The sequence below is a fragment of the Lactuca virosa genome, chromosome 5 (assembly GCF_052849685.1).
Source record: "Lactuca virosa cultivar CGN04683 chromosome 5, Lactuca_virosa_CGN04683_v6, whole genome shotgun sequence".
Classification (NCBI taxonomy): Eukaryota; Viridiplantae; Streptophyta; class Magnoliopsida; order Asterales; family Asteraceae; genus Lactuca; species Lactuca virosa.
Window position 1 is genome coordinate 446,461,859 of NC_136430.1, and position 72,089 is coordinate 446,533,947.

At 38.6% G+C, this 72,089-nt stretch overlaps 1 long non-coding RNA gene across 1 annotated transcript; it reads right to left on the reverse strand.

Moving 5' to 3' along the window:
- Positions 1–38,007: 38,007 nt before the first annotated feature.
- LOC145114974 (uncharacterized) lies at positions 38,008–39,023 on the reverse strand. Its single transcript, XR_013711361.1, has 3 exons — positions 38,932–39,023; positions 38,670–38,739; positions 38,008–38,055 (listed from the first exon to the last, which is right to left on the reverse strand). It is a non-coding gene; the product is annotated as an uncharacterized LOC145114974 (long non-coding RNA).
- Positions 39,024–72,089: the final 33,066 nt, after the last annotated feature.

Consider the following 72,089-nt stretch of genomic DNA (forward strand, 5'->3'; position numbering starts at 1 on the left):
CTTCCAAGTTGTTATGCAACCAATTGAGAACTTTCAGAACTCCTATGCAAAGCCAACTTTAACTGGAATGGGCACAGAATATGTCAACATGATAGGTTATAAACCTCAAGTCGTGTGCTAGTGAAGAACCTCAGGTTTTATTCTTGATTAGTTCTTGAAATTCTTTTTAGGATCTTTAAGACTCCCACTGTCCTCTTGACATATAAGACTATCTTACCAAATATTCAAGAGATAGTGCGGATTCTTTATCAAGACAAACACTTCACACAATTGGCCTTTGTTGGTCTTTGTTTAATCCAAAACATCACAACTTACCAACTTCAAATGTACAAGAGTAGGACACTTTTACTCTTACATTTGACAAGTGTTATAAACCTTTCTTTAAGATATGTCACTCAACTTATAGTCTTGGAGTATGACTCTAAGACTTGTTTTGAAACGAAGTATGACTCATCTTCTTGATTTAACCATTTCAACAATTCATGACTCCTCTTCTTAGTCATAAGAATGCACTAAGATGTCCTTAGAAGACCAATTGTGATGTGGTTCTTTAATCATTAAGATGATCACAAAACATGATACTAAAGTACTCTCCCATCTTTTCAGATTTGAGAAACTTTTATCTGTCTGCCTAATTTGATTCTTCCCATTCGTTCTGCCATACATTGAGACTTTTCCAATGTTTCAGAATTATACTTAAACTTGTAAGTATAACCATATTTACTAAAATTTAGTAAATCATGACGAATAGTCTTAACGAGCTTTGTGGTGGACTTGACCAGTGCACAAGAATGTGTACTCGATCCCTTTAGTCCTTAACTTGACTCACACATCCATGTGAACAAGTCTTAATTTTCCAATGCTTGAAAGTTCTCATTCATCATACTATTCAACTTGCATGATTCCAAGTTTCTATCCAACTGAAGCCTTGGGAATGTGAATCTTTCCTTATTTGGTAAATTATGACACTACCACAAATGAAAGAATCAAATCCATTTTCCAATATTGCTATCAATGGAAACATGTAAACAACAATTTTTCACAAATGCCATTGTAAGGATACTTAAAATAAATAAATCAAAACTGTTTTTTATTTTAAAACTTCCGGAAAAACTTATCCTTACAATGCAAATGCATATGAAAAACTTGTTGTTATCTATTCCTAAGCAATATATCATAACTCCTAAGTAACAGCTTCAAAAATTCTGATCACCAAACCATGCGATCGAAATCCATCTTCGTGATCAGAATCAGCATGTACTTCCTTTAAGTTTCTTCACTTTTCTTTGATTCTTAAAGCATCAACATGTGACCCAGTCACATCATGTAATGAGAATCTCATAATAGAAACTTAACAGAGTTAGATAATGGACTTTTACCTGAAGAAGAGTCAAACTTCTTGAATTGATCAACCTTATGATCTTTCAGGTAAATAGGCAGCTTCGCAATCAATGCCCCTTCATTTGGAAAGAGAAACATATGGACTCTTTGGGAATGGTGTACTGGACTATCACAGACTTGCCTTTCTCTTTACCATTTGGTCAACCGAGTTGACTATGGCCAATCCCTTTCCATTGGGAAGCGAAAGATTTTTTGGATATCCAATGTTACCATTTTCAAAGTCCATAGAAGTTTGGGAAGTTGATCTTCTAATCAAATTTGCTTTACTGGTCCTCCAAATCATTACTGATTCAGTAGCACCAAGGAAATAGATATGATCATTAAGGTTCATGTCATAGTCTGTTTCATAGTAGTCCCAAAGGAACTCACTATGTGACTTAGAAAGTGATTGAACATCCAACTTTCTCAAGACTTTGACACCCAACTCTCCCGGCTTGTCAATATGTGGCTTCATATCTAAGATGTGATCACACATAGACCTTGCTTGCCATTAGGGCTTGAGTGACCTTGAACTTGTGGGTTAGGGAGAATAATTGGAGGAGGTGGGAAGTGAAGTATGACTTCCATGAACCAAACTCGGGAAGTCATATTCATTAGGAAAGCTTGGTTTGGGAAGATCATTGTTGTCTAAACCAGACATCAACAATGGGAGAAATTCACATAAAGTTGATTTAAGTCCTTAATATAACACCCAATATGATATATTAAGGCTAGGACCCAACAAACTATTTTATAACTTGGAAGAGGGATGCCGTAATCCAAGCTATAAAATATTTGAAGGTAGGTGAATGACGATTCACCAATTTCCACCAAGATAAACGAAATGTATTATTAGGTTTTAATTGGTTTTGAAACTCCTAGATTCTTTTGAGATTCATTGAACTTTTCAATGGCATGTTTCAATCTCGAGTGTGCCCTTCAGGTTTTGTGACTGGGATGCCGAGGATCACAAAACAGGGTGTGAAGTAACCATGCAAATATACTTGGTACCCTTAATATTTACCCCTCAATCGATGTGCCGGTTAACCACACGAGCTCCACCGATACTATGATAAATATTAAGTTACCCTTTGCCTACTTTGTTAAATCCAGGTTAGTGTGCCGGTTAACCACACACGCTCCACTAACGGTTTAAACAAAGTGCAAAGTGTAATTTCATGGATTAGCACCTTATTCACATTTTCCTAAGTAATCAAGATTGGGAATTTATAAAAAGTTTAGTTACTTAGTATTTATCATTAATACTTTTAATGAAGGGAGAATTATAGTCCTTGTCCTACCCGTTCGGCTAACGACCCTCCACCAGTCAAGGAAGCGGTGGGTGAGAGTGGACACCCATTAAACTGCCATTTTATAGGCAGTAACCTTATACCCCCCTTATAGACCGGCTTCGTGAATGAGGCCTACTAACGGTAAGACTGACTTGCTCTTATACATATATTTATTATTAACTTATAATACTATAAAGTATAAGGGTTGAATTTTAACTTTTAAAATTCTAAGGGCTAACTTGGAATTAAAGTATTCATGGGGAAAACTTTACAAATTCCAAAACTTGAGGGCAAGTTTTGAAAATATTCAAAACTAATTAATTCCATAACTTATGTGTTTAAAGTAGTTTTAATTAAAAAAAAAACTCTTCAAGTTCCATAACTTGAGGACAAGTTATGGAAGACTTTAAACTAATAAAAGAATGTAACTTTTCTTTATTTTTGTAACTTATGGAACTAATTAAGGTTACACATTTTATCATTTAATGAAGTGACTCTTGAACCTCCATAACTTGAGGACAAGTTATGGAGTCATAAAACCATTTAATGAGGACAAGACTCTTCATTTTTGTAACCATTGCCAACTTTTTATGAGTTTTATGAAACTTAAATGTGACTTTTCATATAACTTGAGGACAAGTTACAAAAACACATTTTAGAATCAACTCTTAGATTAAAATGGATTGAAAACACATAATCAATTAAATTTTCTATTAATCTAATAAACTCATATGAACAAAGATAATTCACATCAAATTTTTTTCAAGTAATTAGCATAACTTTTAAACTAATACAATACGATTTTTCAGCTAATTTTGCAAGTATAACAAGAAAACAAGCCTTGGCTCTGATACCACTGTTGGGTTTTAGTATACTACAACATCCTATGGTGCACATACAACCCTAAATACCTTGGATCTATGTTTTCTCTATTATACATGCAATTATGAACTTTCCAAGGTATTACCCTATCTAGCATACAATACTTGATACTTGGGTAATCAAATGGATAGAATACATACCTTTGTTTGATGTAGCTTATCTCCATGAAGCTTGAGTGCCTAGTGCCCCAAGTGTGACACCTCAAATGGTTCACACAACACCAAATGCACATGGAATGACTTGAGAGAAATGGAACACTCCTTGAAATCGTCTAGCCCTCATATTCACACATTAGTGCACGATTTCTTGAGCCATGAGATTCTTTTATATGGTGGCTATTAGGGTTACACCATGTAACTCATAACTTTACCCATTCCTTATGCTCCATGGATTTTAACCTCCATGGAGTATCCATGGGTCACCCCATGGACTTAGTCCAACATAAGAAATCTTGGATCACAAACCCACATATATAAGAATGAATGATTTACACAATCAACCCATATATTTAATTAGTCTCCTTTTGATCACTTAATTAATTCCAAATTAATTCTTGATCAATACTAATCAAATAACCTTATTAATATATTAGAACTTATAATATATTAACCAACCTTAAGTGTTATTTCTCTCATTATAGTCTATCCAAATGCATGATGCCATGCAACCCAAATGGACCATGCCGGGTCGGGTCAAGTCTTACCAATTATAGTTATGGACTTAGACATTAATCCAACATTATCAGTGACAGTACACTGGTAAATTTGGATGAACCGGATAACTACAAGGAAGAAATGGCGAGCCCTGAGGCAGCCAAATGGCAAGACACAATGGATAGCGAGATCAAGTCCATGTGTGGCAACCAAGTTTGGAATTTGGTTGATAATGTACCAGGTCGAAAGACAGTTTGGTGCAAATGGATCTTTAAAAAGAAGACCGAAATGGATGGAAAGGAACACACTTTCAAGGCTCGACTGGTTATGAAGGACTTTACTCAAACTCAAGGGGTTGACTATGATGAGACATTCTCACCAGTGGCTAAGATAAAATCTATTAGGATAATGCTAGCCATAACTGCATTTCATGACTATGAAATTTGGCAGATGGATGTCAAAACCACTTTCCTTAATGTGAAGTTGGATGAGGATGTTTACATGAGTCAGCCAGAGGGTTTTGTAGATGCAAAGTATCCAAATAGAGTGTGTAATATTGAGAAATCAATCTATGGATTGAAACAAGAATCTCGCAGATATAATCTTTGCTTTGACGAGAATGTCAAGGAGTTTGGCTTCTCTAGAAGTGAAGATAAGTCCCGTGTATATGTCAAATCTAGTGGGAGTATAGTGACCTTCCTAGTGTTTTATGTTGATGACATACTTTTTTATAGGAAACGACATTCCAAATTTGCAAGAAGTTAAGTCTTGGCTTAGAAAGTGTTTTGTTATGAAGGATCTAGGAGAGGTTGCTTATATTTTGGGGATAAGAATTCTAAGAGACAGGAGTAAAAGACTAATTGGACTTAGTCAGAATACGTATTTGGAAAAGGTGATAAAACCTTTTAGTATGGAAAATTCCAAGAAAGGAGAGCTTCCTATCCAGAGTAATACCAAACTGAGTAAGACTCAGAGTCCGAGTACCAATGCAGAGATAGCAGAAATGAGTAGAGTTCCATACACTTCCACCATTTGATCTATCATGTATGCTATGACATGTACTCACCCTGATGTGTCCTTTTCTTTGAGCATGGCCAGTCGTTATTAGGGAAATCCAATTAAAGCTCATTGGATAGCAGTTAAAAATATTCTCAAGTATCTGCGAAGGACTAAGAACTGGTTCCGAGTACTTGGTGGCAGTGATACACTAAGAGTAATTGGATATAGTGACACCAACTTTCAAACAAAAAGAGACAACTTTCGTTCTCAATCTGGCTGGGTGTTTGCCTTAAATGGAGGAGCAGTTACTTGGAAAAGTTCCAAGCAAGAGACAGTGGCTGATTCTACCTGAGAATCAGAGTACATAGCGGCAAGCGAAGCATCAAAGGAGGCAATTTGGTTGAAGAACTTCATCGGAGATCTTGGAGTTGTGACAACCATCAAGGAGCCAATGGAAATTTTCTATGATAATGAAGGATAGAGTGTCTTGACAAAGGAACCAAGTGATCATGGCAGATCAAGACACATCGTCAGAAAATACCATTTATTCAGACATAGAGTAGAAGAAGGTCGCCTTGTAGTAAAGAGGGTATCATCTAAAGAGAATCCTGTAGATCCAGTCACATAGGGTATGAGTAGGGCTAAACACATTCAGCATGCGAGGAGCATTGGTCTGAAAGATGATATTAGTTTTAGTAGTTAGATAGTTATTTTGAAACTTGTAACAAAGTAAATGTAATTCACTTTTCGTGATTAAATAATAGAGAATTATTTATGAGTTTGTTTACTAACTTTTGTCAATTGGTTATTCTTGTGTTTCATTTTGCATGTTTTACTTCTCGAATAATTCGATTATTTAAACTCCACAGTCGTTCATACTTTTGGAAGTAAGTAGTGAATTAATACTGTCATGAATTGGATTGTAGTTTTGTTGGATTTTGAGCATTCTAACACTCCTATGGTGTACATGCAACCCTAGATGCTCTGGATCTATGTTTTCTCTACTATAGATGCATACATTCAATATTCCAAAGCATCATCCTAACTAGCATACAATGGAGTATAAACAACATGAAATACAAGTTAGATGACATACCTTTTAGTGTAGTTGAAACCTTGGACCTTTAAGAACTTAGTGCCCCAAGTGTTGTACCTCAAATGGAATCACACAACACCACCAACAAATGGAGGAACTTGATAAGATGTCACTTGCACTCATAAAAATCGGCTTGCCCTCTTGTGTTTCCACTCTCTTAGGTCTAGGTGCTGATTTCATATCCTTAGGGTTTCTTATATAGTGTGGCAAACAAGGGTTACACCATGTAAACCCTAATGACTTTCCATATCCCTCATGCTCCATGGGTTAAAACCTCCATGGAGTATCCATGGGTCACCACACGGGTTTAGCCCAACATGAAGAACTATGGATCAGAAGCCCACATTATAAGAATGAATGATTTACATAATCAATCCCCATATATTTAATTAGTCTCTTTCGATCACAAAATTAATTCCAAATTAATTCTTGATCAATTCTAATTAAATAATATGATTTCATATTAATATATTAGAACTTATAATATATTAATAAACCATAAATAACCTCTTCTCAATTATCCATCCTTCAGATTGTTCCGGTGCCATGCAACCCAAATGGACCATGCTACTCTTGGGTCAAGTACATACCAATTATAGTTATGGACTTAGACACTAATCCAACAGTCTCCCACTTGGATAAGTCTAATAACTATTATTGCAAGTACGACTCCACAACCCGACTAGCAATCGTAACTCTTAAAATCCGTTGTCGAACTCTGACCTAGTCAATGACGCGTCCATTAGATAAGGGATCATATAGTCCTCCATTCTAGATATCATATGGACTGAGACATGGATTATAATCATTCTCTCTGTCCATCTATTGTTTCCCGATTTCCGATTTATGACGACCGACTAATTGAACAAATCAAATCAGTCCAGGACTGATGTCATCACTAAATCATCGAGGGCCCCACAAATATCGCTTTTATCCACATGGGGTAAAAGGAACGGATAAACTTCAACCCAAATGCTCGCTTGTACTTACTCATCGAATTACATACACCGATATGTTTTATAACACCAAGTTACTGGTGTGTTTACATATGTCAATATGCAACCGACTTGCCACTACAACTCACACGTCTTGGTTTCAAGAATATAGGATATTATCGTCTCACAATCACTCGTGATAAAATCCATGAAGTGATTCAGATGAGCGTGGGTTGAATCCAATACTCGAATGTTATTCCTGGAGCACTCATGAACACTGTAGCAAACTTGTGTTATGACTAACACACCTCTACAGACCCATTCATGATAGTCTTGCCTCAATACCTACTTCCAAAGTATGATCGACTGTGGATGTTTTGAATAACCTAGTTATTTGGGAAGTCAAAAAAATGCAAAGTGAAACACAGTAATAATATTAATCCTATATGGCCCAAAAACATTAAGTCATATTGATTACTCATTATTCATTGTATAATGTTTCGAATAATCAACTTAATACTTTAATTAAAACAATAGTTATGCCATGCTCCAAGCAGGCACACTTTGTTTGTCTAAACAATAGTTATGCCATGCACCAAGCATGCACACTATGTTTGACTAAGGTCCTTACTTTATGAAATAGATCAATTGAAAAACATTTCAATGATGCTCATTTCAAAATTCCAAATCCTTATTACAAGTGTAAGAATTCCAAATTCTTGTCACTACTAGAAAGTGTTATATTCTAAACAATCATGCAAAGATTCTTTTGTAATGTCTAGGTGCCAAAAGTCATAGAGACTTAACCAATGATATTACAAAATATTCCTATGGAGATTGTTACAAGACAATTCCATGGAAATGAAGTCTCAAATTCAAAGTACATTCCTTTGAACATCCTTCTTGCATAAAAGTTTCTAACTTTTTCATCTATTCTTCAACTCCCAATATGGAAACATTCCATATTTGCCATACGACAACTCATTATTAATAGACTCTTGTCTATTCATAATAATGTCAATATGGTCCTTCCATTACTATACTTCCAACTGTCCTTAAGCGACCAATCATTGGCGAACCTTAGATTGTCCTTAACAGTTGTTTAACCACTTTAGTCATATCCGGTTATATTCCTTTTTCCCTCTTAATGCCCTAGGCATTTGGAAAATTAGAACACAAGAATATTATAGCATATGCAATCGATCCTATACCCGAAACATATGGGATACGATTCATAATGTCTAACATAAAAACATGATACTTAATCAGTCTTTTGCTATAATATTTCTATTTTCCATGTTCTAAAAAATTTGATTATGAAGAGGGATGTCGTAATCATAGTCAAATTTTTGAGAACGCAATTAACATTTCCATATATAGAATTTCCTTATGTTGAACCATTCCAACATAACATTCATATATATATATATATATATATATATATATATATATATATATATATATATATATGATTAAAACTCAATCTAAGCTTTTAGAATTTGAAATGAAGTATAAATTACTTTCCCTTAATTATAGAAAAACAACTTTTCAACCCCTGCAACTTGCGAATTGAAACTTTTGTTTTCTATAATTAACATTGCTAACTTGCAACGCTTTCCATAATAATTATGCTACCACTAGCATAATAATTATTATTAGCATAACACTTATGCTCCCACTAGCTTTGACATATATTCAGAAATCAGCTGGACTTCTAGAAATCAATACTTATTGACTTTCATTACCAAAGTTCGGATTTCTGATACGAGATGCTTCGATAAGACTTTATTTAGGCTTCTCAAAATCATACACCTTTCCTTAGATAACTCACATGTGTGTCTTAACAATTTTATAACTTACAGTCATAAGTCTGAAATGTTTACAACTTTTCCATTTCTCACGATTCGATTTACGAAGAGGGATGCCGTAATCATAATCGAATTTGAGAATGCAAATATCACAACTGCTATCTCCTTAAAATCTACTTAGTGAAAGCGTTTCCTCACCATCATTTTCATGAATCAGAGAGAAACCTTATGACACTTAGATTTTATGGTGTATGTGTTCCTATCCATGTGAATTTGTCATAACCATAATCACAAGACAAGGTTAGCGACAAATCCAAAATCATATGGACTGAACTTGTTGAATCTTAATTTCTTGCCACCTGGCAGCACAAGGGCCTAACATTGCTTCCAGGTTGTTATGCAACCAATTGAGAACTCTTAGAACTCACATGCATAGTGAACTTTAACTGGAATGGGCACAGAAACAAGAATATGTCAACACAATAGGTCACAAACCTCAAGTCGTGTGCTAGTGTTTAACAATAGGTTTATTCTTGATTAGTTCTTGAAGCTTGTCAAGATCTTTAAGGCTCCCAGTGACCTCTTGACATATATGATTCACTTTTTCAAGGAACATTAGTTGACAAACCAATATTCAAGAGTTAGTGCGGATTCAAATCAAGACAAACACTTCACACAATTGGCCTTAGTTGGTCTTTGTTTTATCCAAAACATCACAACTTACCAATTTCAAATGTTCAAGAGTAGAAATTTTTTACTCTACATTAGATAAATGTTTTAAACCTTTCTTAAGATCATGTCACTCAAGGTTACAATTTTGGAGTATTACTCTAAGACTTGTTTTGGGAACGAAGTATGACTCATCTTCTTGATTTAAACTATTTCAACAATTCACGATTCCTCTTCTTAGCCATATGAATGCACTAAGATGTCTTTAGAGGATCAATTGTGATATGGTTTTTCCATAAACTTTAAGATGATCATAAAACACGATACTAAAGTACTCTCCCATCTTTTCAGATTGGAGAAACTTTTATATTTCTGCCTAATTTGATTCTTCCCATTTGTTCTGCCATACATTGAACATTTTCTAATGTTACAGAATTATACTTAAACTTGTAAGCATAACCATGTTTACTAAACTTTAGTAAATCATGACGAATAGTCTTATCGATCTTTGTGGTGGATCTTGACCAGTGCACACCCAGTGTACCTGATCCCCTAGTCCTTCACTTGACTCACATATACATGTGAACAAGGAATTAGTCTTAATTTATCAAAGATGAAAATCCTCATTCATCATACAATACAACTTGCATGATTCCAAGTTTCTGTCCAATTGAAACTTGGGTGATGAGAATCTTTCCTTATTTGGCAAATAATCGACACTACCACATACGAAAGAATCAAATTCATATTGCTAACATAGAAACATACAAACATCAATTTTCACAAATGCCATTGCAAGGAGATATAATAAAAATAAAAACAAAATTTTATTTATTTATAAAATGCGGAAAAAAAAAACTTTTCCTTACAATGCAATTACAAATGAAAACTATGTTATTACATATTTCCTAGCAATCTATCATAACTCCTAAGCAGCAGCTCAAAAATCCGATCTTCGAACAATGCGATTGAAATCGATATTCGCGATCAGATTCAACATACTCTTCCTTTAAGCTTCATTCCCTTTGCATGATCCTACAAAACATTAAAATGCAACCTTGTCACATCAAGTATTAAGAATCAATAATTAGGAACTTAATAGAGTTAGATAGTAGACTTACATGAATTAGAGTCAAACTTTTCGATTCTACCTTTTCTCAGATCTTTCAGGTAGTCAGGGCAGCTTCGCAACCAATGCCCTTTCTCTTGGCAATAGAAATATATAGACTCTTTGGGAATGGTACACGGGACAATCTCAGACTTAGCATTTCTCTTTCCCTTGGAAAGAGAAATCTTTTCTGGACTTCCAATGTTTCCATTGTCAATGTCCATGGAAGTTTGAAGAGTATATCTTCCCATCAAATTTGCTTTTCCAGTGCCACATCATTGCTGATTCAGCAGCAACAAGCAAATAGTTAAGATCAATAAGGGTCATGTCGTGGTCTGTCACATAGTAGTCCTTAAAGAACTCACTATATGACTCAGGAAGTGATTGAAGAACCCAGTCAACAGCCAACTTCCTCGAGACAACGACACCCAACACTCTCAGCCTGTCAATATGTGACTTCATCTCCAAGACGTGAGTACACACATGCCTTCCATCTTGATGTTTCATTGCAAGTAGGCTTGAGTGACCTTGAATTTTTTAAGTCTTTGAACTTGTGGGTCTGGGAGAATTATTGGAGGAGGTGGAGGAAGTGAAGTATGACTTCCACGATCTAACCGTGGGACATCATCATCAAGAGGAAAGCTTGTTCCAAAAGATTTGGGGAGACCATAGTTGTCTGAACTAGACATCTACAATGGGAGAAATTCAAGTTAGTTGATTTAAGTCCTTAATATAACACCCAAATGAAATATTAAGGCTAGGACGCAACACAATATTTTACTATTTAGAAGAGGAATGACGTAATCCAATTGCAAAATATTTGAAGGTAGGTAAATGACGATTTACCAATTTCCATCACGAAAAATGAAAAAGAATTTTTGGTTTTAAGTGAATTGAAATTCCTAGATCCTTTGAGATTCATTGAAACTTTCAATGGCATGTTTAAATCTCGATCGTGCCCTTCAAGTTTGTGACTGGGATGCCGAATATCACAAACAAGGTGTGAATAACCATGCAAATTAGCTTGGTACACCCAATGTTACAACCACCTAATCAATGTGCCGGTTAACCACACACGCTCTATTGATCTATGATTAACATCAAGCTACCCTTTGCCACACATTGTCAGTCCCAGATTAGTGTGCCGGTTAACCACACACGCTCCACTAACGACTTAACAAGGTGCAAAGTGCAATTTCATGGGTTAGCACCATATTCACATTTTTCCTAAAGTAACTAAGATTGGGAATTTTAATAAAAGTTTAGTTACTTTATATTTATCATTATACTTTTAATGAAGGGAGAATTTAAACGTCCTGTCAAACCCGTTCGGCTAACGACCCTCCACTAGTCAAGGAAGCGGTGGGTGAGAGTGGACACCCATTAAACTACCATTTTATAGGCAGTAACCTTATACCCCCCCCCCCCTTATAGACCGACTTCGTGAATGAGGCCAACTAACGGTAAGAATGACTTTACTCTTATACATATATATAAATATTAAACCTACAATATTATAATAGTATAAGGGTTGAATTTTAAACTTTTAAAATTCTAGGGTTTGGAACTAAATGTGTCAAAAGAAGACTCTACATTTACAAATTTCAAAACTTAAGGGCAAGTTTTGAACTATTCAAAAAACCTTTGGAATCCATAACATATGAGTTTAATATATACTTCAATGAAAAGACTCTTGAAAATCCATAACTTGAGGACAAGTTATGGAGTTCATAAAACATTTATGGAAAAAGACTCTTCAAGACCATAACCTATGAGTTTAATGAACTCTTTAAAAGAAAAACTTTTCACATTCCATAACATGAGGAAAAGTTATGGAGTACATTAAAGGCCATAAAGATCATCAAATAAACTAACAAGCATGTAAAATAATGTCCATGATCTAGATTAAACTCATATTAACAAGATAATTCATATCAAACAAATTTCATGTAATTAGCATAATCATATAAACTAATAAAAAAACATGAAACTTTGACGATTTTCTTATAAATTGGATAAGCATGATAATTACCACATCAAAAATAGGTTTATAAGTTCAAAAATAGCTTTGGGTAATGATCCTAGTCCAATTCTTGCCAAAAACATCGAAAATTTGCATTCCGGAGCACCAACTCGTCGAGTGCAAGAACAAACTCGGCGAGTTGGTCAGAATTGTGCTGGGACTCTGCGAGTCCCCCAGTGGACTCGGCGAGTCCACTGTCCAGAACAGCAGAAAATCGATTTTTCAAGCTTAAACAACAAGTAGCATCAAGTACAATTGAAAACAACCCTAGGCTCTGGTACCACTGTTGGATTTTGAGCATTCTAACACTCCTATGGTGTACATGCAACCCTAGATGCTTTGGATCTATGTTTTCTCTATTATACATGCATACATTCAATATTCCAAAGCATCATCCTAAGTAGCATACAATGGAGTATAAACAACATGAAATACAAGTTAGATGACATACCTTTTAGTGTAGTTGAAACCTTGGACCTTTAAGAACTTAGTGCCCCAAGTGTTGTACCTCAAATGGAATCACACAACACCACCAAAAAATGGAGGAACTTGAGAAGATGTCACTTGCACTCATAAAATCGGCTTGCCCTCTTGTGTTTCCACTCTCTTAGGTCTAGGTGCCGATTTCATATCCTTGGGGTTTCTTATATAGTGTGGCAAACTAGGGTTGCACCATGTAAACCCTAATGACTTTCCATATCCCTCATGCTCCATGGGTTAAAACCTCCATGGAGTATCCATGGGTCACAACATGGGTTTAGCCCAACATGAAGAACTATGGATCATAAGCCCATATTATAAGAATGAATGATTTACATAATCAATCCCCATATATTTAATTAGTCTCTTTAGATCACAAAATTAATTCCAAATTAATTCTTGATCAATTCTAATTAAATAATATGATTTCATATTAATATATTAGAGCTTATAATATATTAATAAACCATAAATAACCTCTTCTCAATTATCCATCCTTCAGATTGTTCCGGTGCCATGCAACCCAAATGGACCATGCTACTATCGGCTCAAGTACATACCAATTATAGTTATGGACTTAGATACTAATCCAACAAGTTTGTCTAAAGAGTTTTAGACATAGCAATAGTATTGCTACAATGTTCATGAGTACTTAGAAATTGAGATTTAAGTATTGGATTAACCCACACTCAGAGAATTACTTCATGGAATTTATCATGAGTAATTCTGAGACAATAATATCTTATAATCTTAAAATGAAGATATATGAGTTGTGGTTTACGAATCAGTTGTGCATTGATAATACGTAAACGCATCAGTAACTTGATGTTATAAAACGTGTTGTTGTGCGTAATTTGATGAGTAAATGGTGCAATCATATAAGTCAAATTTTATTCATTCCTTTTGTCCTAATGGGAAAAGCGATATCTTTGGGCCCCTCGGTGATTTGGTGTCGACTTATAGTGTTGGGCCCGACCAGGACTAAATTGATGTGTTCGATTAGAAGTTCTATGTTATTACAAATCAGAAATCAGGAAACAAAGTATTGGACAATTAGATTGATTCTGTTCCATGTCTCATGTCCGAATAATATATTGTAAAACAGAGGATTATATGACAACTTATCTTAGGACACGTAACTGACTGGGTCAGAGTTCGACAACGACTTTCGGAAGCTACAATTTGTTGATCAGTTTAGAAGTTATACTGACAATTATAGTTACATACTTATCCAAACGGGAGACTGTTGGATTAGGTGTCTAATCCTATAAATATAATTGCTATAAACTTGAAATGATAGTAGCACAGTCCTTTTGGGTTGTCCTCAAACCTAGCAATTGGACATGATGACTTTTGGAGAGAAAGGTTGGTTTATTAGTTGATTAATAAATTGAAATAAATAATTTATTAATATATTATGAGAATAATATATTAATTAGAAATAGTAATATTTAATTAATAATTAATAAGAAATTAATTGGAATTAATTTCAGGATTAATGGAATTAATTAAAAGTGCAGGGAGTAAAGTGCAATTGTTTAATAGTTGAGAAAAAGGCTCCAGAACCTTCCACACATGGGGTGGACAATTTCTAGAGGCCTTTAGGGTTTCTGGAATTATCCTTAGAGGATAATTAGGAAGCTAGATAAACACCAATTCAAAATAATATTATTATATTGGTTTTGGGCTTATCTAGGGTTTCCTAGTTGCACTATATAAGGACCTATAGCCCTTCATATTTCGGTGATCATATATTCCTAAGGATAGCCGAAATTATACTCTCCTTCCTCCTCTCTCCATAATATGCTTCTTGCTTGTGTTGGGTGTGAACCATTAGAGGCACGACGCTTGTGATGCTTGCTTCCAAAAGATCGACAAAAGGATTTCTATTTGTTTGCTGTAACAATTAAAAGGTATGTAACCCTAATCCTTCACTTTAGTAATTTCGAAAATTACCTAGGGATTCTAAGGTTCTTATTTTGATGTTTATATTTATAGGTTCAATAGTGAAAACATAGATCTTGTTTTAGGTTGCATGAACACTTAAGAGTTTTAAGTTTATTTTGTTATGCCTAAAGCCTATTAGATCTGATATACAAAACCAAAAATAAAAAATATGATATACAAAACCAAAAATCAAAAATCTGATATACAACCCAACACATAAACTTTATTCAACACAAAAGACTCATTAAGCACCAATATCACGACGGAGCAACATCATCTTTATGATAGTCATCCGAAGAGAAGAAGATAGAGAACAAGGGTGACAATAGATCCAACTAGGGTACAAGATCGACATTGTGAATGTGAAGTCTCCTTTTGGACCACCACCATTTGCAAATCCGGCTCGCCGCCTGTCATGGAGATTATCTTTGGATTTGTGTAGCTAGTGTTTGGAGTGTCGTCACCCACTACCGGAGAAGACGAATGCAAATATGAAGAGCTAGGGTTTGCAGTGCTGTCACCCACGACGTTGAGCTACTAGCCTACCTACGAAGACATAGATCTGAAAGTGTGTGTGTGTGTATGTGAGAAAGAGAGAGAGAGAGAACATCACCGTTTAAAATCCTTGCTCCTTCTTCGTCGATCACGTCACAACTTCAGAGTTCTTTCTTGCCACCGGACATACATATGTAGATCTGGGACACTACCTCCAATGACATAGTGAAACATCCCAGAAATACAACCCAAAAATTTCGTTTTCAAAATCATTTAACAAACATGAATATCATCGCCATAGTATAAGATCATAAAACATGTATCTCAAAATATCATAAAATCTGTTATCATAACACAATCTCATATAAAATATCAGAGTAAACTCCCAGGCTAAGAAAATTGTGGTGTGTGCCATGCCATCATCCCCAGACATCAACAATGGGAGAAATTCACATAAAGTTGATTTAAGTCCTTAATATAACACCCAATATGATATATTAAGGCTAGGACCCAACAAACTATTTTATAACTTGGAAGAGGGATGCCGTAATCCAAGCTATAAAATATTTGAAGGTAGGTGAATGACGATTCACCAATTTCCACCAAGATAAACGAAATGTGTTATTAGGTTTTAATTGGTTTTGAAACTCCTAGATTCTTTTGAGATTCATTGAACTTTTCAATGGCATGTTTCAATCTCGAGTGTGCCCTTCAGGTTTTGTGACTGGGATGCCGAGGATCACAAAACAGGGTGTGAAGTAACCATGCAAATATACTTGGTACCCTTAATATTTACCCCTCAATCGATGTGCCGGTTAACCACACGAGCTCCACCGATACTATGATAAATATTAAGTTACCCTTTGCCTACTTTGTTAAATCCAGGTTAGTGTGCCGGTTAACCACACACGCTCCACTAACGGTTTAAACAAAGTGCAAAGTGTAATTTCATGGATTAGCACCTTATTCACATTTTCCTAAGTAACTAAGATTGGGAATTTATAAAAAGTTTAGTTACTTAGTATTTATCATTAATACTTTTAATGAAGGGAGAATTATAGTCCTTGTCCTACCCGTTCGGCTAACGACCCTCCACCAGTCAAGGAAGCGGTGGGTGAGAGTGGACACCCATTAAACTGCCATTTTATAGGCAGTAACCTTATACCCCCCTTATAGACCGGCTTCGTGAATGAGGCCTACTAACGGTAAGACTGACTTGCTCTTATACATATATTTATTATTAACTTATAATACTATAAAGTATAAGGGTTGAATTTTAACTTTTAAAATTCTAAGGGCTAACTTGGAATTAAAGTATTCATGGGGAAAACTTTACAAATTCCAAAACTTGAGGGCAAGTTTTGAAAATATTCAAAACTAATTAATTCCATAACTTATGTGTTTAAAGTAGTTTTAATTAAAAAAAAAACTCTTCAAGTTCCATAACTTGAGGACAAGTTATGGAAGACTTTAAACTAATAAAAGAATGTAACTTTTCTTTATTTTTGTAACTTATGGAACTAATTAAGGTTACACATTTTATCATTTAATGAAGTAACTCTTGAACCTCCATAACTTGAGGACAAGTTATGGAGTCATAAAACCATTTAATGAGGACAAGACTCTTCATTTTTGTAACCATTGCCAACTTTTTATGAGTTTTATGAAACTTAAATGTGACTTTTCATATAACTTGAGGACAAGTTACAAAAACACATTTTAGAATCAACTCTTAGATTAAAATGGATTGAAAACACATAATCAATTAAATTTTCTATTAATCTAATAAACTCATATGAACAAAGATAATTCACATCAAATTTTTTTCAAGTAATTAGCATAACTTTTAAACTAATACAATACGATTTTTCAGCTAATTTTGCAAGTATAACAAGAAAACAAGCCTTGGCTCTGATACCACTGTTGGGTTTTAGTATACTACAACATCCTATGGTGCACATACAACCCTAAATACCTTGGATCTATGTTTTCTCTATTATACATGCAATTATGAACTTTCCAAGGTATTACCCTATCTAGCATACAATACTTGATACTTGGGTAATCAAATGGATAGAATACATACCTTTGTTTGATGTAGCTTATCTCCATGAAGCTTGAGTGCCTAGTGCCCCAAGTGTGACACCTCAAATGGTTCACACAACACCAAATGCACATGGAATGACTTGAGAGAAATGGAACACTCCTTGAAATCGTCTAGCCCTCATATTCACACATTAGTGCACGATTTCTTGAGCCATGAGATTCTTTTATATGGTGGCTATTAGGGTTACACCATGTAACTCATAACTTTACCCATTCCTTATGCTCCATGGATTTTAACCTCCATGGAGTATCCATGGGTCACCCCATGGACTTAGTCCAACATAAGAAATCTTGGATCACAAGCCCACATATATAAGAATGAATGATTTACACAATCAACCCATATATTTAATTAGTCTCCTTTTGATCACTTAATTAATTCCAAATTAATTCTTGATCAATACTAATCAAATAACCTTATTAATATATTAGAACTTATAATATATTAACCAACCTTAAGTGTTATTTCTCTCATTATAGTCTATCCAAATGCATGATGCCATGCAACCCAAATGGACCATGCCGGGTCGGGTCAAGTCTTACCAATTATAGTTATGGACTTAGACATTAATCCAACATTATCAGTGACAGTACACTGGTAAATTTGGATGAACCGGATAACTACAAGGAAGAAATGGCGAGCCCTGAGGCAGCCAAATGGCAAGACACAATGGATAGCGAGATCAAGTCCATGTGTGGCAACCAAGTTTGGAATTTGGTTGATAATGTACCAGGTCGAAAGACAGTTTGGTGCAAATGGATCTTTAAAAAGAAGACCGAAATGGATGGAAAGGAACACACTTTCAAGGCTCGACTGGTTATGAAGGACTTTACTCAAACTCAAGGGGTTGACTATGATGAGACATTCTCACCAGTGGCTAAGATAAAATCTATTAGGATAATGCTAGCCATAACTGCATTTCATGACTATGAAATTTGGCAGATGGATGTCAAAACCACTTTCCTTAATGTGAAGTTGGATGAGGATGTTTACATGAGTCAGCCAGAGGGTTTTGTAGATGCAAAGTATCCAAATAGAGTGTGTAATATTGAGAAATCAATCTATGGATTGAAACAAGAATCTCGCAGATATAATCTTTGCTTTGACGAGAATGTCAAGGAGTTTGGCTTCTCTAGAAGTGAAGATAAGTCCCGTGTATATGTCAAATCTAGTGGGAGTATAGTGACCTTCCTAGTGTTTTATGTTGATGACATACTTTTTTATAGGAAACGACATTCCAAATTTGCAAGAAGTTAAGTCTTGGCTTAGAAAGTGTTTTGTTATGAAGGATCTAGGAGAGGTTGCTTATATTTTGGGGATAAGAATTCTAAGAGACAGGAGTAAAAGACTAATTGGACTTAGTCAGAATACGTATTTGGAAAAGGTGATAAAACCTTTTAGTATGGAAAATTCCAAGAAAGGAGAGCTTCCTATCCAGAGTAATACCAAACTGAGTAAGACTCAGAGTCCGAGTACCAATGCAGAGATAGCAGAAATGAGTAGAGTTCCATACACTTCCACCATTTGATCTATCATGTATGCTATGACATGTACTCACCCTGATGTGTCCTTTTCTTTGAGCATGGCCAGTCGTTATTAGGGAAATCCAATTAAAGCTCATTGGATAGCAGTTAAAAATATTCTCAAGTATCTGCGAAGGACTAAGAACTGGTTCCGAGTACTTGGTGGCAGTGATACACTAAGAGTAATTGGATATAGTGACACCAACTTTCAAACAAAAAGAGACAACTTTCGTTCTCAATCTGGCTGGGTGTTTGCCTTAAATGGAGGAGCAGTTACTTGGAAAAGTTCCAAGCAAGAGACAGTGGCTGATTCTACCTGAGAATCAGAGTACATAGCGGCAAGCGAAGCATCAAAGGAGGCAATTTGGTTGAAGAACTTCATCGGAGATCTTGGAGTTGTGACAACCATCAAGGAGCCAATGGAAATTTTCTATGATAATGAAGGATAGAGTGTCTTGACAAAGGAACCAAGTGATCATGGCAGATCAAGACACATCGTCAGAAAATACCATTTATTCAGACATAGAGTAGAAGAAGGTCGCCTTGTAGTAAAGAGGGTATCATCTAAAGAGAATCCTGTAGATCCAGTCACATAGGGTATGAGTAGGGCTAAACACATTCAGCATGCGAGGAGCATTGGTCTGAAAGATGATATTAGTTTTAGTAGTTAGATAGTTATTTTGAAACTTGTAACAAAGTAAATGTAATTCACTTTTCGTGATTAAATAATAGAGAATTATTTATGAGTTTGTTTACTAACTTTTGTCAATTGGTTATTCTTGTGTTTCATTTTGCATGTTTTACTTCTCGAATAATTCGATTATTTAAACTCCACAGTCGTTCATACTTTTGGAAGTAAGTAGTGAATTAATACTGTCATGAATTGGATTGTAGTTTTGTTGGATTTTGAGCATTCTAACACTTCTATGGTGTACATGCAACCCTAGATGCTCTGGATCTATGTTTTCTCTACTATAGATGCATACATTCAATATTCCAAAGCATCATCCTAACTAGCATACAATGGAGTATAAACAACATGAAATACAAGTTAGATGACATACCTTTTAGTGTAGTTGAAACCTTGGACCTTTAAGAACTTAGTGCCCCAAGTGTTGTACCTCAAATGGAATCACACAACACCACCAACAAATGGAGGAACTTGATAAGATGTCACTTGCACTCATAAAAATCGGCTTGCCCTCTTGTGTTTCCACTCTCTTAGGTCTAGGTGCTGATTTCATATCCTTAGGGTTTCTTATATAGTGTGGCAAACAAGGGTTACACCATGTAAACCCTAATGACTTTCCATATCCCTCATGCTCCATGGGTTAAAACCTCCATGGAGTATCCATGGGTCACCACACGGGTTTAGCCCAACATGAAGAACTATGGATCAGAAGCCCACATTATAAGAATGAATGATTTACATAATCAATCCCCATATATTTAATTAGTCTCTTTCGATCACAAAATTAATTCCAAATTAATTCTTGATCAATTCTAATTAAATAATATGATTTCATATTAATATATTAGAACTTATAATATATTAATAAACCATAAATAACCTCTTCTCAATTATCCATCCTTCAGATTGTTCCGGTGCCATGCAACCCAAATGGACCATGCTACTCTTGGGTCAAGTACATACCAATTATAGTTATGGACTTAGACACTAATCCAACAGTCTCCCACTTGGATAAGTCTAATAACTATTATTGCAAGTACGACTCCACAACCCGACTAGCAATCGTAACTCTTAAAATCCGTTGTCGAACTCTGACCTAGTCAATGACGCGTCCATTAGATAAGGGATCATATAGTCCTCCATTCTAGATATCATATGGACTGAGACATGGATTATAATCATTCTCTCTGTCCATCTATTGTTTCCCGATTTCCGATTTATGACGACCGACTAATTGAACAAATCAAATCAGTCCAGGACTGATGTCATCACTAAATCATCGAGGGCCCCACAAATATCGCTTTTATCCACATGGGGTAAAAGGAACGGATAAACTTCAACCCAAATGCTCGCTTGTACTTACTCATCGAATTACATACACCGATATGTTTTATAACACCAAGTTACTGGTGTGTTTACATATGTCAATATGCAACCGACTTGCCACTACAACTCACACGTCTTGGTTTCAAGAATATAGGATATTATCGTCTCACAATCACTCGTGATAAAATCCATGAAGTGATTCAGATGAGCGTGGGTTGAATCCAATACTCGAATGTTATTCCTGGAGCACTCATGAACACTGTAGCAAACTTGTGTTATGACTAACACACCTCTACAGACCCATTCATGATAGTCTTGCCTCAATACCTACTTCCAAAGTATGATCGACTGTGGATGTTTTGAATAACCTAGTTATTTGGGAAGTCAAAAAAATGCAAAGTGAAACACAGTAATAATATTAATCCTATATGGCCCAAAAACATTAAGTCATATTGATTACTCATTATTCATTGTATAATGTTTCGAATAATCAACTTAATACTTTAATTAAAACAATAGTTATGCCATGCTCCAAGCAGGCACACTTTGTTTGTCTAAACAATAGTTATGCCATGCACCAAGCATGCACACTATGTTTGACTAAGGTCCTTACTTTATGAAATAGATCAATTGAAAAACATTTCAATGATGCTCATTTCAAAATTCCAAATCCTTATTACAAGTGTAAGAATTCCAAATTCTTGTCACTACTAGAAAGTGTTATATTCTAAACAATCATGCAAAGATTCTTTTGTAATGTCTAGGTGCCAAAAGTCATAGAGACTTGACCAATGATATTACAAAATATTCCTATGGAGATTGTTACAAGACAATTCCATGGAAATGAAGTCTCAAATTCAAAGTACATTCCTTTGAACATCCTTCTTGCATAAAAGTTTCTAACTTTTTCATCTATTCTTCAACTCCCAATATGGAAACATTCCATATTTGCCATACGACAACTCATTATTAATAGACTCTTGTCTATTCATAATAATGTCAATATGGTCCTTCCATTACTATACTTCCAACTGTCCTTAAGCGACCAATCATTGGCGAACCTTAGATTGTCCTTAACAGTTGTTTAACCACTTTAGTCATATCCGGTTATATTCCTTTTTCCCTCTTAATGCCCTAGGCATTTGGAAAATTAGAACACAAGAATATTATAGCATATGCAATCAATCCTATACCCGAAACATATGGGATACGATTCATAATGTCTAACATAAAAACATGATACTTAATCAGTCTTTTGCTATAATATTTCTATTTTCCATGTTCTAAAAAATTTGATTATGAAGAGGGATGTCGTAATCATAGTCAAATTTTTGAGAACGCAATTAACATTTCCATATATAGAATTTCCTTATGTTGAACCATTCCAACATAACATTCATATATATATATATATATATATATATATATATATATATGTATATATATATATATATATATATATATATATATATATATATATATATATATATATATATATATATATATATATGATTAAAACTCAATCTAAGCTTTTAGAATTTGAAATGAAGTATAAATTACTTTCCCTTAATTATAGAAAAACAACTTTTCAACCCCTGCAACTTGCGAATTGAAACTTTTGTTTTCTATAATTAACATTGCTAACTTGCAACGCTTTCCATAATAATTATGCTACCACTAGCATAATAATTATTATTAGCATAACACTTATGCTCCCACTAGCTTTGACATATATTCAGAAATCAGCTGGACTTCTAGAAATCAATACTTATTGACTTTCATTACCAAAGTTCGGATTTCTGATACGAGATGCTTCGATAAGACTTTATCTAGGCTTCTCAAAATCATACACCTTTCCTTAGATAACTCACATGTGTGTCTTAACAATTTTATAACTTACAGTCATAAGTCTGAAATGTTTACAACTTTTCCATTTCTCACGATTCGATTTACGAAGAGGGATGTCGTAATCATAATCGAATTTGAGAATGCAAATATCACAACTGCTATCTCCTTAAAATCTACTTAGTGAAAGCGTTTCCTCACCATCATTTTCATGAATCAGAGAGAAACCTTATGACACTTAGATTTTATGGTGTATGTGTTCCTATCCATGTGAATTTGTCATAACCATAATCACAAGACAAGGTTAGCGACAAATCCAAAATCATATGGACTGAACTTGTTGAATCTTAATTTCTTGCCACCTGGCAGCACAAGGGCCTAACATTGCTTCCAGGTTGTTATGCAACCAATTGAGAACTCTTAGAACTCACATGCATAGTGAACTTTAACTGGAATGGGCACAGAAACAAGAATATGTCAACACAATAGGTCACAAACCTCAAGTCATGTGCTAGTGTTTAACAATAGGTTTATTCTTGATTAGTTCTTGAAGCTTGTCAAGATCTTTAAGGCTCCCAGTGACCTCTTGACATATATGATTCACTTTTTCAAGGAACATTAGTTGACAAACCAATATTCAAGAGTTAGTGCGGATTCAAATCAAGACAAACACTTCACACAATTGGCCTTAGTTGGTCTTTGTTTTATCCAAAACATCACAACTTACCAATTTCAAATGTTCAAGAGTAGAAATTTTTTACTCTACATTAGATAAATGTTTTAAACCTTTCTTAAGATCATGTCACTCAAGGTTACAATTTTGGAGTATTACTCTAAGACTTGTTTTGGGAACGAAGTATGACTCATCTTCTTGATTTAAACTATTTCAACAATTCACGATTCCTCTTCTTAGCCATATGAATGCACTAAGATGTCTTTAGAGGATCAATTGTGATATGGTTTTTCCATAAACTTTAAGATGATCATAAAACACGATACTAAAGTACTCTCCCATCTTTTCAGATTGGAGAAACTTTTATATTTCTGCCTAATTTGATTCTTCCCATTTGTTCTGCCATACATTGAACATTTTCTAATGTTACAGAATTATACTTAAACTTGTAAGCATAACCATGTTTACTAAACTTTAGTAAATCATGACGAATAGTCTTATCGATCTTTGTGGTGGATCTTGACCAGTGCACACCCAGTGTACCTGATCCCCTAGTCCTTCACTTGACTCACATATACATGTGAACAAGGAATTAGTCTTAATTTATCAAAGATGAAAATCCTCATTCATCATACAATACAACTTGCATGATTCCAAGTTTCTGTCCAATTGAAACTTGGGTGATGAGAATCTTTCCTTATTTGGCAAATAATCGACACTACCACATACGAAAGAATCAAATTCATATTGCTAACATAGAAACATACAAACATCAATTTTCACAAATGCCATTGCAAGGAGATATAATAAAAATAAAAACAAAATTTTATTTATTTATAAAATGCGGAAAAAAAAAACTTTTCCTTACAATGCAATTACAAATGAAAACTATGTTATTACATATTTCCTAGCAATCTATCATAACTCCTAAGCAGCAGCTCAAAAATCCGATCTTCGAACAATGCGATTGAAATCGATATTCGCGATCAGATTCAACATACTCTTCCTTTAAGCTTCATTCCCTTTGCATGATCCTACAAAACATTAAAATGCAACCTTGTCACATCAAGTATTAAGAATCAATAATTAGGAACTTAATAGAGTTAGATAGTAGACTTACATGAATTAGAGTCAAACTTTTCGATTCTACCTTTTCTCAGATCTTTCAGGTAGTCAGGGCAGCTTCGCAACCAATGCCCTTTCTCTTGGCAATAGAAATATATAGACTCTTTGGGAATGGTACACGGGACAATCTCAGACTTAGCATTTCTCTTTCCCTTGGAAAGAGAAATCTTTTCTGGACTTCCAATGTTTCCATTGTCAATGTCCATGGAAGTTTGAAGAGTATATCTTCCCATCAAATTTGCTTTTCCAGTGCCACATCATTGCTGATTCAGCAGCAACAAGCAAATAGTTAAGATCAATAAGGGTCATGTCGTGGTCTGTCACATAGTAGTCCTTAAAGAACTCACTATATGACTCAGGAAGTGATTGAAGAACCCAGTCAACAGCCAACTTCCTCGAGACAACGACACCCAACACTCTCAGCCTGTCAATATGTGACTTCATCTCCAAGACGTGAGTACACACATGCCTTCCATCTTGATGTTTCATTGCAAGTAGGCTTGAGTGACCTTGAATTTTTTAAGTCTTTGAACTTGTGGGTCTGGGAGAATTATTGGAGGAGGTGGAGGAAGTGAAGTATGACTTCCACGATCTAACCGTGGGACATCATCATCAAGAGGAAAGCTTGTTCCAAAAGATTTGGGGAGACCATAGTTGTCTGAACTAGACATCTACAATGGGAGAAATTCAAGTTAGTTGATTTAAGTCCTTAATATAACACCCAAATGAAATATTAAGGCTAGGACGCAACACAATATTTTACTATTTAGAAGAGGAATGACGTAATCCAATTGCAAAATATTTGAAGGTAGGTAAATGACGATTTACCAATTTCCATCACGAAAAATGAAAAAGAATTTTTGGTTTTAAGTGAATTGAAATTCCTAGATCCTTTGAGATTCATTGAAACTTTCAATGGCATGTTTAAATCTCGATCGTGCCCTTCAAGTTTGTGACTGGGATGCCGAATATCACAAACAAGGTGTGAATAACCATGCAAATTAGCTTGGTACACCCAATGTTACAACCACCTAATCAATGTGCCGGTTAACCACACACGCTCTATTGATCTATGATTAACATCAAGCTACCCTTTGCCACACATTGTCAGTCCCAGATTAGTGTGCCGGTTAACCACACACGCTCCACTAACGACTTAACAAGGTGCAAAGTGCAATTTCATGGGTTAGCACCATATTCACATTTTTCCTAAAGTAACTAAGATTGGGAATTTTAATAAAAGTTTAGTTACTTTATATTTATCATTATACTTTTAATGAAGGGAGAATTTAAACGTCCTGTCAAACTCGTTCGGCTAACGACCCTCCACTAGTCAAGGAAGCGGTGGGTGAGAGTGGACACCCATTAAACTACCATTTTATAGGCAGTAACCTTATACCCCCCCCCCCCCCCCTTATAGACCGACTTCGTGAATGAGGCCAACTAACGGTAAGAATGACTTTACTCTTATACATATATATAAATATTAAACCTACAATATTATAATAGTATAAGGGTTGAATTTTAAACTTTTAAAATTCTAGGGTTTGGAACTAAATGTGTCAAAAGAAGACTCTACATTTACAAATTTCAAAACTTAAGGGCAAGTTTTGAACTATTCAAAAAACCTTTGGAATCCATAACATATGAGTTTAATATATACTTCAATGAAAAGACTCTTGAAAATCCATAACTTGAGGACAAGTTATGGAGTTCATAAAACATTTATGGAAAAAGACTCTTCAAGACCATAACCTATGAGTTTAATGAACTCTTTAAAAGAAAAACTTTTCACATTCCATAACATGAGGAAAAGTTATGGAGTAGATTAAAGGCCATAAAGATCATCAAATAAACTAACAAGCATGTAAAATAATGTCCATGATCTAGATTAAACTCATATTAACAAGATAATTCATATCAAACAAATTTCATGTAATTAGCATAATCATATAAACTAATAAAAAAACATGAAACTTTGACGATTTTCTTATAAATTGGATAAGCATGATAATTACCACATCAAAAATAGGTTTATAAGTTCAAAAATAGCTTTGGGTAATGATCCTAGTCCAATTCTTGCCAAAAACATCGAAAATTTGCATTCCGGAGCACCAACTCGTCGAGTGCAAGAACAAACTCGGCGAGTTGGTCAGAATTGTGCTGGGACTCTGCGAGTCCCCCAGTGGACTCGGCGAGTCCACTGTCCAGAACAGCAGAAAATCGATTTTTCAAGCTTAAACAACAAGTAGCATCAAGTACAATTGAAAACAACCCTAGGCTCTGGTACCACTGTTGGATTTTGAGCATTCTAACACTCCTATGGTGTACATGCAACCCTAGATGCTTTGGATCTATGTTTTCTCTATTATACATGCATACATTCAATATTCCAAAGCATCATCCTAAGTAGCATACAATGGAGTATAAACAACATGAAATACAAGTTAGATGACATACCTTTTAGTGTAGTTGAAACCTTGGACCTTTAAGAACTTAGTGCCCCAAGTGTTGTACCTCAAATGGAATCACACAACACCACCAAAAAATGGAGGAACTTGAGAAGATGTCACTTGCACTCATAAAATCGGCTTGCCCTCTTGTGTTTCCACTCTCTTAGGTCTAGGTGCCGATTTCATATCCTTGGGGTTTCTTATATAGTGTGGCAAACTAGGGTTGCACCATGTAAACCCTAATGACTTTCCATATCCCTCATGCTCCATGGGTTAAAACCTCCATGGAGTATCCATGGGTCACAACATGGGTTTAGCCCAACATGAAGAACTATGGATCATAAGCCCATATTATAAGAATGAATGATTTACATAATCAATCCCCATATATTTAATTAGTCTCTTTAGATCACAAAATTAATTCCAAATTAATTCTTGATCAATTCTAATTAAATAATATGATTTCATATTAATATATTAGAGCTTATAATATATTAATAAACCATAAATAACCTCTTCTCAATTATCCATCCTTCAGATTGTTCCGGTGCCATGCAACCCAAATGGACCATGCTACTATCGGCTCAAGTACATACCAATTATAGTTATGGACTTAGATACTAATCCAACAAGTTTGTCTAAAGAGTTTTAGACATAGCAATAGTATTGCTACAATGTTCATGAGTACTTAGAAATTGAGATTTAAGTATTGGATTAACCCACACTCAGAGAATTACTTCATGGAATTTATCATGAGTAATTCTGAGACAATAATATCTTATAATCTTAAAATGAAGATATATGAGTTGTGGTTTACGAATAAGTTGTGCATTGATAATACGTAAACGCATCAGTAACTTGATGTTATAAAACGTGTTGTTGTGCGTAATTTGATGAGTAAATGGTGCAATCATATAAGTCAAATTTTATTCATTCCTTTTGTCCTAATGGGAAAAGCGATATCTTTGGGCCCCTCGGTGATTTGGTGTCGACTTATAGTGTTGGGCCCGACCAGGACTAAATTGATGTGTTCGATTAGAAGTTCTATGTTATTACAAATCAGAAATCAGGAAACAAAGTATTGGACAATTAGATTGATTCTGTTCCATGTCTCATGTCCGAATAATATATTGTAAAACAGAGGATTATATGACAACTTATCTTAGGACACGTAACTGACTGGGTCAGAGTTCGACAACGACTTTCGGAAGCTACAATTTGTTGATCAGTTTAGAAGTTATACTGACAATTATAGTTACATACTTATCCAAACGGGAGACTGTTGGATTAGGTGTCTAATCCTATAAATATAATTGCTATAAACTTGAAATGATAGTAGCACAGTCCTTTTGGGTTGTCCTCAAACCTAGCAATTGGACATGATGACTTTTGGAGAGAAAGGTTGGTTTATTAGTTGATTAATAAATTGAAATAAATAATTTATTAATATATTATGAGAATAATATATTAATTAGAAATAGTAATATTTAATTAATAATTAATAAGAAATTAATTGGAATTAATTTCAGGATTAATGGAATTAATTAAAAGTGCAGGGAGTAAAGTGCAATTGTTTAATAGTTGAGAAAAAGGCTCCAGAACCTTCCACACATGGGGTGGACAATTTCTAGAGGCCTTTAGGGTTTCTGGAATTATCCTTAGAGGATAATTAGGAAGCTAGATAAACACCAATTCAAAATAATATTATTATATTGGTTTTGGGCTTATCTAGGGTTTCCTAGTTGCACTATATAAGGACCTATAGCCCTTCATATTTCGGTGATCATATATTCCTAAGGATAGCCGAAATTATACTCTCCTTCCTCCTCTCTCCATAATATGCTTCTTGCTTGTGTTGGGTGTGAACCATTAGAGGCACGACGCTTGTGATGCTTGCTTCCAAAAGATCGACAAGAGGATTTCTATTTGTTTGCTGTAACAATTAAAAGGTATGTAACCCTAATCCTTCACTTTAGTAATTTCGAAAATTACCTAGGGATTCTAAGGTTCTTATTTTGATGTTTATATTTATAGGTTCAATAGTGAAAACATAGATCTTGTTTTAGGTTGCATGAACACTTAAGAGTTTTAAGTTTATTTTGTTATGCCTAAAGCCTATTAGATCTGATATACAAAACCAAAAATAAAAAATATGATATACAAAACCAAAAATCAAAAATCTGATATACAACCCAACACACAAACTTTATTCAACACAAAAGACTCATTAAGCACCAATATCACGACGGAGCAACATCATCTTTATGATAGTCATCCGAAGAGAAGAAGATAGAGAACAAGGGTGACAATAGATCCAACTAGGGTACAAGATCGACATTGTGAATGTGAAGTCTCCTTTTGGACCACCACCATTTGCAAATCCGGCTCGCCGCCTGTCATGGAGATTATCTTTGGATTTGTGTAGCTAGTGTTTGGAGTGTCGTCACCCACTACCGGAGAAGACGAATGCAAATATGAAGAGCTAGGGTTTGCAGTGCTGTCACCCACGACGTTGAGCTACTAGCCTACCTACGAAGACATAGATCTGAAAGTGTGTGTGTGTGTATGTGAGAAAGAGAGAGAGAGAGAACATCACCGTTTAAAATCCTTGCTCCTTCTTCGTCGATCACGTCACAACTTCAGAGTTCTTTCTTGCCACCGGACATACGTATGTAGATCTGGGACACTACCTCCAATGACATAGTGAAACATCCCAGAAATACAACCCAAAAATTTCGTTTTCAAAATCATTTAACAAACATGAATATCATCGCCATAGTATAAGATCATAAAACATGTATCTCAAAATATCATAAAATCTGTTATCATAACACAATCTCATATAAAATATCAGAGTAAACTCCCAGGCTAAGAAAACTGTGGTGTGTGCCATGCCATCATTCCCAGCCCTTTCCCTTGCTAGCTGAAGTACCTGAAACCAAAACATAAACTGTAAGCACGAAGCTTAGTGAGCTCCCCCAAACTACCACATACCATACAATAACACATATAACAAATAATGGGCCTTGCCCACTGCATCGGGCCCCGCCCAGCATCGGACCGAAGTCCGTCATAAATTAGGCCCCACCCACTGCATCGGGCCCCGCCCGGCATCGGACCGAAGTCCGGAATAACTTGGTCCCCGTGTGACATCCCCATTTTCACGGCCAAAAAAGACCGATTTTGTTTATGCTTTGTTTAAAAATCAGAGTAACATTTTAAATAAAAGTGTTGCGGAATTTGTTCCCAAAATAAAATATGATAAAGATTTATCAAAGCATTTCCGTAGAAATGTATTTCATTAAAAACCTCGGGATGTCATGTTCAATACAGATCAAAAGCATAAACAGTACAATATAAGCCTTACTACATTTATTCATATCTACAGGCCTATATCCGTAATCTCTCATCCCAAACATCATATCTATGCTCGTGCGCCACTACCTGTAATACAAGAAACTGAGTGGGTCAGGCTTGGGAGCCTGGTGAGCACATAGGGTTTTCAACCCACAATAAATAAGTTTATTAATTTCATCAATCAACAATAACCCGATTACCCGTTCCCGTTATCCTCACATTACGTCCCTAAAACACCTATCATAAGGGACCTAGACTAAGGATCAATATCGGGATGGACACTACTGCCAAGGGGTTTCCTTAGCAATAAATGTCCTAAAGGCAACCATGAGGGGGATGGAGTACACCGGTGAACACATCGTTCACAAACACCTACAGGTTGCGAGCCTGCTAGCGTTCCACTGGACTGTCTAGAAGAGTCCGTGGTCGTCATCCATACTCCGCTAGATGACAGAATCAATAACAACAACATCGAGGCCTCTCATCATTTTACCACACATCGTCTTATTACATCTACCCATGTTTTACCCCAACATTTTTTGTAGATATAAAATACATATACAGTTTAAATTATTTAAAACATGTATAAAAATCTTTCATCAGCATAGGCAGCAAGTATTCAGATAATATGCACACATAGCACGTAATTAATATAAAATACTTCATATCTATGTGTAAGATGAAAGTAACTATGCACTCACCTGATTAGGTGGTGACTCGGTATTTGAACAGCACTTCGTTATCTCAAAACAATTTTTCCTTGACCAAAACCTAGTATTAATACCACTAGAGTTTAGTTTTAACGTTAACCGTGACTAATTAATAGTCTAGCTATTATTATTATTATATAAGCGTTAAATAACACTCAATATATAAATAATAATAGCCCAAATAATTATTTTAAGGACCTAATAACATTACTATAATTATTTAAAAGTTATATTAAAAATTTCGTAGGCGTACCTTACTTACAGCGGGTTTTTCTCAAAACCGGGCTTCGCTGGAGCAGCGTTTCCGAGCCGAAAGGTTCTTTTCTCGGGACTCCAGGAGCCTCGGAACTTCCTTCGGGTGCTAGGGGGTTTACCTAGACTTTTAGGGGCTCAAGGGAGCTTAGAGAGAGAGTTTAGAGAGGGAAAGTGGAAGAGGAAAGGTGTAAGAAATGAGAGAACCCGACACTTCTATTTATAGTGAGTTGGGGCATGTGGTGGCCTTCTGGTGGTGCCACTTGTCCAAATTCTGGTGGTGTCACATGTCCAATTTCTGGTGGTGCCATGTGTCCAATTTCTGGTGGTGCCATGTGTCCAATTTCTGGTGGTGCCACGTCACCCAATATCGCGTATCGGCCTCCCGTCTTAGAAAAATCATAACTCTCGCATACGAGCTCCGTTTTTGACGTTATTTATATCCACGCGCAGGCGGGAACGTAATCTACAACTTTCGTTTAGACTCCGTTGGCTAATTTTGAATTTATTTTAAAATTTATATTTTTAACAGGCCGGGACAGGATTGGTCCGTTAAAAATTCATAACTTCTTCATCCGACGTCCGTTTTCGTCTGTCTTTTTATTGTTACGCCACAATTAAAGAGCTCTTCGATTCTCGTTTAGGTCGTGTCGGCTAAAAACTCGCTTTATCATAAATTCACTATTCACGCTTCCCGGTATCGTGCCGGTTCCGTCGTGAAACTTCGTCGGGTCATAACTTCTTCGTTATAACTCGGATTTCGGCGTTCTTTATATCTCCGGAATCCTTGTTTTGACCACTACAACTTTATGTAAAGATATCGGGCTTATCTCATATTTTAATTTTGACGCTTATTTTTATTCTTTATTAATTATACATTTATAATTAAATAATAAGCACATAAATTCACAAAATACTCAAATATTTCATTTTTATTACATCAAAAGAGTTACAATAGTTGACGTAGACTATTACATCGTCTAAAAATGCTTAGCCCTGAAACCCGGGCGTTACAATTCTCTCCCCCTTAGGATGATTCCGTCCCGGAATCATGCGTCAGCAAACAGATGCGGATAGCGACTGATCATGTCATCCTCTGTTTCCCAAGTGAGATTCGGCCCATTCGAATGTTTCCATCGGACTAGCACTAAGTCGACCATCTTGCGTCGTAACTTCTTAATCTTACGGTCAACAATTGCCTCGGGCTCTTCGATTAGCCTCTTATTCTCATCCATTCTTAACTCTGAGATCGGAATTATGTCGGGAACTTCTCCCGTGAATTTCCTCAGATAACATACATGGAAGGTGTTATGAATACCATCGAGTTCTTCGGGCAATTCCAGCTTGTAAGCTTGGTTCCCAATCTTCTGAAGAACTTTGAACGGTCCAATAAACCTTGGACTCAGCTTTCCTCGTTTCCCGAATCGTATAAGTCCTTTCCACGGTGAGACTTTAAGCAAAACGGAATCCCCAACTTCGAAGGTCATCGGTCGTCTTTTCTTGTCAGCATAGCTCTTCTGACGATCCTGAGCTGCTAACATCCTTTCCTTTATCACCTTCAGTTTCTCAGCAGTCTCATGGATTATCTCGGGGCCCATAAACTGCTTTTCTCCAGCCTCAAGCCAACAAGAAGGCGTACGACACTTTTGTCCGTACAAAGCTTGATAAGGTGCCATCTTGATGCTCGAGTGGAAACTGTTGTTGTAGGAAAATTCTACCAAAGGTAAGTGCTCATCCCAGTTACCTTGGAACTCGAGGGTACATGCTCTCAACATATCTTCAAGAGTTTGAATCGTTCTTTCACTCTGACCATCAGTCTGCGGATGGTAAGCTGTACTCAGACATAACTTCGTACCCAATTCCTCTTGTAGACTTCTCCAAAACCTTGACGTGAAACGACTATCACGATCCGATACAATTGTTAGAGGAACACCGTGAAGTCTCACAATTTCCTTCACGTAAGCATTTGCAAGCTTATCCATAGACCACCTTTCATTGGCAGCTATGAAGTGTGCACTCTTTGTGAAACGATCCACGACCACCCAAATCATGTCGTGACCGTTCTTCGTCCTGGGTAGTTTAGTCACAAAATCCATGGTGATGTCTTCCCATTTACCCATGGGTACAGGTAAGGGTTCTAAACTCCCATATGGTTTCTGATGTTGGGCCTTAACTCTTGCACAAGTTACACACTCGGTCACATATTTCGCAACGTCGAGCTTCATCGTCGGCCACCAGTAGTAGGGTTTTAGGTCCCTATACATTTTAGTGCTACCGGGATGAATCGAGTACATGGTCTTGTGAGCTTCTTCCATCAGAAGATCTCTTATTCCTCCAGTCTTAGGTACCCAAATCCGATCTTGGAATACCTTTAGTCCTTGACTGTTTGTACCGAACACTAATGTTTTTCCCAAACGTTCTTCTTTTCGGTCACTCTTCTCTGAAGCTTCTTCTTGAGCTTCCCTGATACTTTCCACAATGGTCGAGACAATTTCTATTCTCAACGCTCTTGGCCTTTTTCTTTCAAGGTTGACTTTTCGACTGAGAGCATCAGCGACAACGTTTGCTTTACCAGGGTGGTAAAGTATCTCACAGTCATAGTCCTTGAGTAATTCTAGCCAGCGTCGTTGCCTCATGTTCAATTCTTTCTGATTAAAGAGATATTGGAGACTCTTATGATCGGTGAAAAGTTTGCACTTCGTGCCATAGAGGTAATGCCTCCATATTTTTAGAGCGAAAACTACCGCCGCCAACTCCAAGTCATGAGTCGGGTAGTTCTTTTCATGTTCCTTCAACTGTCGAGACGCATATGCGATCACCTTTTCTCTTTGGGTCAAAACACAACCCAACCCAACACCAGACGCATCACTATAAACAGCGAAGTCTTCAACTCCATTGGGTAGAGAAAGTATCGGTGCCTCACATAGTTTCTTCTTTAGCTTCTCGAATGCTTCTTTATGCTTATCACTCCAAGCATAGGTAGCTCCTTTGTGGGTTAACGCTGTTAATGGACTAGCGATTGAAGAAAATCCTTGGATAAACCTTCGGTAATATCCGGCTAATCCCAAAAAGCTTCGGATCTCCGTGGGACCTTTTGGTTGTTCCCACTTCATTACCGCTTCAATCTTTGCTGGATCGACCATTATCCCTTCTTGGTTGACCACGTGACCCAAGAATTGGACTTCTCGAATCCAAAAATCACATTTGGAGAATTTAGCATACAGCTTCTCCTTCTTCAAGACTTCTAACACTTCCCGCAAGTGTCTACCATGCTCTTCTTGGCTTTTCGAGTAGATGAGAATGTCATCTATGAACACTATCACGGATTTATCGAGGAATGGTTTACAAACCCTGTTCATCAGATCCATGAATGCTGCTGGAGCATTAGTTAGTCCAAACGACATAACCAAGAACTCGTAGTGTCCATATCTCGTTCTGAACGCAGTCTTCTCAATATCCTGATCTCTCACCTTCAGTTGATGATATCCTGACCTAAGATCGATCTTTGAGAAATAACTTGAACCTTGCAGTTGATCGAACAGGTCATCAATCCTTGGCAACGGATATCTATTCTTTATTGTTGCCTTGTTCAGCTCTCTGTAATCAATACACATTCTCATACTTCCATCTTTCTTTTTCACGAATAACACCGGAGCTCCCCAGGGTGATGAACTAGGTCTAATGAAACCTTTGTCCAATAACTCCTGAAGTTGCATCATCAGCTCCTTCATCTCCGTCGGTGCTAATCGGTAAGGTGATTTTGCTATTGGTGTCGTTCCTGGTAACAAGTCAATACGAAATTCTACTTGTCGATCAGGCGGTAATCCGGGAAGATCTTCGGGAAATACTTCCGGATAATCACACACGACAGGAATGCTCTGTATCACCTTCTTTTCCTTCTTAGCATCGATCACGAATGCTAAATATGATGTACATCCCTTGGTCAAACATTTTCTGGCTTTCATTAGAGAAATGATTCCAGAATTTACCCTGCGTTTGTCCCCATACACCATAAACGACTCTTTCCCAGGCGGGTTTACTTTTACGATCTTCTTTTTGCACAGTATTTCCGCATCATTGGTGCTAAGCCAATCCATTCCCAACACGATGTCGAAACCGTTAAGTTCGATAGGCAATAATTCCTCGTGAAACTTATTCCCGTTCAAATCAATTAAGATGTTTTTCATACGATGGTTAACAGGTACAAACTTGCCACTAGCGACTTCGACTAATAAGGCATTATCTAGTCTATCGACAGGCAAAGCTAGCTTTCTACCAAATTCATGCGAAATAAAGGAGTAGTTGGCTCCAGAATCAAATAAAATTTGGGCAGGCAATTTGTTTACGAGAAAGGTACCTGAAGCGACATCAGCTTCTTCCTTAGCAGCTTCCAGTGTCATCTGGAAGGCTCTAGCCTTCGGCTTTGGTGGAATGTTGGGTCTTCCTGCTTCCTTCTTCTTCGGGCAGTCCCTCGAAATGTGCCCCTCCTCGTTGCACTCATAACAGACCTTCTTAGTGAACGTGCATTCATTGGCATAGTGCCCAGGCTCCCCACATTTGAAACAAGTGACCCCTCCGTCACACTTCCCAGAGTGCTTCTTCTTGCACTTGTCACACCACTTCACTTCGCCTCCTCCACCTCCTTTCGAACTAGACTTTGAGAATTTACCCTTTTTGCTGGACCCCGAGGGTCCGTCAAACTTCCTCTTCTCACCAACCTCTGACCTTTCCAGACCTTTCTCCCTGATCTGGGTCTCAACATTTCTGGCAGCCCAGATGGCGGCTTTCAACGTGGTTGCTTGCTTAACCATTGGACCATAGTCCGCTGGTAGTCCAAGGGCAAACTTATTGACCTTTGAGAGTTCTGTTGGAACTAGGTATGGGATAAGCTTCATTTTCTCCGTGAAACTTGCAGCGTATTCAGCAACGCTCATCTTTCCCTTTTTCAAATTCTAAAACTCGTTATTGATTTCCAGTAGGTCCTGCTCTGAGCAGTATTGCAGTTTCAGTTGTTCCACAAAATCTTCCCAAGACATTTTACTCGCGTCTCCCTTGGGCATAGAGTCAGCTAACAGCTTCCACCAACTCAACACGCCAGATTTCAACAACGGGATCGCAAGAGCGGTCTTCTGCCTGTTGCTGCATTCGCAACTTTCAAACATTGTCTCCATTTCGGAGATCCAATCCATAATTTGCACCGGCGTCGGGCTTCCGGATAGACACGGTGGCTTAGACGCCATAAAATCCTTGTATTTACATCCTCTTCCATCATTTCCTCCATTACGATTGCCTTGTCTAACAATTTGTGGGTTGTCTTGACCAACGGTACCACTGAAGTTTCCACCTTCCGATGGCCCTCCATTCACTTCGGGCTCTTCAACTTGGATTGAAAGTTCTTCACGATTTTGTCGAAGCAGACGTCTAGTTTCTTCCATCTGATTATCCAACATCGCCTGAATCATCAATTGTACACCAGCCATCGTTACTGGCTCAGGTGCTGCAGCTACAACAGGTATTTGCTCAATTACAGGTGGTCGATTCCTGTTTTCGTTTGCGTTTCCAGCTCCACTGCGGGTTCTTGCCATTTTGATCTATACACCGAATAAGGTGAATTTAGATCTTTATTCGGGATAGACGTTTAAATGATCCTTATCTCTCCGAAACGTTTACATGTTAGTTCTAATATCGTAGTTGTACGTTTAGAATCCTAAACACATAAGGTTTCCAGATCCGGTCGGCAACAGACCATAGATCCGAACAAATAACATCATATAAGGCATAAATCATTTAGCACATAAAAGCATTTTAGGCACAATTCCTAAAATAAGCTAGTGCTCACACCTCACAATCATTGCTTAGCATTCTAAGTTTAAGTATAGAAATCCTACAAATTCCTAGTTCGCTTAAACTAATGCTCTGATACCAACTGTGACATCCTCATTTTCACGGCCAGAAAAGACCGATTTTGTTTATGCTTTGTTTAAAAATCAGAGTAACATTTTAAATAAAAGTGTTGCGGAATTTGTTCCCAAAATAAAATATGATAAAGATTTATCAAAGCATTTCCGTAGAAATGTATTTCATTAAAAACCTCGGGATGTCATGTTCAATACAGATCAAAAGCATAAACAGTACAATATAAGCCTTACTACATTTATTCATATCTACAGGCCTATATCCGTAATCTCTCATCCCAAACATCATATCTATGCTTGTGCGCCACTACCTGTAATACAAGAAACTGAGTGGGTCAGGCTTGGGAGCCTGGTGAGCACATAGGGTTTTCAACCCACAATAAATAAGTTTATTAATTTCATCAATCAACAATAACCCGATTACCCGTTCCCGTTATCCTCACATTACGTCCCTAAAACACCTATCATAAGGGACCTAGACTAAGGATCAATATCGGGATGGACACTACTGCCAAGGGGTTTCCTTAGCAATAAATGTCCTAAAGGCAACCATGAGGGGGATGGAGTACACCGGTGAACACATCGTTCACAAACACCTACAGGTTGCGAGCCTGCTAGCGTTCCACTGGACTGTCTAGAAGAGTCCGTGGTCGTCATCCATACTCCGCTAGATGACAGAATCAATAACAACAACATCGAGGCCTCTCATCATTTTACCACACATCGTCTTATTACATCTACCCATGTTTTACCCCAACATTTTTTGTAGATATAAAATACATATACAGTTTAAATTATTTAAAACATGTATAAAAATCTTTCATCAGCATAGGCAGCAAGTATTCAGATAATATGCACACATAGCACGTAATTAATATAAAATACTTCATATCTATGTGTAAGATGAAAGTAACTATGCACTCACCTGATTAGGTGGTGACTCGGTATTTGAACAGCACTTCGTTATCTCAAAACAATTTTTCCTTGACCAAAACCTAGTATTAATACCACTAGAGTTTAGTTTTAACGTTAACCGTGACTAATTAATAGTCTAGCTATTATTATTATTATATAAGCGTTAAATAACACTCAATATATAAATAATAATAGCCCAAATAATTATTTTAAGGACCTAATAACATTACTATAATTATTTAAAAGTTATATTAAAAATTTCGTAGGCGTACCTTACTTACAGCGGGTTTTTCTCAAAACCGGGCTTCGCTGGAGCAGCGTTTCCGAGCCGCAAGGTTCTTTTCTCGGGACTCCGGGAGCCTCGGAACTTCCTTCGGGTGCTAGGGGGTTTACCTAGACTTTTAGGGGCTCAAGGGAGCTTAGAGAGAGAGTTTAGAGAGGGAAAGTGGAAGAGGAAAGGTGTAAGAAATGAGAGAACCCGACACTTCTATTTATAGTGAGTTGGGGCATGTGGTGGCCTTCTGGTGGTGCCACTTGTCCAAATTCTGGTGGTGTCACATGTCCAATTTCTGGTGGTGCCATGTGTCCAATTTCTGGTGGTGCCATGTGTCCAATTTCTGGTGGTGCCACGTCACCCAATATCGCGTATCGGCCTCCCGTCTTAGAAAAATCATAACTCTCGCATACGAGCTCCGTTTTTGACGTTATTTATATCCACGCGAAGGCGGGAACGTAATCTACAACTTTCGTTTAGACTCCGTTGGCTAATTTTGAATTTATTTTAAAAGTTATATTTTTAACAGGCCGGGACAGGATTGGTCCGTTAAAAATTCATAACTTCTTCATCCGACGTCCGTTTTCGTCTGTCTTTTTATTGTTACGCCACAATTAAAGAGCTCTTCGATTCTCGTTTAGGTCGTGTCGGCTAAAAACTCGCTTTATCATAAATTCACTATTCACGCTTCCCGGTATCGTGCCGGTTCCGTCGTGAAACTTCGTCGGGTCATAACTTCTTCGTTATAACTCGGATTTCGGCGTTCTTTATATCTCCGGAATCCTTGTTTTGACCACTACAACTTTATGTAAAGATATCGGGCTTATCTCATATTTTAATTTTGACGCTTATTTTCATTCTTTATTAATTATACATTTATAATTAAATAATAAGCACATAAATTCATAAAATACTCAAATATTTCATTTTTATTACATCAAAAGAGTTACAATAGTTGACCTAGACTATTACATCGTCTAAAAATGCTTAGCCCTGAAACCCGGGCGTTACACCCCGCCCACTGCATCGGGCCCCGCACGGCATCGGGCCGAAGTCCAGAATAAACTGAACATAACATAAGCATGAACATATAACATAATCACATATACTGCATCGGGCTTGCCCGACATCGGATCGGAGTCCGGGACATATACACATAACATAAGCATGCATGAATAACGAAGACATCAAGCATACATAACTACTTCTCGGGACCACCTCGACATCGGACCGAAGTCCGGAACTACTATCATCTAAACGGGCCGACATTGTGGCCGTAGACCCGTTCCTACTGGAAGGAAACTTACCTCGTGCGATTGACTGCTGCAACTCTGGGTGAGAAATCTCTGTCTACTGCTCTGACGACTCTCCGACTATAAATTCCAATAAAGGTACTTAGTCAAAACTGATAATTACTCTTAGGGTAAAATGGCTAACGTCAACATTCTGGTCAAAGTCAACACCCAGTTGACCTGACTCACCGAGTTGTGGATCTGGCTAAGCTCTGCTGGAAGATCTTATCGATATGCCACCCGACCCACCCGGGTCAAAACCCTAAACGGACCAATGAACCGGGGGGCCAACTTGCCCCGCTTCCGAAATCTGATAACACCCTTCCAGGGTGACACTTTCAGGAGGACCATATCGCTCACCTGAAACTCCAAGTCCGAACGCCGCTTGTCGGCGTAACTCTTCTGCCGACTCTGAGCAGTCTGGAGCCTGCTCCGGACTTGCTGAATCCGCTCCGTGGTCTTGAGTACTACCTCCGTACTCCCCATGACTCTTTGACCGACCTCACCCCAACAGATTGGGGTCCTACACTTCCTGCCGTAGAGCATCTCGAAGGGAGGTCGGTCTATACTGGAGTGGTAGCTGTTGTTATATGAAAATTCCGCTAACGGAAGACACGTATCCCAACTGCCACCGAAGTCTAGCACACATGCCCGAAGCATGTCCTCGAGAGTCTGAATCGTCCTCTCGCTCTGTCCGTCCGTCTGAGGGTGGAAAGCGGTGCTAAAATGGAGACGAGTACCCATCTCGTCGTGAAACCGCTGTTAGGTGCATTTTGTGCACCTTTTTGCACACCTTTTAGTCCCATTTCCTGCATCTATTTAGCATAATTGTTCTTCCTTTTTCTTACATTTCATCATATTCATGTTAGTCTCTAGAACAACCTTATTTGCACACTTTCATGTCTTTTTCAGGAAAACCGGAGCTTGAAATGCGCTTTGGGAGGTGTCGGGAAGCATTGGTAAAGATTTCGGGATGATCGGGCGAAGAACGAAAAAGTTGAAAAAAATCAAGTTGGGAGTCGGAGTCAGAAGGGTACACGGGTCGTGTTGGATTTACACTGCAAAATCAACACGGGCCGTGTTGACCAAAAAGGAAAGTTGTTGACCAAGCTGAACACGGGCCGTGTTCGACCCAAGAAAACTAACTTTTGGCAGTTTTTTCTATTTTTCATATTATGGGAAATTGGGTCATTTGGGGACACACACAACATATCAGAGCATATTTTGAGAAGGGAATTTGAAGGTTATTGCAAGGGATTGATCTATAATCATTTGGAAACATTTTTCTAGCATTTTGTAAGTTGTAATCACACATTTTTCCATCTTTTGTTCTTGTGATTTGTTCTTAGTCATGTGTGGCTAAGAAACCCTAGTTTCTAGTTCTTGTTCAAAACATGTTGATTGCTTGACTTGAAGCATATGATTTGATGTTTGATTTGTGATTCTATTCTAATGATTATGTTTTTGTTTAAACTAGAACCCTTAAATTTGATTTGCGTTTGATTGGCCACTTTCATGAATGGAATTTTTGTGCAGTTAATTAACTTTTAGGGCACCTAATCGTTCTATTAAGTTAATAATTGGTAACAAGCAATAAGTTTTCTTATTGTAAAACATATATCGCATGTTTTCACACTTCCGAGCGTATGAGAAGAAATGAACATTGTTGGGAAGCTTGTATAAAACTTAATGCAATTTTTCAATACAATCTAAGAGCCGTTGCCGGGGACACGGTGTTACTAATGTTTTATACACTTCCGAGTGTATAAAACCTAACAAATTGGCGCCGTTGCCGGGGACACGGTGTTACTAATTTTTTATGCCTAGATCTTTCCGTACAGGTACACCATTGCCAATTGACTCCGAGATAGAGAAGACTGCAAATAAGCTACGGAAGCAAGCAAAGCTTCGTAAGAGGCAACCGGTTTCGGGAACTTCTTCATCGTCTACCCCTCCGGTCATCAACATTTGGGAGGATATACCCCTCTCAAGTGTGTCTGCATCCGAAACAGAAAACCCCTCATCATCATCTCAACGATCCTCACCCATAAATATCACCCCACTCTCTTCGCCTACACACACTATCCCAAACACTACACCCACAGAAATCTCAAGTCCTACTCACACCATGGGAGACAACCATGGGGGGAATCCACCTCCAAACCCACCACCCGAACAAACTCTCTGTCAATGGTCGAGGCAAGAGGTTACTCAACAACCTCTTTGCATCACCTATCCGATAGCTACAAACCTTGCATTGAAATCCGGTCTAATCCACTTACTCCCAACCTTTAGAGGCTTAGAAAACGAAGATCCCCACAAGTTCCTCACAGAGTTTCATGTTGTGTGTGTTGGAATGAAACCACACAATGTCACGGAGGACCAAATTAAGCTTAGTGCATTCCCCTTTGCGGTACAAGACTCGGCAAAAGATTGGCTTTATGACCTCCCACCGGGGACGGTCAACACATGGGTAGATCTTACACGCCTCTTCTTAGACAAATACTTCCCAGAAATGAAAGCCTCAGTCCTAAGAAGAGAGATAATTGGGATCAAACAACACAAGAGAGAAGCCTTTCATACATATTGGGAGAGGTTCAAAAAGCTTTGTGCCCATTGTCCCAAGCATGGAATTACCGAGTACCAACTCCTCCAATATTTCATTGAAGGAATGACCCCAATGGAAAGAAGGCTTCTTAATGCTTCGAGTGGCGGATCTTTACCCAATAAGACTCCAACTGAAATCCGCAACTTAATCAAGAATATGGATGAAGACTCTAAGCATGCAAGCCATGATGAAGAATGGTACACGGATGCACCCCGAAGTGTAAAAGAGGTCCAAACTCCTCAAATTGAAGCTCAATTGTCCGAGCTTACGAAAGTTGTAATGATGTTGGCTAAAGACAAGGGTGTGCAGCCCACACCCCGCCCTTGTGGTATTTGCACCCAAATAGGGCACCCAACCGACATGTGCCCTCAACTTCAAGATGAGGACTATGCAGAAGCCAATACTTTAGGAGGGTACTCCGGGTCGAATCAAAGGGGATTCGAGCAGCAAAGGGGTGAGCAAAGATGGAACAACAATCAAGGTTGGGGAGGTAATCAACATGGAGGTTATCAACAAAGACCACCATTTCCTCAACATCAACAAAGGCCTCCATTACCACCACAAAATTACCAACCGAGGCAACCACAACCTTCTCCTCAACAAGCCGGGTCCTCAAATATGTCCTTAGAAGACATAGTCAAAAGCCTTTCCAGTAGCACTCAAAGTTTTCAGCAAGAGACCAAGGCAGGCATCAAGAATCTTGAGCAACAAATGGCAAAACTTGCTCAATCGGTGAGCAAAATAGAGAATCAAGGAAAGCTACCTCCTCAAACTGAAAAGAACCCAAAGCACAATGATTGTGCAATTAGCTTGAGGAGTGGAAAGAAATATGATGGCCCGAAGATGCCCGAAGAAGAAGAATAGGAGTTGGTGATAGAAGAACAACCAAAGAAGGATGAAAAGAAAGAAAAAATGGTGGAGGAAAAGAAACCAGAAGAGAAAGAAGCAAAGATCACACCACCACCTTTTCCATCAAGATTGAGCAGCAACAAAAGAGAGAGAGAAGATAGTGAAATTATGGCGATGTTCCGGAAAGTTGAAGTCAACATCCCTCATTTGGACGCCATCAAACAGGTACCTAGATATGCTAAGTTCCTTAAGGAACTTTGCACATCTAAAAAGAAGCTGCGAGGTAATGAGACAGTGAAAGTAAGTGAAAATGTTTCTGCAGTTTTGCAGAAAAGGATGCCCCCCAAGTGCAAGGATCCGGGTGTTTTCACCGTTCCTTGCAAATTGGGAAACCTTTATGTCCCCCGTGCTATGCTAGATTTAGGAGCTTCAATCAATGTTTTACCATATTCTGTTTATAAATCTATTGGCATAGGCACTTTAACAAAAACCGGGGTGATTATCCAACTTGCAGATCGTTCTATAGTACACCCAAAAGGTGTATTAACGGATGTTCTAGTGCATGTTAATGAGCTTGTCTTTCCTGCAGATTTTTACGTGCTTGATATGGGAGATGATGACCACCCAACCTCGAGTTCCATACTTTTAGGTAGACCATTCTTAAAAACAGCAAGAACAAAAATTGATGTCTACAATGGTACATTGTCCATGGAATTCGATGGGGAGGTCATCAACTTTAATATCTATGAAGCAATGCGGTACCCAAGTGATGTTCAATGCATAAATTTTGTTGATGTGATCCAGCCTTTAACTGAAGAGTGTTTTGAGTTGACTAACCATGATTTGTTGGAGTTAGTTTTGAGCAGGAATTTTGATAACAATTCAGTCAAAGAGATTGCAGAAAATTTCAAGTTAGATGAAGAGTTGCTGGAAATTGTGGAGTTCATGGAAGAAAGGAAGAAAATGAGGTATGATAATAGCAAGGTGAAGTTGCCCATTTCTAACACAAAACTTCTTCCTTCCGTTGTGCAGGCACCTAAGCTAGAATTGAAGACTCTTCCAGATCATTTGAAGTATGCATACCTTGGAGAAGAAAAGACTTTGCATGTCATTATCTCCAGCAAGCTGTCCATTGCAGAAGAAGATGAGTTGGTGACTTTGCTGAAAAAGTATAAGAGAGCTATTGGGTGGACAATTGCTGACATAAAAGGGTTGAGTCCTTCCTTGTGCATGCATAAGATTCTCATGGAGGAAGACTTCAAACCAACCCGAGAGGCACAAAGAAGATTGAATCCACCCATTATGGAGGTGGTAAAGAAAGAAATCATGAAGCTTTTGGATGCAGGTATGATCTACCCTATCTCAGATAGCAAATGGGTGAGCCCCGTTCAGGTAGTCCCAAAAAAAGCCGGGGTCACAGTTGTCAAGAATTCAGAGGGAGATTTGGTGCCAACCCGTATGCAAAATGGGTGGAGGGTTTGTATTGACTATATAAAGTTGAATGCCTCAACAAGAAAAGACCATTTTCCCTTGCCATTTATTGACCAAATGTTAGAGAGATTGGAGGGTAAATCTCGTTATTGTTGTTTGGATGGTTTCTCGGGTTTTCATCAAATTCCGGTAGCCCCGGAAGACCAAGAGAAAACCACCTTCACTTGTCCCTTTGGCACATTTGCTTATAGGTGTATGTATTTTGGTCTATGCAATGCTTTCAGAGATGCATGGTGAGCATTTTTTCTGAATATGTTGAAAACATCATTGAAGTTTTCATGGATGATTTCACAGTCTATGGAAACTCCTTTGATGAATGTTTAAGCAATCTCACAAAAATTTTGCAAAGATGCATTGACACAGACCTTGTGCTTAACTATGAAAAATGCTATTTCATGGTGGACAAAGGATTGATTTTAGGTCATATTGTGTCCCAAAAAGGCTTGGAAGTTGACAAAGCCAAGATAGATGTTATCAAGAGTCTCCCTTACCCGACAAATGTTCGGGAAGTTCGTTCGTTTCTTGGCCATGCAGGTTTCTATCGTCGGTTCATGAAAGATTTTTCAAAGATTATAGTGCCGATGTGTCAGCTACTCCAAAAAGATGCTGAATTTGTGTTTACTCAGCCATGCAAGGATGCCTTTGATCGTTTAAAGGATTTACTCACCTCTGCCCCAATCATCCAACCACCTAATTGGGATCTCCCGTTTGAGATTATGTGTGATGCGAGCAACACAGCTGTTGGGCGGTATTGGGTTAAAAGGTGGATCGAGCACATCATATCATCTACTATGCATCAAAGACCCTTGATAGTGCACAAAGCAACTACACCACAACAGAAAAAGAGTTGCTTGCTATTGTGTTTGCACTAGAGAAGTTCCGACAATACTTCCTTGGAACTAAAGTGATCATATATTCGGACCATGCAGCCATAAAGCACCTACTTACAAAGAAAGATTCGAAGCCGAGGTTAATACGGTGGATGCTGCTTTTGCAAGAGTTCGATATTGAGATCAAAGATAAAAGCGGGAAAGAGAACCTAGTCGTTGATCATTTGAGCCGAATAGTCCAACCCGAAGATGCGACTCCCATTCATGATACATTCCCATACGAGTACTTGTTTGCTATCCAAACACCACCTTGGTATGCAGATATATGCAACTTCATGGTCACGGGAAAATTCCCACCCGATCTCACGAGGTCACAGAGAGATAAGATCAAGAAAAATGCAAGAAGGTACATTTGGGATGAGTCGTATCTTTGGAAACATTGTGCAGATCAGGTAATGAGAAGATGTGTTGAAGAACATGAGGTACAATCTATCCTCAACTTTTGGCATAGTTATGCTTGCGGAGGGTATTTTGGTCCTCAAAGAACTGCCAGGAAAATTTTAGACTGTGGATTTTATTGGCCTCGACTCTTTCATGACTCTTACACTTTTTGTAAAAGTTGTGAGAGATGTCAAATGACAGGTTCTTTGAGTTCCCGAAACCAAATGCCCTTGACCCCTATCTTGGTTTGTGAAATATTTGATATATGGGGTATTGATTTTATGGGTCCTTTTCCTTCATCTTTTGGGAATTTATACATCCTTTTGGCTGTTGACTATGTTTCCAAATGGGTAGAGGCAAAGGCAACAAGAACTGATGATGGTAAAGTTGTTGTAGATTTTGTCAAGGCTAACATTTTATGTAGGTTTGGAACTCCAAAAGCCTTGATCAGTGACAGAGGCGCACACTCCTGCAACAAAACTCTTGGATCGGTTCTCAAGAAGTATGGAGTCCAACATCGGGTGTCCACGGCTTATCACCCGCAAACAAATGGACAAGCTGAAGTGTCAAACAGAGAAATCAAGTCCATACTTGAGATTACAGTGAACACAAACCGCAAAGATTGGAGTTTGAGATTAGATGATGCTCTTTGGGCATACTGCACTGCATATAAAACTCCAATTGGGATGTCACCTTACAGACTCGTGTTTGGCAAAGCTTGTCGCCTCCCTGTTGAACTGGAACACAAAACTTTCTGGGCTATCAAAAAGCTAAACATGAAGATTGATGAAGTGGGTGTTCACCGAAAGCTAGAGATTCAAGAGTTGGAGGAAATAAGAAATGAAGCATTCGAGAGTTCACGCATCTACAAAGATAAGACTAAAGCATTCCATGATAAGTACCTCTCCCGTAAGACCTTTGAGATTGGTCAAAAGGTATTGCTCTATGACTCTTGACTTAAATGGTTTTCCGGTAAGTTACGGTCCCGGTGAGTGGGTCCGTTCATTGTTACTAATGTATTTGATCATGGTGCAGTTGAGATTAAGAGTAACAAAACTGGAAAAGTGTTCAAAGTTAATGGTCACAGGTTAAAGGTTTTCTATGAAGGTTTCCAAGAGAAAGACATAGAGGTTGATAGGTTGGAACGCCCGGACTACATTGAGTGAATCTAAAGGGCAAAGTCGAGCCAACGACTTAAAACAAGGGCAGCTTACCGGGAGGCAACCCGGGGGTATTTCTGTCTTTTCTTTAAAAACGATTTCCATTTCTTTGAGTTTTTGGTTTTCAATATTCCAAATGCATTTAAACATGATTTAAAATCACCAAACGGACCTTGGGATGCAAAAGCATTTCATTTGAATGAGAGGGAAAATTTTTGGTTCAAAAAGTGGAAGTGGCAATCAGAGGCTAACACGGCCCGTGTTCCTTTTGCCTTATAATGAACACGGGTCGTGTTCATCAAAGAGCAAAAAAATCCCAGAGTCAGAGGAGTACACGGCCCGTGTCCCTCTTGGCTTAAAATCAACACGAGTCGTGTTCATCAAAGAGCAAAAAAATCCCGGAGTCAGAGGAGTACACGGCCCGTGTCCCTCTTGTCTTAAAATCAACACGGGTCGTGTTCATCAAAGAGTAAAAATCCCGGAGTCAGAGGAGTACACGGCCCATGTCCCTCTTGGCTTATAATGAACACGGGCCGTGTTCATGCATATCTCAGGCATTCCGACCCCAACACGGGCCGTGTTAATTTGGCCTGTGGGAACACGGGCCGTGTTCACGCAGCAGAGCCTGTGGGTTTTAATGCTAAAAATCGGTATTTTTGCCTCATTCTTCCACACATTCATTCCCAAACAGCCTCTCTCTCCCAAGAAAACCCCAAGGTCCGATTTTCATCAAAAATCCCTTGATTCTTCACTATTTAGGCTTAAATCTTCAAAGAGGTTTGATTTTCATCTTCCCCACTTCATCTCCTACATCTAATACACCATCTTCTTACACTTTCATGGTGGATTTGGGGGTTTTTGACAAACCCTAGGTCCGAAATTTTATAAGAATTTTGGTGTTTTTGTGCTTAAATCTTCATGTAGGCAAGCTTGGGGAGGTTGAAGAAGGTCTTTCTCATCAACAACAACGCATTTCCACTAACGATTCGGTAAAATCATTCCAACTCTTCCCTTGTGGATTTTGTGTTTGTAAGGTCAAATTGCACTCATTTTGGTCGTATTGGACTTGACAATCACTTAGAAATCACCAAGAACCAAATTTCCCGCGAAATTTTGGTGGTCAAATTCGTGTTGACTGGACCCGTCAACAGTTGACTTTTTGACCCGTTGACCAGTTGACTTTTTGACTTTACCCCCAAATTTTGCATATGGAAGGTGAGAGTTCTAAACGACCTCGACACACCAAATCGTCGACCCGCCGTCGTAGGTCCCCATCACCGCCGCCCAGGTCCCCGTCACCCCCACCTTCATCCTCACCCAACCCGACACATTGTGGTGTGGTTTGTCGTGGCCCAATTCAAGCCGCCAAACTTGAGGCCTTTCTCGAACGCGCGCACTCCACTCAAGAATTCGCGCATGTGCCCTCCCTCCGTGAGTTGCACATCTACAACCAAGTCCACACACTGTTCCAGAACATTGGATGGCATGGGTTGTGAAAGGTCCACGAACTCAGCTATAAAGTTCCAACTGTCGAGTTCTTATCTTCATTTGATTTGGACCACGGTGTCCTAAGCTTCCGGCTTATGAACCAAGACCATGCCTTGTCCTTAGACCAAATCAATGCCATAGTTGGGGCCCCCACAGAAAACACCTTTGGCCCCAATGACCCAATCCCTGGATACAGTGATCTTACGTGGTGGACTGACCTGACGCGTCAGCTTCCCTATGTCTCAAGTTATGCTAAGGCCTCATCTCTCATCCACCCTGTGATGAAAGTGGCCCACAGGATCGTTGCTTCACTTGTCATCCCTAGAGAAGAAAGAAGCACCATTAGCGCCCTTGAGCTCAAAATACTCTATACGATGGCCCACCCGGACGATAATCTCATTCCTCGCTATGGCTCATTCCTTTGTAACAAACTCACCCGCCTCAGCATATCACGGTCCGGCAAAATATCTTGTGGTGGCATTGTCAGTTTATTGGCCAAAAGTGCTCCAGTCCGGGCCCCATATCCCAGAACTCACCAACCCCTGCCCGGTGAAACCTACCTGACCACGGGAGTTCTTGAGTCTATGAGAATGTTCTGGGAAGAGGACGGGAACCATAATTGGACCGTGGGTCAAAACCACGACCCAAGGCTCCTCATCACCCCGGAGAACAAGGACATCCTTGCCCTCAGGCATCCTAACAATTTCACCGACTGGCAAATCAAGCCATATCTCTTCCCCGGAACCTTCTCCGAAGAGGAAGAGGAGGAAGATGAGGAGAGTGACGGGGCGGCGCCACAAAACTCCCCTCCCATGGGTGGTGCTACCTCATCTCATCATACTGGATACCCATCATATCACCAGCAATATTTGGATCAATTCCAATCGATCCATACCCGCCTCGACGCTTACCATCAAGATGTCACGAACCTAACCCAAAGTTTTTCCGCCTTCACCACTCAATACGCTCGCGATCAAGAGCGTCAGCGCAAACATGAGGAGGACTTTTGGGCTTGGACCCAAAATCCCAGCTACTATCCTCCTCCTCCTCCGCAATAGGTTGTTCCGCCCTCTCCAAGCATCGGGGACGATGCTTATATTTAAGCTTGGGGAGGGGTAGAGTTATACATTAGGTGCATTTTCATGTTGCATTTTCATGTTCACATCCATTTTCATGAATGCATTGTTTCAAAAAAAAAATTACCTTTCTTATTTTCATTTTCCTTGCATTCTGCATTTATAAAACCCAAAAATATTTTTCTTTTCTTTCCTCAAGTTTTTTTTGCATTCCATCATTTTCATGCACCATCTAAAAAAAAACCCTTTATACGAGATGCTGACACTCTTTACATACAATAGCTCCATGAAGTGGGAAATCGAGAACTCAAATGAAAAAAAATATTGAAGTGACCGGATAGTTGCCGGAAGTGTAGAATCAGCTATCATAACTAGGGGACCCAAACACCGTAATTCGAGACCCCAGCCTTAGATAATAAAAAAAAATGGAATACTGAAACGTTTTTGTGGGCGGTAATAACAGCTTCAGGATGATTTGCTTCTGAATGTTTAAAAAGAATCTTTATCGGCAACTCTGGACCCACAGAACGCGGACCTATTTGTTGACACGCGTTACCCTCGCGGTAACAGAGAGCTTAAGTATCAGATCCACACAGTCAAGAAGGAAGAATGGGTACAACTGTCATATCCAGTACCCAAATCAAAAATTTCAAGCACTTGATCGAAGAAACTTTCAGAAATTCAAAAGTTGATTGAAGAATTCAAAGTTCAAAATGAAGATACAAATCCAAGTTCAATCAAAATCAAAAGCCTCCTCAAAGTCAAATCTGGCGAATGAAGAACTGTGTGATATGATACTTGTGGCTCTCGAAAAAGTGAAAGCATAGGAGCTGGGCCCCTTCGGGTGGGCTCACTGTTTCAGCGAAAGCTGATTCGCCGTGACGGGTTCTTAAGGATGTGTCGATTCTGATTCTTGGCCATATAGTCTTAAGGACATGAGATCCGGACTGTGTTATTTTCGCCCATAAAGCTAATTAAGGTATGAAGTTTAAATAAAACTATGGTTGGATTATTGGGTTACACCGTTTAGGGTCTTCCTCACTTTGGGAGTCTGTGATATGTGGAAGGTAGCAGGAGGGTCGCTTAGGTATTAATGATTGGAGCCCCACTGATGTAAGGTCTGATCGTATATGTCCATATTTATAAAAAAAAAAAAGATTACTTGTGTTCTTAAATTTTTCTTTGGTTCATTTTTGTCCTTAAGTATCCTTTGTACATATGTTTCTCTCTCATGGTTTTCATTGCATGCATTCATTCCTAGCCTTTAGGATCTTTCTATCCCTTTTTGTTCTATGTTCCTTTTTGTCATCTAGAAATCGTCCTGTTTCGTCTGATTCTTGTTCTTCCTTGAGGACAAGAAAGGTCTAAGCTTGGGGAGATTTGTTAGGTGCATTTTGTGCACCTTTTTGCACACCTTTTAGTCCCATTTCCTGCATCTATTTAGCATAATTGTTCTTCCTTTTTCTTACATTTCATCATATTCATGTTAGTCTCTAGAACAACCTTATTTGCACACTTTCATGTCTTTTTCAGGAAAACCAGAGCTTGGAATGCGCTTTGGGAGGTGCCGGGAAGCATTGGTAAAGATTTCGGGATGATCGGGCGAAGAACGAAAAAGTTGAAAAAAACCAAGTTGGGAGTCGGAGTCAGAAGGGTACACGGGCCGTGTTGGATTTACACTGCAAAATCAACACGGGCCGTGTTGACCAAAAAGGAAAGCTGTTGACCAAGCTGAACACGGGCCGTGTCCGTTTTTCCCTATCCTGAACATGGGCCGTGTTCGACCCAAGAAAACTAACTTTTGGCAGTTTTTTCTATTTTTCATATTACGGGAAATTGGGTCATTTGGGGACACACACAACATATCAGAGTATATTTTGAGAAGGGAATTCGAAGGTTATTGCAAGGGATTGATCTATAATCATTTGGAAACATTTTTCTAGCATTTTGTAAGTTGTAATCACACATTTTTCCATCTTTTGTTCTTGTGATTTTTTCTTAGTCATGTATGGCTAAGAAACCCTAGTTTCTAGTTCTTGTTCAAAACATGTTGATTGCTTGACTTGAAGCATATGATTTGATGTTTGATTTGTGATTCTATTCTAGTGATTATGTTTTTATTTAAACTAGAACGCTTAAATTTGATTTGTGTTTGATTGGCCACTTTCATGAATGGAATTTTTGTGCAGTTAATTAACTTTTAGGGCACCTAATCGTTCTATTAAGTTAATAATTGGTAACAAGCAATAAGTTTTCTTATTGTAAAACATATATCGCATGTTTTCACACTTCCGAGCGTATGAGAAGAAATGAACATTGTTGGGAAGCTTGTATAAAACTTAATGCAGTTTTTCAATACAATCTAAGAGCGTGTTTAGGTTGAATTAGAAAAGCTAGGTCTAGTCAAAGAGCGTGTTTTGGTTAGATAATTTGGCAAGCGAGAGGTGTTAGAGCGTGTTAATATCTTTCAGTACCAACTTAGAATAGCAATCTTGAATTACATCAAATCATGATCAAGTTGAACAACAACATTGAGAACTAGAACTGGAAGAACTTGTACAACTTGTTTACAAATCTATTTCATTTTCTGCATGTTTTCAAAGTTGTTTGTTATTTTCATTATTTGACCTTTGCAAACAAAACCCCCTTTTGTGACCAAAGTACCTTATGCAAAGATGTATAGACTTTTATCCCGTATCTCTGTGGTTCGACCCTGCTTGCCATGTACTACCTTTTTAGTGCATTAAAGCAGTGTATTTGGAGTCTGTTGTACCCCTATTATTTGTTGGGTTTTACACGCCTAACAACTGCTTCCAAAACCTGGAAGTAAACCGGACATCTCGGTCTGACACCACCGAGACAGGCACTCCATGACGTGCCACTACCTCTCGCACATAAATCTCGGCCAACTTCTCGGCCGAGATGCTCTCCTGGATTGGTATAAAATGGGCGCTCTTGGTCAACCGATCCACGATGACCCATATCGAATCAACCCCACGTGCAGTCATGTGAAGCTTAGTAATGAAGTCCATCGCGATATTCTCCCATTTCCACACGGGAATGTCTAACGGCTGCATCTTGCTGTGAGGCCTCTGGTGCTCTCCCTTGACCTTCCTGCAGGTCAGGCGTCTCTCCACATACCAGGCTACGTCCCGCTTCATGCAGGGCCACTAGTAATCGGGTCGAAGATCTCTGTACATCTTCGTCGCCCCAGGGTGGATGGAGAAATGAGACTTGTGGGCCTCATCCATCAACACTTGATGTACTCTGCCCCAGTACGGTACCCAAACCCTCCCATGCAGGGTCAACAGTCCTTGACTATCGTAATCAAAAGAAGCTACTCGGCCCACAATCCTCTCGCACTTCTGGCGCTCCTCCTTCAGGCCCTCAACCTGTGGCTCCCTAATCTTCTCCATCAATGGATTAATCATTGTCATCCTCAGACAGATATCTCGAATCGGAGCCGCAACCGCCTTGCGGCTCAGGGCGTTGGCGACTACGTTGGCCTTGCCCGGGTGGTAAATGATCTCACAGTCGTAATCCTTTACCACATCTAACCACTGACGCTGCCTCATGTTCATACCCGGCTGGTCCATTAGGTACCTCAAACACTTGTGTTCCGTGTAGATGGTACACCGGACCCCGCAGAGGTAATGTCGCAAAATCTTGAGGGCGAACACCACCTCCCCCAACTCCAAATCATGCGTCGGGTAGTTATCTTCGTGAGGCTTCAACTGTCTCGAGGCATAAGCTATCACATGCCCCCGCTGCATCAACACTGCTCCCATACCTGTGATCGGAGTGTCACAGTAGACTACAAAGTCATCTACTCCCTCTGGCAGCATAAGAATCGATGCCTCGCACAGTCGCTGCCTGAGCGTCTCAAAGGCTGTCTGCTGCTCAGGACCCCAACGAAACACCACCGACTTCTTGGTCAGTCGGGTCAGCAAAACTGCTATCTTGGAGAAATCCTGGATGAATCTCCAGTAATCACGGATGGAGACTTCGGGACTTCCCACTGCATCACGGCCTCTATCTTGTCCGGATCGACTAATGTACCCTTATGGTTGACGAGGTGTCCGAGAAACTGCACCTCGTGCAACCAGAACTCGCACTTGGAGAACTTTGCGAAAATTCTCTCCCTCCTCAAGGTCTCTAGCACCTCCCTCAGGTGCTCCTCATGCTGCTCCTGAGTCTTGGAATAAACCAAGATGTCGTCAATGAATACTATCACAGACCGATCCAGCATCGGTCTGCACACGCGGTTCATGAGATCCATGAATGCGACTGGAGCATTGGTGAGCCCAAACGGCATCACCACAAACTCATAATGACCATAGCAGGTCCTAAAAGTGGTCTTCTGCACATCATTATTTCTGACCCGCATCTGGTGATATCCGGACCGTAGATCAATCTTGGAAAATCAAGATGCTCCCTGAAGCTGGTCAAACAAGTCATCTATCCTCGGGAGTGGGTAACGGTTCTTCACCGTTACCTTATTCAACTCCCGGTAATCTATGCACATACGGTGCAACCTGTCCTTCTTCTTTACAAACAGGATCGGGGCTCCCCATGGTGAACTGCTCAGCCTGATAAAAACCTTATCTAGCAGCTCCTACAGCTGTGTAGATAACTCCTGCATCTCGGGAGGAGCCAACCGATATGGTGCCTTGGCTATCGGAGCCGCACCAGGGACCGGGTCAATCCGGAACTCAACCTGTCTCTCTGGAGGTATCCCAGGCAACTCCTCTCGGAATACATCTGGGTACTCCCGTACCACTGGTACATCATCGACCACCATCTTACCCTTATCCCGGGTATCCGTGACGTAAGCAACAAACCCTGCGCAACCCTGCTGAAAGTAGCGTCTCGCTCTTGCTGCTGAACACAGAATCGGTCCGCGCCGTGGTCTCTCACCCTGAATCACTAACTCTCCCCCACTGGGAGTGCGAACTCTAACCAACTACTGCTCACAATCTATAACCGCCCCATTGGGGCTCAACCAATCCATACCCACGATAACCTTATTCCCTCGCAGGGGAATAGGAACCAAGTCCACTGAAAACCGCTCATCAAATAACTGAAGTGTACATCCTCTATGAACTCTGGCGACCCTGACAATCCTATCATCCACTATCTCAACATCAAGTGGGCAATCCAGCTCCCCCGGAGCTCTGCTAAATCGCTTGCTAAGTGCAAGCGACACAAACGATCGGCTAGCCCCCGAATCAAACAATACCATAGCTGAAATGCCGTTCACTAGGAACGAACCTATAAAGAACACATAAATATGAGTAATAATCAAAAGTAATAAAGAGAAGATGGGGAACAATACATACCAGAAACCACATCAGGAGTCGCTCGTGCCTCCTCTGCTGTCAACTGGAAGGCTCTACTCTTCGCCACTGGCGCCTCCGCACGACCCTGTCGGCCGTCTGTAATCCTCAGTGTGGTAGGAGCGGGTACCACCACCTGTCCTGCTAATGCTAAACTCGGACACTGGGACTTCTTGTGTCCCTTATGATTGCAATGGAAGCAAATCAGACCAGATGCTGCTGTGGTGGTTGTGGTAGTAGTTGTACAATCCCTACTCATATGCCCAGTCCGACCGCACTAGAACCAGCCGGAACTCCCCGCCTTGCACACCCCATCGTGCAACCTGCCACACTTGCCACACTGACTGTGGCTCTGCTGTCCCCTTGACATGTGATCAGACACCTTGGGCTTCTTGCCCGAACCCGCTGCGCCAGACGCCACCTCTGGCTTCCTCTTCCTCTCCATCTCTAGATCAATCTCCCTCTCACGAGCCCTCGCAATCATGTCCTCCAGCGTCTTGCTGCTGGGGCGGCTCACAAACTGGTGGATACCACTCCGCAACATCTCATGATATCGGGCCTTCTTCATCTCCTCGTCCGCCACATATTGCGGAACGAGAAGGGCCCTCTCCCTAAACTTGGCGGTAATCTCCGCCACAGTCTCTGTCGTCTGCTGGAGGTCCTGAAACTCCCTAGCAAGCTGCTGCACCTCAATGACAGGTGCAAACTCCAGGTCATCGCCTCCAACATAGTGTCATCTCAAATGGATCTCCTGACCTCTTCCCACCAATCTCGTGCCCTGTCCTTCAGAAGACAGGATGCTAATTTGACCTTGTCCCCCTCGGGACATCTGCTGGTGCGGAACGCGTTGGCGATATCTGCTAACCATCTGGTACTTGCAATGAGGTCCCGAGTGTTGGGTTTTGTACAAACAATCCTATGTGTGCATGCAACCCTAGAATTGGATCTATGTTTTCACTATTAGATACATAACATTATGAACACTTGAAGAACCCTAAAAGGCTTCTAAGAATTTCGAAATTAACCAAAAAGGTTAGATTACATACCTCTTGTTGTTATATTGTAATAACAACTTAAATCTTGAATCTTCTTGTCTTTGAAAGCAAGTACCACAAGTGTAGTACCTCTAATGGCTCACAAACACCACAAGCAATTGGAGATGATATAGAGAGAGAGGAGAGGTATAAAAATTCGTCCCTAAGAAGCCTTGGGAATGTATATACGAATTCATGAGCCAAATGGGTGTTTATATAGGTGTAAAGATTAGGGTTTCAGTCCTTATCCTTATCTAGTTGCTTGCCCACCAAGCAATCATAAGATAAGCCTTGAAATCCCTTATCCTTTATCCTTTGGACGATTTCAAGGATCCTTATCTCCTTGAATTCGTTCAACCCATATTTAGGATAACCATTACCATATTTTGTAACTATCACATAATTACAATTCAGCCCCTCTAGTTTAATTAATTACACTTGATCACAAAATTAATTCCTAATTAATTATTGACCAATATTAATTAAACAAATACGATTTCTCCTTTAATATATTATTCTTATAACATATTAATAAATCATAATAACCTCTTTCTCTATTATTTCTCCAGTCAAGTTGCTTTGGTGAAGGCAACCCAAAAGGACCATGCACAATCGGGTCAAGTACTTACCAAATATGGTTACGGGCTTAGACACTAATCCAACAGTCTCCCACTTGGATAAGTCTAGTAACTATAATAGTAAGTACTACCCGATTAGCAATCGTAGCTCTCAAAGACGCTGTCGAACTCTGATCTTATCAGTAACCTGTCCTTTAGATAAGGGATCATATATTCCTCCATTCTAGATATCGTATAGACACGAGACATGGATTGAAATCATTCTCTCAGTCTATGTGTTGTTTCCCGATTTCCGATTTACGACGACTGACTAATTGAACAAATCAAATTAGCCCTAGCCCGGCCGAGCATTTACGTTTGTCATCACTAAATCATCGAGGGGCCCACAGATATCGCTTTTATCCCACTTTGGGTAAAAGGAACGGATAAACTTCGACTCAATGTTTGCTTGCACTCACTCACCAAATCACACACAACAATAAGTTTTATAACACCAAGTTACTGGTGCGTTTACATATTATCAATGTGTAACCGATTCGCAAGATACAACTCACACATCTCGGTTTCAAGAATACAAGATATTATCGTCTCACCAATCGCTCGTGATAAAATCCATGAAGCGATCCAAGTGAGCGTGGGTTTAATCCAATGCTCAAAATCATATTCATAAGCACTCATGAACGTTGCAGCAAACCTTTGCTATGTCTAATACACTTTAGACAATCTACAAACCAATTCATGACAGTCTTCATTCATACCTACTTCCAACATATGAACGACTGAGGACCGTTTGATTAATTCGATTATTCTTAATAAACTCAATTATTCTGGAAGTCAAAACATGCAAAGAGAAACACAAGAATAATACTAATCCTATATGGTCTCAAACCTTTGAGTATAAATAAAACACCTTTCATTTATCACCATATCGATTACTCATTATCCATTGTTTAATGTTTCAGATAATCAACTTTATAACTCGAATCATAACCACAATTGTCCCATGCTCAAAGCATGCACACTTTGGTTTCCTATGGTCCATACTTTGTGAAATAGATTAATTGAAACTTTTCAAATGCAACTCATTTCACAATCCCCAATCCTTATAATTAGTGTAAGAATACCAAATTCTTGCCACCTTTTAGAATATGTCAAATTCTAATATTTTATGCAATGATCCTCTTGTGAAGTCACGACACAAAAATCACAAAGACTCGGCCAATGAAATCACAAGGTACTCTATCAAAATTGTTACAGAACAATTCTATAGATGTGATGTCTCTCACTCAAAGTACATTCCTTTGAACATCCTTTTGCATAAAATTTTCTAATCATGTAAATTCTTAATTTCCAACTCCCAATTATGGAAACATTTCCATATTTACCATATGATAACTCATTCTTAATAGAATCTTATCTATTCATAATAATGTCGATATGATCCATTCAATACCATACTTCCAACTACTCACAAGCGACCAATCCTCATGGAACTTTTGGGTCGTCCTTTGATAGTTGTTTAATTATCTTAGTCAATACCAATTCTTGTCCTTTTCCCTTCTTAATGCGCTAGACATTTGGAAAATTTTAGAATGGTCAAATATTATAGCAATTGCAATCGATCCTTTACCCGAAGCGTATGGGACACGATGCATAATGTCTTACATAAAGATACGATACTCTATCAATCTTCTGCCATAATATTTTATGTGTCACGTTCTTACAATTTGATCTATGAAGAGGGATACCGTAATCATAATCGAAGTTTAAGAAGACACTATGTATCCTTTGACTAAATTTATTAAAATTTCTCAATCTAAGCTTTAGATTTGAAATGAAGCACAATATTCTCTCCCTTAATTATAGCAAAACAACTTTTCAACCCTTACAACTTTGCAAAGTATAACTCTTGTTTTCTATAATTAATATTGCTAACTGGCAATACTTACCATAATAATCATGCTCCCACTTACATGATGATTATTTCTTTACCAGCATAACACTTACGCTCCCACTAGCTTCGACATGTATTCAGAAATTAGCTGAACTTCTAGAAAACAATTTCTTAAGTTCATATTTCTAATACTAGATGCTTTGATAAGACTTTATCTAAGCTTCTCAAACTCATACACCTTTCCTTGGACAACTCATATGTATATGTCTAAACGATTCTAGGACTCATATCAACAAGTCTAAAATGTTTAGACCCATTTTCCATTTCCCACAATTGGAACTATGAAGAGGAATGTCGTAATCATAGTTGAATTTGAGAAACCCAAATTACATAATGCTATCTTCAAAATCTCTCTTAGTGAAAGCGTTTCCTTACAATCATTCTTATGAATGAAAGAAACCTTATGACACTTAGATTTTGTGGTGTATTCGTTCTTATCCATGTGAATTTGTCATAACCATAATCACAAGATAATGTTAGTGACAAATCCAAACTCTTATGGATAGAACTTGTTCTTCTTAATTTCTTGCCATCAAGGGTCCCACCATTACTTCCAAGTTATTGAGCAGCTCACCCCTTCGTTTCAATGTACTTTCCATTGAACAAGGTGTCTTGCCCCTATACAATCCATTGAGAACTCGTAGAACTCACATGCAAAATTAACTCGATTGGAATGGCACATAAATAAAATTAGTGTCAACACGATAGGTTGTAAACCTCAAGTCATGTGCTAGTGATGAATGATAAGGTTTATTCTTGATTTGTTCTTGAAACCTTTCAAGACCATTAAGACTCCCACTGACTCCTTGACATATAAGATTCTCTTGTCAATAAACATTTCTCGACAAACAAATATTCAAGAGTTAGTGTAGCTTTTATCAAGACAAAACACTTCACAAAATTGGTCCTAGTTGGTCTTTGTCTTATCACAACTTTCCACATTTGATGAATGTTATAAACCTTCTTAAGACTTGTCACTTAATGTCACAATCTTAACTCTAAGACTTGTTTTTGGAACGAAGTATGATTGACTTCTTGATTTAACCATTTCTTCAATTCTTGATTCCTCTTCTCAGACATACAATTGCACTAAGACTCACTTAGAGGATTAATTGAGATATGGTTCTTCATCATTAAGACCTATCATAAAACATAATTAAAAGGTACTCTCCCTTCTTCTTAGAATAGAGAAACTTTTATCTTTCTGCTTACTTGATTCTTCTTATTCGTTCTGCTATTGATTGAAGCTCTTTCAATCAACTCAGAATTACACTTAATCTTATGAGTATAATCATATTTACTTAACCTTAGTAAATCATGAAGAATATCTTTGTTACTCTTGTGGTGGATTTGATCAACACACAACTTTGTGTACTCAATCTCCTAGTCCTACACTTGACACTTTGTCAAAGAATTTGTCTAAATTTCCAAATATGAAATTTCTCATTCATCATGCAATCAAGTTGTATGATTCCAAGTTTCTATCCAATTGAAACTTGGGCGATGAGAAACTTTCCCTATTTGGTAAATTCTTGACCTTTCCACAAATAATACATTTAAGAATCAAATCCATTATTGCTAATAGTAGAAACTTACAAACATCAATTTTTTCATACACGCCATTGCAAGGATAAATAAATAATATAAAATCAAAATTTATTTTATTGCGGAAAAATTTGTCCTTACAATGCAATTTAATTGAAAAAATATGTTAATACATATTTCATAGCAATCTATTCTAACTCCAAGTAGTAGCTCAAAATTCTAATCTTCAAGCAATGCAATCGAAATCCATTTCTTCACGATTAGATTCAGCTCACTTCTTCCCTTAAGCTTCCTCTCTTTTCTTCGATTCATCAAAATGTAATCTTATTACATCATGTATTAAGAATCTAGAATAGGAACTTAAAAGAGTTAGTTAATGGATTTTACCTGAAGTAGAGCCATGCATCTTGACTCTCCCATCTCTTAGATTTCTCAGGTAGTTAGGGCAGCTTCGTCTCCAATGTCCCTTCTCTTGGCAATAAAATCAAATGGACTCCTTTGGCACAGCACATCGGACAATCATAGACTTAGTTCTTTCTAGACTTCCGATGTTGCCAGTGCCCATTGCAGTTTGGGAGTTTGACTCACCAGACAAATTTGCTTGACCAGCACGCCAAATCATTGCTGATTCAACAGCTATAAGCAAATAGGTGAGATCAATGAGGGTCACGTTGTGATGCATCATATAGTACTCTCTAACGAACTCACTACATGATTCAGGAAGTGACTAAAGGACCCAGTCAACAGCCAGCTCCTTACAGACAACCGATCCCAACATTCTTAACTTATCAATGTGTGACTTCATCTCTAGGACGTGTGCACACACTGACTTTCCTTCTTCATGTTTACTTGCCAAAAGGACTTGAGTGAGTTTGAACTTTTCAATCTTTTGAACTTGTGGGTTAGGGAGAATAATAGGAGGAGGTGGAGGAAGTGAAGCATGATCTCTTGTTCCCCGATCGAATCGTGGAATATCATTTTCATGTGAAAAGCTTGTTCCACGGGATTTGGGAAGACCATAGTTGTCATACTTTGACATCTACAAAACGGGAGAAAAATTCAAGTTAGTTGATTGATTGAATCCTTAATAAATCACCCAAATGAGATATTAAGGCTAGGACCCAACACAATACTCTACAATTTGGGAGAGGGATGCCGTAACCCAAATTGCAGAACATTTGAAGGTAAGTGAATGACGATTCACTAATTTCCACCTTAAAAAAAACGAAAAAGAAATTTAAGTTTTAAATCTATTGAAAATTCCTAGATCTTTTGAGATTCATTGAACTTTTCAATGGCATGTTTAAATCTCGATATGCCCCTCGATTTGTGACTGGGATGCCGAGGATCACAAAACAGGGTGTGAATAACCATGCAAACTTACATGGTGCCCCCAATGTTACAGTCGCCTATTCGATGTGCCGGTAAACCACACACGCTCCATCGAACTATGACAAACATTGAGTCACCCTTTGCCACCTTTGCTTAGAACCAATTAGTGTGCCGGTTAACCACACACGCTCCACTAACTTCTTAGTAAGGGTGCAAAGTGTAATTTCATGGGATTGCATCAATTTCACTTTTGCCTAAAGTAACTAGGATTGGGAATTGCAAAAGCGTTTAGTTACTTTACATAGATTCATTATACTTATTAATGAAGAGAGGATTGCCCTATCTTACCCTTTCGGCTAACGACCCTCCACCAATCAAGGGAGCGGTGGGTGAGAGTGGACACCCATTAAACGGCCATTTTATAGGCCATAACCTTATACCCCCCTTATAGATCGGCTTTGTGAATGAGGCCTACTAACGGTAAGACTAGCATTTTAGTTATACATATATAATATTAGACTTTCAATGTTATATATATAGTATAAGGGTGTATTTTACACTTTTAAAATACTAGGTGGTTTAATTTTATAAATTACACTTTTAATTTAATTAAATATAAACCATATCATTATGGATTTATTAACTCTCTTTTAGTTATACACTTAACTAATTTAATAAAACCATAAGGGTGTAATATGAAATTTTCAAAATTAGGGTTTTAGAATTTAGACTTTTTCAAAATTAAACCTTTTAATCAAACAATTTAAATTCCAAAACTTGAGGGCAAGTTTTGAAACTTTTCAAAACAATTAGGTTTTAATCTCATTTTAAAATTTTCGAAATTTAATACTATTTAAATTAAAATTTTAAATATTAAAACTCTTGATTTAATAATTATCTTGAATTAAACTATTAATTTAAATTATTAAATCATAAGGGATTATCTAAATCATGAAGGATAATTACCAATTAAACAATTAATTTATCCTAATCCTTTTAATCCCTCTAAAATTCGAAAATCATGGGATAGGATAATTCAAAATCTTTAATTACCATATATAACAATTAAAGGATAATTACAAGATATGGGATAATCCAAATCCCTAAAATTTAGGATCTTATCTTGGGGAGGAGGCCAATTTCGAAAATCAAGGGATTAAGACAAACCCTAGATTTCGAAATTTAAAGGTTTAAGGAAAGGGTTTGAAAATCTTATTCAAACTTTTGCAAATTAGGGTTTGCAAACCCTAATCTCGAAAATCCTAGCCTCCCAGGGTTTATTGGCAATAAACCCTAATATGTCAAGTTCATACCATTGAATAAACTAATTGAAAACAAGTTAACCAATGGCTCTGATACCACTGTTTGGTTTTGTACAAACAATCCTATGTGTGCATGCAACCCTAGAATTGGATCTATGTGTTCACTATTAGATACATAACATTATGAACACTTGAAGAACCCTAAAAGGCTTCTAAGAATTTCGAAATTAACCAAAAAGGTTAGATTACATACCTCTTGTTGTTATATTGTAATAACAACTTAAATCTTGAATCTTCTTGTCTTTGAAAGCAAGTACCATAAGTGTAGTACCTCTAATGGCTCACAAACACCACAAGCAATTGGAGATGATATAGAGAGAGAGGAGAGGTATAAAAATTCGTCCCTAAGAAGCCTTGGGAAGGTATATACGAATTCATGAGCCAAATGGGTGTTTATATAGGTGTAAAGATTATGGTTTCAGTCCTTATCCTTATCTAGTTGCTTGCCCACCAAGCAATCATAAGATAAGCCTTGAAATCCCTTATCCTTTATCCTTTGGACGATTTCAAGGATCCTTATCTCCTTGAATTCGTTCAACCCATATTTAGGATAACCATTACCATATTTTGTAACTATCACATAATTACAATTCAGCCCCTCTAGTTTAATTAATTACACTTGATCACAAAATTAATTCCTAATTAATTATTGACCAATATTAATTAAACAAATACGATTTCTCCTTTAATATATTATTCTTATAACATATTAATAAATCATAATAACCTCTTTCTCTATTATTTCTCCAGTCAAGTTGCTTTGGTGAAGGCAACCCAAAAGGACCATGCACAATCGGGTCAAGTACTTACCAAATATGGTTACGGGCTTAGACACTAATCCAACACCGAGCCCCATGGTAGTCGGGAGCTCCACAAGCTTTGAACTCCCTGAAAGTCACTGTGCGCGATCCCATCATGTCCGCTATCTCAATACGGAACCCGCTTAGCTTCTCATCCAGAAGCTCTAAGATACCCTCCTTGACCGATCCAAAAATCACAGGAGTCTGGTCTAGTATGCTGCGTGTGACCTCCGAGGAAATGAACTCCCTGGTCTGCTCATTAAACTGCCCGGCTCCAGAGCCTGAGCCCGATCGCTCTCCTGCACCTGAGCTACCCACTGCTGGTCTAGAGCGTAAAACCACCATTCTGAAAAAACATCATAATAAGCGTCAGAATACTAATATAACTGGAGGGATCACATACACTACAAGTTCCCTGGTCTCATCCCAGCCTTCCTTGATTCGAGTACAGATCCTCTACTTTCAGTAGTACGGGCCCATACTACCTTCCACATCTATCCGTACTTTCCTCAAGAACTGCCTTGACTCCACCAAGTCCCTTCTACTACTACTACTACTGATCTCATGCTAACTCATCCTAGTCTTGCCCTAGGGTAATCACCAACCCACTCTCCGCTATCAGCCGCATACGAAGTCCCTGCTACCTTCCCCTAACTAACTCCTGAATACTATTACATATCACTAATACTAGATAATTCTTCGAATGAGATATCCTACCCTAAAACGGTTGGACTCAAACAAGAGTTGTGCAATAGAGCTAGACCTAACCTTCTGAAATTATTTAATCCTCGCAATATGTAACGTAACATATTCATTTACTAGTTAGTAAAAGATAACTAAGACTCCTAAAAGCACGAAGCAAACAACATTCGAGCATCGAGTACACATAGTCAAGCATATACTACTCTGGCTATCATACTGACAAATCTATACTAGCATGCAGTTCTCATCAAGCTGAAACACATATAACAAGCACATAAGGCATCCTTCCTAGATCCTTAGTCCTAATCTAGCATGCTGTTCTAATAAAGCTGATAATCATAACATAGGATAAACTTGTATGGGTAATTTTGGAGTACTTACTTGAGCTCGGTTGATTGCATGCACCACACCCCTTTCTTTTTTCAAAATTCTTTTCTCAAAAATTTTCTTTTCGCTTTTTCTAGAACTCTTTTCTTTTGCAAAAATTGCTTTTCCATTTTGAAAATTTCTCTACGAATTCCTTAGTTTGAGTTCAGACACACCCGAAAGTGCGCCTGAATCCCTCAAACCAAGGCTCTGATACCAACTTGAAACATCCCAGAAATACAACCCAAAAATTTCGTTTTCAAAATCATTTAAAAAACATGAATATCATCGCCATAGTATAAGATCATAAAACATGTATCTCAAAATCTCATAAAATCTGTCATCATAACACAATCTCTTATAAAATATCAGAGTAAACTCCCAGGCTAAGAAAATTGTGGTGTGTGCCATGTCATCATCCCAAGCCCTTTCCCTTGCTAGCTGAAGTACCTGAAACCAAAACTGAAACTGTAAGCATGAAGCTTAGTGAGCTCCCCCAAACTACCACATACCATACAATAACACATATAACAAATAATGGGCCTTGCCCACTGCATCGGGCCCCGCCCGGCATCGGACTGAAGTCCGGCATAAATTAGGCCCCGCACACTGCATCGGGCCCCGCCCGGCATCAGACCGAAGTCCGGAATAACTTGGGCCCGCCCGGCATCGGACCGAAGTCTGGAATAAACTGAACATAACATAAGCATGAACATATAACATAATCACATAACTGCATCGGGCTTGCCCGACATCGGACCGGAGTCTGGAACATATACACATAACATAAACATGCATGAATCACGAAGACATCAAGCATACATAACTACTTCTCGGGACCACCCCGGCATCGGACCGAAGTCCGGAACTACTATCATCTAAACGGGCTGGCATTGTGGCCGTAGACCCGTTCCTACTGGAAGGAAACTCACCTCGTGCGACTGACTGCTGCAACTCTGGGTGAGAAATCTCTGTCTGCTGCTCTGACGACTCTCCGACTATAAATTCCAATAAAGGTACTTAGTCAAAACTGATAATTACTCTTAGGGTAAAATGGCTAAAGTCAACATCCTGGTCAAAGTCAACACCCAGTTGACCTGACTCGCCGAGTTGGTTCACCAACTCGTCGAGTACCTACTCTTCCATCTGTTCCCAACCCCGACTCTACTCGTCGAGTCTAGCAAGAACTCGACGAGTTCTCCTTCAATCATAACATTGGGACCATCTTCATATGGCTCGCCGAGTTCGTCCTTGAACTCGTCAAGTCCATCTTCATCATATTAGTGTGACAAGTTTGTGACTCGCTGAGTTGTATGAACAACTCGTCGAGTCCATCTTCAAAGGTTGGGAGATTGCCTTGGACTCGCCGAGTGTGTTCATACACTCGCCGATTCCCATGGTTCCCAGGTCCATAACTACATCTATTTTGTTGAGTCCCACCCTACAGGACTCATCTAGGTCCCTTCGAATCATAAAAGGTTGGGGAACCCAAACCCCTGACTCGCCGAGTCCCTTGAGAGACTCGTCGAGTCAACTTATGATCAAACCCATAACTCGATTTTTGTTGTGCAAAACTCATCCAAAAGGTAGATCTGGGCTACTAATGTCGATATAACACGTAAAGTCATGAACTTTATGTCCATGCATGGGTCCTTAGGCTCAAAAGACTCAAAAGTGAGATCTACAAGATGCATGGGGGTTCCAATGGTCATAATGTTGCACCTTTATGCCATGAAACCCTTCCTAGGTCCTAAATCTAAGATATGAACCACTTGGGACGTCCCAACACCAAGGACCAAGGTTTTTGAGCCAAAACCTTGTTAATATGGGAGCAAATAGATCTAAGAGAAAGAATATCAAGTTGGAAGCTTAATTACCAGAAAAGATGGCAAATGGGGTGTAGTTCCTGGATCTACTCCTTTTCTCTTGAGTCTTCTATCTTCCACTTCTTCCACTAGCTTCAAGACACAAAAAATAACACTCAAAGTAACCAAGAAAGCTCAAATTCACTTATGAAGGATTAGGGTTTCGGGATTTATGCTCTGGAGGTGATGGAGGCTGGAATAGAGGCCCATAATGTTGCTTAAATAGGGTGCAAACCCTAAATATTAGGGTTTCACTCAACAACTCCTACTCGTTGAGTCGGTACTCCGACTCGTCGAGTAGGTCACTTAATCCCCCGACCCGGAGTCGATCCTACTCGACGAGTTGGGCTTCCAACTCGCCGAGTCCAGGAGTAAAAATATGAAATTTGACCTGAATTTAAATACGTACCTGAGGCCGGATGTTACACATAGATATAAGAGTGGGAGAGAGGGAGAGAGAGAGAGAGAGAGAGAGAGAGAGAGAGAGAGAGAAAGAGAGAGAGAAAGAGAGAGTCGTCGAAGTTAGGATGTTGGCTTCGGCGAGACATGGAGATGACGACAGATCTAGAAAATCTTCGGCGAAAGGCTCAGGTGAGACGTTGGCTTCCAGTGAGAGGATGGGAGTTTCGGCAGAGAAGTCATCTGAAAAGTGTTTCTTTTGTTGTAAAAGAAAGAGAGAGTCAGGGAAGAAGGGGGGGGGGGTGGTATTTTGGTTTTAATTATTGTAATGAAATGAAACTAAATAATCAAATTAAAATGGATATTTTCGTCATTGTAAGTATTTTCAAAAAGTTTTGGACCAAAATCACAATAAAATGAAAACTTTGGACGTGTGGTGCTATTATAAACTTGTTTGGACCAAAGTGACAAGTTTCAGCTAACCACAGGGACTATTCTGGAAAATTTTCTTTTATTTACAAAGAATGAAAACAAATACATTTCTATTAGATAAAACTGCAAAAATGATCCCTATGGTATGCATTTTTTCTGAGGTTTAGTCCAAACCTCGACTTTTTTGGTTTCATGGTTCTTTTTTGGTAGTTTTTTTGTGGAATTAGTCCCTGTTAAACTTGAAAAGACTAATCTACCCTTTTAATTTGTTTTTCTATTTTGTTAAACATTTTTCTTTTTTATTTAAATTTTTTAAAGTAAAAACAAATAAAGAGACTTTCTCTCTCTCTCTCTCTCTCTCTCTCTCTCTCTACACGAAGCCATCACTAGGACTACTCCCACGCTCCATGTTCTTCTTCTACTTGAACAAGATCTGAGTTTTGAACAACACCTAATGACTTCCTTATCATAACCCATAAATTTATTCTCTAGCCCTAACAAAACCTAGAAACTAACTTCCTGGTCAAATCCAACACACACATGCATACACCTGTAGAAATAGAACCCAGATCGATGGCGATGGTGGTGACTTGCGACGTTCCAGTTTTTCATCTTCCCTATCTCTAGATTTCAGTTCCTATTTCAACCTCACCATATTAGAACTAGTCTAATTTTAATCTTGATTTTAATAGCAAGGAGGTGGTTTAGGGCTCTCGAAAAAAATGAAGGCTCCTAAATCGAAGACGACATATTTGATTTCCGACCACTACCACCATTAACTGCCCTTAAATCAATCATAAACTTCCAACATTTGTTCAAGCTTAACGTGGAGTTAGCCAATACGATACCAACGACAAAGAAGTCAGGGATGAGTTTGAATCTATAGCCAAGTCCATCTTGCTTGTTCATCTTGTTTCTTGAACAAGGATCAGAAACCCATAAATGATGTTCGTGTTCGAATTCGAATAGTAAGATGAAAACACAAGAGAAATAAAGGAACGAAGCTTGTTCTGGGATCTGGGTAAATGGAAGGGATGAAGAAAGAAACGAAGGCAGGAACGAAGCTTGTTCTGTCATCTTTCTTTTATATACATCATATTTTCTTTGAATTGATTGGGAAGAAAGGAACGAAGGTAGCCAACGAGAAGCTTCGGTTGTGGCTGAGAAATCGCAAGGAAGGGAGGGGCAGTTGATCTCTAGCGAGCCTTCCTTGGTTCATTTGCTTCGTTGCCGGTAGCAACATGCAAAGGGGATAAGGAGCAAAGCATTCGCCAATAAAAGGGGGTGATTTTTGATCTTTTATGGACGGTGAAAATGAGCAAAGAAAAAGAGAGGCGGCTGTTGGTTACTGTCATCGCCGATAGTGGTGGCGAGAGGGGCTGCTCTGGCAGCTCCTTGTTGTTTCTTCTTTCCAAATCCGACAGAAAACACGACGGACAAGGGGTAAAGTGGGAATGACGATCTTTAGGGGTGTTTGGGTGGTGTTGCCCGACAGGAAGAGGAAGGAAAAGGCAGCTCCGGTGGCCAACAACCTCTTCCTTGGGTGGTGGTGAAGAAAAACGGGAAGGAATAGAGAGAGAGAGAGAGAGAGAGAGAGAGAGAGGTGGGCCCATTTTTTTATTTGTTTTTACTTTTAAAAATTTAAATAAAAAGGAAAAATGTTTAAGAAAATAGAAAAACAAAATTAAAAGGATAGATTAGTCTTTTCAAGTTTAATAGGGACTAATTCCACAAACAAACTACCTCAAAAGGACCATGAAACCAAAATAATCGAGGTTTGAACTAAACCTCAGAAAAAAATACATATCATTGGGACCATTTTTGCACTTTTGACTTTCTATTATTATAAATTATATTCCAAAAAGTGTATTTTTACCCTTCCCCCTCTCCCTTTCCTTCTCTCTCTCCCTCTCTCTTATATATATATATATATATATATATATATATATATATATATATATATGGTTATGATTAAATATAAATGATATATATCGTGTGAGTATATGACAAATTTTGGACCACTACATTAGATTTGTATATGGCTTAGATTATATGATGTACAATAGTTACAATATGTAACGTCCCGAAAATGCAAGGTAAATTTTTTTCATTTTTAAAACAATAAGTCATACAGACGAGTTTTTCCAAAACCGGTCAAAGTGACTATATCATTTAAACATCAGAGTATTATCATTAATTGCCAATGCGGAAAACTTTGGGGGATGTTGTGCAGTCACGTCGGGCCTTTCCTTTCGAATCGAAAGTACCTGAAACCGTAAATATGAAAACGTAAGCACAAAGCTTAGCGAGTTCCTCAAAATACAACATACCAAAACATACAAGTGTCATGGGCTACCCTCGTGGTCTTTCATTGCAATGCCGAGGGCCAAATCCCGGTCTTGCATACAAGTGCCAGGGGCCAGATCCTGGTCTTTCATACAACTACTAGGGGCCAGATCCTGGTCTTTCATACAACTGCCAAGGGCCAGATCCTAGTCTTTCGTATGATTGACAAGGGCCAGATCCTGGTCTTTCATGCAAGCATCACAGAGACAACCAGCATTCCACATAACAAGTAATGTGCTGACATTGGTGCCTTCGACCCATGGATATAGTGAGAAAACTCACCTCATAGTCTGAAAGAATAGTTGTACCGATCACTTCTCTAGAAGCTATCTCTATCGGTCACCTATACAATTAACAGGAACCCAAATCTCAAACTATAAATCAAATTACCCAAAATACCTTTAGGTCAAACTTGGTCAACCATGGTCAAAGTCAAAGTCAGCGGTCAAGGTCCAAAAGTAAATATTTCTTCCCAACGGAATACGCTCTGCGTACTCTGATGTTGACCAAAAGCGGGGCGATGACACCGTACGCGCAGCGTACCTGGTGGTACGCCCAACATACGCAACCCAGTCCTAAAACTCTATTAAGAGCTTATTCCATTAGGCCCTTACGTCCAAAACTCAGATCAAAGCCCAAAATGATGTCCTAAGTCATAAGGTTTCCAATTATATGACTTTTCATGGATATAAAGTGCTTAATGTCCAAAACCCTAAGTTCTTAACCCAACAAAAGATCACAACTCTTGTGTGGAAGGGATAAAAGGGCCAAGATCACATTTTTTATAGTTCATAATAGCTCCATAATGGATAAAGTTTCCAACTTTATCCATTAGAATGGTCCCAACAAACAAGATCTAGTATTTAAGTCTCAAAGGGACCCAAAAGTGCATCTTTTTCAACTTAATCCATTAAGTACAAGTCTCCAACTGTTGGGATACAAACCCAATCCCACATCAGTTAAAAGAGAAACTATATGCTAGCATATAAGGAAATGGGTAATCCCTTCTATCACCAATTGATTTTAGAAAATGGAATCTCATTGTTCTTCTATGTTGAGCATGGTTGGGCTAGTAGCGATCCTAACAAGTGGTATCAACGCTACGGTCATAGTCTGGATGATGTGGTCGGCACAAGTGGCGTAGTCACCAATAAATCCCGGTCCAATGAAGTTGATCCTCAAGCCTTTTATCGAAAGTCTTCCTGATGGCCCCAGGTCAAGTGAGCGTGTCCCGAGAGTATCGACAGTATGAAAAAAGATTGGATCTGATGAATAGTTGTTGAAGGGGAGGCCAAGGGCGGAAGTTGGGTTTAAGGGGAGGATTGTTGGGATACAAACCCAGTCCCACATCGATTAAAAGAGAAACTATATGCTAGCATATAAGGCAATGGGTAATCCCTTTAATCACCATTTGGTTTTAGAAAATGGAACATCATTGTTCTTCTATGTTGAGCATGGTTGGGCTAGTAGCGATCCTAACACCAGCCTTCAGATCTGAATCAAAATGATGTTTAGATGGATAAAGTTTCCAACTTTATCCATAACAAGGTCACAAACTTTCAAGATCTAAACTTTATGCACTTAATGTGACCAAAAGCTCATAACACCCAAAACTAGATAGATCTAACAATTTCATCAGCAAGATTCAAACTTTATACCTCTAGAAGAAAGATCAAGGTGAACAAAGTCTGGATCTACAAGCTCCAATGCAACCAACACTTCTTCAATGAGATCCTTCTTCTCCAAGGTGCACCAAGAACACTCCAAAGCACTTAAAAACACCTTCGTTTTGCTCACAAGGCTCGATCTAGGGTTAGGGTTACAAGAAAGGGTGTTGGAGAGGTGGAGGCTGAGAATGGAAAGGGTTTGGGGAAGTTAAGGTGCTTAAATAGGGCTCAAACCACGAAAAT